The sequence below is a fragment of the Salvelinus fontinalis genome, chromosome 10 (genome assembly GCF_029448725.1).
Source record: "Salvelinus fontinalis isolate EN_2023a chromosome 10, ASM2944872v1, whole genome shotgun sequence".
Classification (NCBI taxonomy): domain Eukaryota; kingdom Metazoa; phylum Chordata; class Actinopteri; order Salmoniformes; family Salmonidae; genus Salvelinus; species Salvelinus fontinalis.
The window spans coordinates 21,861,662-21,922,609 of record NC_074674.1 but is presented as its reverse complement, the minus strand read 5'-3'; the positions used below and the strand labels follow the sequence as shown (position 1 = coordinate 21,922,609).

Genomic DNA, 60,948 nt, shown 5'->3' with positions numbered 1-60,948 from the left:
CTCCTGACCCCTCCTGTCTCAGCCTCCGGTATTTATGCTGCAGTAGTTTGTGTCGGGGGGCTAGGGTCAGTTTGTTATATCCGGTGTCCTGTGGGAATTTAAGTATGCTCTCTCTAATTCTCTCTCTCTCTCGGAGGACCTGAGCCCTAGGACCATGCCTCAGGACTACCTGGCATGATGACTCCTTCCTGTCCCCAGTCCACCTGGTCGTGCTGCTGCTCCAGTTTCAACTGTTCTGGCTGCGGCTATGGAACCCCTACCTGTCCCAGACCTGCTGTTTTCAACTCTATAGAGACCGCAGGAGCGGTAGAGATACTCTTAATGATCGGCTATAAAAAGCCAACTGACATTTACTCCTGAGGTGCTGACTTGCTGCACCCTCGACAACTACTGTGATTATTATTTGACCATGCTGGTCATTTGAACATCTTGGCCATGTTCTGTTATAATCTCCACCCGGCACAGCCAGGCATAGCCTGGTTCCTCTCTTGGTTTCTTCCTAGGTTTTGGCCTTTCTAGGGAGTTTTCCCTAGCCACCGTGCTTCTACACCTGCATTGCTTGCTGTTTTGGGTTTTAGGCTGGGTTTCTGTACAGCACTGAGATATCAGCTGATGTAAGAAGGGCTATATAAATACATTTGATTTGATCACATTCCAATGATAGAACTGGGAGGGACAAAAATGCAATTTCAGAATGTGGGAGGGGGGAGGACATGTCCCCAGTGAGTTGCCACCCTGGCGGTAAAACCGTGAGCTCACACACACACGTCACGTGACGTGTGTTTATCACCACCATTTATCTGCACCTAGTGGTCTGTAGTGTAATTGTCTGAATATTACCAGACTATAAGATACACCCAAATTGGCTCCAACAATAGACATTTACTTTATTGGAAAATGACAAGGTTTCATGTTTGCAATTTATTTTTTTACAAAGTAAAGTAGCTCGCTAGTGGCCTTCAATCGATTGTTGGGACGCTTGGTCTTATGGCTTGTGTTGGAATCCACGTCACTGTCAACTGGTCTTCTAATCAAATGTATTGTCACAAAAACAAACACTAATGCAATATGTTTCCAATCAAAACCTTGACTGATTGGCTTTCTGTATAATTAGTGAAATCCTGAGTTTTTAGAACCTGAGAGAAGAGGGGAAACAATGATTCAAAGCACACCAAACTGGAGAAATGTCAAACATTTCTTTCTAAACAGGACTAAATAAGTGCCACAATTTCACAGTAGTGAAGTCAATCCCAACATCTTTAGTGTGAACACTTTTATTTACACGATTTTCCAAACATTTTACATTCAGTGCAAATGTAACTTCATTCGTAGGAGGGAGACAACTTATTGGGACAGTTTGCGAGACCCACATTATGCTGATTCCAGGACTAAAGTGTATGTAGAACATGCTTTTAGTCCAGAAGTCAGCTCAATCTGAGTCTGGGAAACCAGCCTTAAAATGTATTTCTAACCAGGTATTTCTCCACGTGGCTTTATACATTAGTCTAGAAATAATTTATTGGACTTCTTCACAAAGGGGTGAACATAAAGGTAAAATCACTTGACCAAATCAAGGATCAGTTGGAATGAAAGCCAGCATACAGGCCACACCATCATCCTCTAAGGATTTGAACCAATCTCTCCATTGGACAGAAAAGTTGACTGGCATATAGCTCCTCCAATGACCTGGCCTTTCGGTGAACATCAGTTTCTGCTGATTGCAATATCACAATGTTTGAATTAAAAGGGGGCATGAAATGAATTATACATCATATTAACCCCTTAGTTTCATATAAATAGGTAGTCTATCTGAAATTAAAGACAAGTCTTCACTATGTGGAGACCATCATTGAAGTACCCAGCAGGCGACAAAGCTTCAGTCTGCTGTAAAATGTAGAAACGGTCTAAACAGAGGGCAGAGTGTCTGGGGGTTTTCGCTCCTCCCTTGATTCATTAAGGTCACTAATTAGTAAAGAACTCCTCACCTGGTCCTCTAGGTCTTATTTGAAAGGAAAAAACAAAAACCTGCAGACACTAGGGCCTCCATGGAATGAGTTTGCCACCCATGCCTTGCTTAAAAGGACCTCCTTACTTCCTCCCTTCCTACTAATAACTGCCCTGACATCATCCTGATTGGATAAGTAAGGGTCAAGTTTCAGGTTTCCACTCAGTCATATCAGGGATGGCAGGAGAGAAAGGGACGATAATCAGGTATTGGAACTAGGCCCTTGGCAAGTCTCTAGTGATTTCATATGGGTGTACTGTCTATCAGCACCCTCTCCCCTACCCAAAACGTATTGTATTATCTCCCCCAGTCTAAGGCATAGAGTCAATTCAGTCACAAAAAGCATTTGCAAACATTTTTACAGCTGGCTGTGAAGCAGAAATGGTTGTTGACACTATATACAGTTATAATCCAGATATCTAAAATCCCAAATCAAAATTGTGTTATAGTATAACATTGAAACACAAGTACAACCCCCAAAATAAAGAAATGTGAAGATTTAATACATTTTAAAATAAAATAACTTTTAGCCTCGTCCCTCCATCAGCACCAGCAAAGTAGTGTTTTCACCAGAGAGACAGAACAAAAAAAGTCTTATGTCATAGGGGTCATAGTTCAATGACAGCCCTCTGGAATTTTGTCGTTTTTTGTTTCTTACAAACAAGACGATCATTCTGGGAAAAAGGCGATCCGATTTTGTTGCACTAAGAAAATTAGCAGCGTGAGAATAATCTGTAACACCACTGATTATTATAAAAAGCTAAATCAACAGAACAAACTCCATCTCTTAAAAAAGGATTAAAAAAGCAGGACTAAAATAGAGTAATGTTTGGTCTTCCAGTCTTAAACTGCTTTCTTATAAATTTCTTATAACACATACGTACATTTATATATTATATTAATATATCTCTGCCAGAAAAGGGAACACAATTGACATTTTCTTTTAGGTCTTTCTGCATTAGCTAATGAAACTAGCATGGGAGCTAGCATAAGAACTAGCATGAGAATTAGCAAAGGACGTAGCATAAACCTGGCATAGGAAACTAGCATGAGCAGCGAGCTAGTATAAAGAACTAGCTTGAGGTATAGACTGGGAAACGAGCATTGAAGATAGCATGAGGCCTTATATTGAAGCTAGCTGAAGACCTAGCAAGAGAGCTCGCATGGAAGCTAGTCTGAAAAGGCCTAGCTGTACCCTAGCACTTAGCATGATGGCTAGCTAGAGTTGGGTTGAAATGGTACACAATGTTCGGAACAGTCTGTTGGGTGGACAGGGGTGCTGTGAGTCCTGTGGGACTCAGAAGAGGATAGGTTTCCCGGCTGTCTTCTCCTGGACATAGCCGGTGAAGCGTTTGAGGAACTTGGGGTACTCCCTCTTGGCCACAGCCCTCAGAACTGAGGCAGGAGCCCAGCCTCCCGGGTTCACTGTGACAGACAGGAAGAGGAAATGCACGTTACACAGGATATCACAGAGAACAGTTTAATTCACAACACCTTCACATTTAATTAGGGCTGTCAAACGATAAAGAATCGAGTTAATCACATGGTTTTCTGTGGTTAACTACTTGTCGCAGTACAAATATCTCCTGTAGTCACCCTTGGTGGAGTGGGTGCGTACACCGCTAGGTAACCCTTGCTGCTATATACTAGAGAGATAGCCTCCACAATCCAGTGGGAGAGACGCTGCTTAGGGAGCGCCGTGCTGCGAGTTGGATTAGTAAAACAGGTCACATAACCAGATATCCTGGGTCCGTTCAATCTACGTGCGTAAAGCTCACAACGGACACAGGCCATGTAACCTCTGTTGTTCTTGAGAAGCAAACGGTAGAGGTGAAAAAGTTATAGCTCAAAAGCTAAGGACCTGTAGGACATATCCATGACTTGCCAAACCTCCCCATTTGGACGCAACATCCCCTTAGTCGCCCCGGGCGAACTTGAGTACCTGACAATGCGGAGTTCTCCAAAACGTTTAGTCGAGGCCAAAGCCATGAGCAGAGAGGTTTTGCAGGAGAGGATCGTCAGATCCACCGACTCCAGAGGCTAAAAAGGGACCGCACACAGTGCCTCCAAAACCAGCGCCAAGTCCCATGTAGGTTTAGAGATCGGGTTGAGACGACGTACACCTTTCAGGAACCACACTACCAGGACTGAGATAGCAGCCATGTACACTTAACGTGGAGAATGCCCGTCCCTGCTCGAAAGGCTCCTGTAGGAACATAAGGATGAACCTCACAGAGCACTGAAATGGAAGTCCTTTATCTTGGAACCAGAGCTCAAAACGCTTGTACATATACAGCGTTTTCGTGGAGGCATATATACAGCCCTCTCGTGGAGGCCGCCCTTGCAGACTGAATGGTAGCAATAACATTCGGAGGTAAACCTCTAGCTATCAGATTGGAACTCAGGGGCCAGGCCCGTAGGAACCAAATCTCCGGCCTCGCTTGCCAAACCTGCTTTTGCTCCTGGCACAACGATCGTCACCTAAAAGGTGAATGATCTCAGCGAACCAAGGCTGCCTGGGTTACGGGGAGCCACAAGTGAGTCTAGCTCGAGACCCAGAAACAGGATGTGCTGAGATGGAGTCAGACAGCTCTTTTTCTGGTTTCTTATGAAGCCTAGAGACTGAATACAGATGCGTATAACACCGTATGCCCCCTCGACTCTGCCACCACCAACCAATCAGCTGTAATAGCCGGCGGCTCGTGAGCTTTCTGAGTTTGTAGACTGAGGTGCTTGCTGAGGGCAGGTAGGTCTAGAATGGGACGCAAAGTCCCTTCCCTTATCGGAACCAGGAAATACCGTCTGTACCAGCCGTCCTGGATCTTCGAGAAACCATTTGGTTTGCTTGCTTCTGGAGACGGGAGGACATTTCCTACCACAAAACGGGTGCCGAGGCCTCAGGAACAGCCGACGTGGTGATGCTGCAGAAGCGTGGGGGATCCACAACAAATTGTAGCCTGTACCCTGACGTCACTGTTCAGTGTCGCCCTGGATCATCTGCGCATGCGTGCCATTGGTCGGAGCAGACAGCGAGCCTCCCGTGAAGTGCCATCGGAAAGGGTGTGACACCACCTTGTGGACTAGGAGAGATTGCTTATTCTTCCATTTCCACCACTCTTGCGAAAAGTGTGTCTGAACATGGATAAGGAACACTTTATCAAACTCACATGCGAGAGAGAACACTTTTGTCACGTGACCGCTATGGAACTTGGGGTTGAAAATTAGTTTATGTACCAAAGTTTGCCTAAAGCTCGGCCCACTCTGAGTACAAGGGCTCCGGCGATCAGTGACGTACCCCGATTACCGCCTAAACTAGTAAGATGCGTTCCGGTAAAAATAAAAAAATAGACCCAGTGAAAAAAACAGAGGTTACCCTACTGACCAGTCATAGGTACTGGCGACCTAGCTTGGAATGGTAACATATAGGGGTGATTCATAATCAAACCTAATTCCCAGGAATGAAAAGCGCTAAACTGGAGAAAGACTGCTCATTTCAGGGTTCATATGAACCACCTAAACCGTGTGGGACAATAGCATCGTCGTGTCCAACCCTGCTCGTTCCCTCAACTCCGCTACCAACCACCAATTGCCTACAGGGCCCATAACCTGCATCCCCTGGACACCTCATACGGACTGGTGAGCTACAGGCAGGAATCCACAATAAATCCCAGTGATGAGCCACCCATGGAGTAGGATGCCTCCTTGTGGACACAGAGCAAATTGCCCAATTCATTACTTCCACGCTGGGGAGATTGATGAACCCTGTGAACACCATGGAATGCGGGGTGCCAGAGGGTAATTAAACATGGACAAACTTCCAAAACACGGTGTGCTTCCGTGAGACTGTGTAGCCTGCATGAAGCCCGGCTGACTCAGTGCCCCGTTTGCTGTAATAAAAAGTGTGTGTGTGTGTGTGTGTGTGTGTGGGGGGGGGGGGGGGGGGGGGGGCACTGTCCTCACAGCTATGTTTTTGTGTAGCGGTGCAGCTGCTCGGGGGGCTACGTGCAAAAGCCTGCTCTCTCTAATCCTCCCAACTCCAGGACCTTAAAATAGGAATGTGGTTGCCATAGCGCTGGGGGAACTAATAAGCTTCATTCACCGGAGGTTGTGCATGTTAGCGGACGTTAGCCAGGAGGCTCTTTGGTCTAAGCTGGCTAGCCTCTGACTGCAGCACGGCCCATTTAGAATAACCAAGAGACTTAATGCTACATATACTAAACAAGAGAGCTACCCCAAGCAACGCCACCACGGGGAGGCAGGAATAGCTAGTAGTAGCTAGCTTGCCTCGGCGCTTATTGGCTTGCCTAACATTCACTAACCCTATAACATTAACCCGGACCCTAACCTTAGTATTCCGAAAAGGAAGTCACTCAAATCCTAATTTAAGAATACATAGTTACTGGCAATGTACTACATGGCTATTGTAATACTGCTTATTTTGTCCATTCCAGCATGGCCATCTAGTGCCTATTTGAGCGGTTAAAGAGGTGAGCTCACCATTGGCGACGTAGGTGATTTTACAGGTAAGGTTGTCTCTGCTGATCTCTCTGTCGCCCTCTGGTGGGCTAACCAGGGTCTGGCATATCATGGCAATGTTGATTTTGGCACGAACACACCTGGTGGTGGGCTGCAGGGGCGACAATGACACGGAGGAAGATCAATTACAAGCATAGGAGATTCTTACCAAGTTGAATATTTTAATTAACCATCATTTTTTTCATCATTATTTGGGTTGTCTCATTGAGACAAAAATATTTATTGCCAGAGAGACCATTCCAAAGACAGACCTGAATAGGAGTTTAACTAATCAATACAACATCCAAAACTCTTTGAGCTCATAAGTGGTAGGATGGGTCAAATGACCTGGGCGTTGTCGTGGTCCACAGAGAAGTTACAGACCAGCCAGGTGTCTGGGTCGTTCTCGTTGTTAGCCAGGATCTTCCTCATAGCAGACAAGTACAGCACGTCTCTCTGGGATGCTGGCCACACCCTCTGCAATACAGTTCACATGTATGTTTTACATCACAAGTCTTCAGGTTTTGGCTTTGTCTCCTTCCTTTAAAAACCCAATCTTTTCTCAGAGCCCATAGATTGTGTGTGTTCTACATGTTCCCTCTTACCTTGTGTGTCTGATAGACGATTACAGCGTTGTCCGATAACATCTCCACAACATTGAAGTTCTCAATGGTGGCTGAATGAACGAGAGACGAACAGAGAAACAGATTAGAACATGTCCACTAAAAATAAGGAACATAGTAAGAAATAATAGAATTTAAAATACTGCTCCACTATATTACATTGTTCAGATAAGACTTACTCTCCCAGTCGTTGCGTACGTTCGTGTCCCAGAAGTAGTGACACAACTCATGTCCCGTGACTCCCTTCACAGAATGGGTGGCCTTCAGGGGGTCCAGGACAATACCATTCTCCTCTACCTCCCTCCTGTACACCTACACAAAACAGAGAGGGGTACCGTGGTCACTACTTTATTTCAACTATGGGATTGAAGACAGAATGGCTTAGTTGAAGTGCTGGCAACACAAAGGTTCTTTCTTTCACATAAGGCACATGCATAAATCAAAATCACTCCTCTCTCTCTCTTCTTTCCTCCCTCCCCCTACCTTCATCTCCCCCTCCTCCACCACCAGCTGCCAGTTGGCATCCCCGCCCATATCCTGCAGCGAGTAGGTCATGTGATTCTGCACCATCTCCTCCACCTATTAAAAACAACCAGGAAGAGGAACATGATGGACAGATGGGGTTAAATGTCAGATGGAAATAACAGCTCACCGACAAACACAAACGTGTTAAAGGAAAGACAAATCACCAATTGTACTGTGGTGAGGTAACAGCTATGACATGCAAACTGCAAAGGCCAGTCAATCTCTGTACGAGCAGACAAAGACAGAAGCATGCTAGCTAAATATAGTGTAGTGACTCAGGGTGGCAACCAATAATATAATGCAGGGGTGGGCAGTAAGTCAGCCAGTAGTGGAGGGGGCGCTATTGCTCCGCCACGAAGCGCAGTGGAGGGGGCAGTGACTATGGGGGCTACAGGGAGGATGAGAAGAGAGGGATGAGGAAGGAAAACAAGAGAACACAACCAAACAAAAAGAGAGCGAGGTAATGGGAAGAGTGAGATAAGGAAGGAGAAAAAGATGAGGGGGAAAGGAAGAGTGAGAGAGAGCATAGCGTGATGGTGACTGCTAAAGTGACGTGTTCATGGACTAAATGAGGCGAATTACCTTGTCAGCGAATCTGTGTGATCCTATGGTGGAGTAGACATCTCCCGGGGGAACTGGACTGGACCTTTGTATCCTCGACTTCTCGGTGTGAGACTAGAGACACACACGGCCAGGATGAAACACTCAATGTAATTGAAGATTGATCATCATCATCATCATCATAGAATTGGATTTCATCTCTATCAATAGAGGCGGAGGGGTTTTGCCCTGGCTCCTGTACCTGTTCCTCCATCTTGTCTTGTCTGTCAAGAGCTGCTTCAACGGCATCGAAAAACTCATCCTCATTGATCAGGCTGTTAGGCCCCTCCTGGAGGAAGAGGAGAGGGAGGAGGAAAAGAAGGATAAGAAAAGGGAAGAGCAACACGGCGCTCATTACCTACTGAGAACGGGAATGACAGGTGTCTTTTCCCCACCTGGCTCAAAACCATCATAGAACCGACCCAGTCGTCTCACCTCGTAATCAGGCCCTCCAAAGTGAGACTTCTTCTTGAGCTCAGAGAGGGCGGAATGGTAGCCCTCCTCTATCCTCCTCCTCTTCTCCGTCTCCTTGTCCAGTCTCTTCTGCCAGCTGTCCTCCCTCTTCACCATCAGGTCGATGCAGTGGGACAGGGTGGACAAAATCCCAGCTGTGGTGGCCTTGAACGTGATCGCCTCGCCCTTAAAGTCTATTCCATTGATGCCCTTAGGGCTCAGAGATCGGAACACTGGACAGAGAAGAATGTGCGTGTAAAAAGACTTGTTTTAACATAGCTAGGTGTTTTGAAACATTTCAGGACACTAATAGTTTTTCATGTTTACTACATACATGGACTACAAATAGTTTTTCATTTTCAACAATAGTTTTCAAAAGCACAAATAGGCTCAAAAAAGGTTGAACCTGCAAGCTATGTAACCTTTCTATAGAAGTGATTCTGCTGTACTCACGCTTCTCCTTGCTGCCGTTGTTGTTGTGGATGAACTCTCCGTCTGACCGAGTGTTGGGGAAATCATCCTCATCATCCTCAACAACTAGAGAGAAGGAGGGAGTGAGAAAAAGAGGGAACGGGAGCGGGAAAGATCAGCAATCGTCAAACAGTAGTACACCAGTCCCTGCAAAGAGTCATCAATAGAGCCAAGAGTCGCCTATGCAGCCACCCAGCAGGGCATGCTAACAGAACTCTACTGTCCTCAGAACAACAACAATGGCCTGGCCTCTTATTCAGGAGTAAGGGATGGACGGACTGAGGGAGGGGGCATGAGAGGAGGGAACGAGGAAGGGATTTGATGGGTAACAAAGGAACGGTTTGATTGTTCGTGGTCATCCAGAGCCGTCGTTCGGCACGGTGACAAAGCGCAAACTCCAACATGAGCAAATGTTCTGGCTGCAGACAGAGAGGGGGGGGAGAGGTTGAGAGAAGGGGAGAGAGAGAGGAGGAAGAGAATGAGAGGGAGGGTGAAATGACTGCATCTCAATGAGGGGGCTGACGGACACATTCCGTTGAAGATTCTGCAAATGTTTCCCCAAAGCGCTGAATATTTTCACGATCCACACACATGCTTAGCATTTCTGCTGGGAACACTAAATAATGTTTAGAGGCATTCTTGTGGCGCTTTGCATTGTTTTTTGAGGTAGCTGTTGCGGTGTTTTCTGTTCATTTGCAAGTTAAGCAATAAGTAGGAAGGAACGTATTGGTTTTTCTGTCACAGAGTGCATGTGGAAGTATCTTCCTCCACGGTTACACAAAGGATCGTAGACCTGTGGCTGTCCAGCACTTAAGAATTTGTCTGACATAAGCATCTGATTGACAGATTAATTCATCGTCTTACCTTTGTCTCTCTGCAGCTCGTCCTTGGAGACAGCGTCGGAGCATCCGTCAAAGTACTTCTGCAGCGTGTCCACCTGTCTGCACAGGATGTCTCTGAACGTCTCCATTTCCGCCAGCTTCTCTCTCAGGCTGTGACCCTTTCGGACCCAAACAGAGGAGCGGCACGGTCAGCAAACACTCTGTGTGTGTGTGTGTGTGTGTGTGTGTGTTAGGTCAAGTCTCACCTTGAAGGAGGATGTGGATGTGGCAGAGTAGCCGCTGGTAGCAGACGTGAGAGACAGCATGGAACCATGTCTCCTCAGACTGGGTTCTGACCCATACCCAGACTCTGCCTAGACACAGGGAGGGAAGAGAGTGACGTTAACAGATAAGTATATATCCACATCGTTATCAACTTAACACATTAGCCAAACATGAAGTGTCCTAAGCGTTTCGTCAGCAGCAGCAAGGGGAGGTGACATACAAATCAGCGTATCACGCCACTATATCTACCACCACATGTAACACATCTAAACTCACCGTCACACAGTCAGACAGACCCACGGTATATTCAGTCAAACACTCCCGACAGTAAACTTCCTGATCCCCAAGCACCTCCACTGCTACTTGTCACACCGGGACAGAGTATGAGGTGAACGTTAAACACTCTCCGTCCCCATTTCTTTTCTCCGTGTGTCCCATCCCTCCCTCTATCCTTCCCTCCCAATCACTACCTGTGTTTATGACAAGTCATGAATCAATCAAATGTAACTTCCTCTGTGATATGGTAGCAGACACATTTTCCCATGACTCTTTCCTCTGTGTACATGTTATTCACATGTCTTTTCATATGTACACGGTTCTACGGGTGTGGTAAACAAGGTTTAGCTAATACATCTTGTATGAGAGGATGTGTTATAACGTCGCTATATTTTACTGAAAAACAACGTCTTAAGTTAAATGAGAATCACATCCTCTCTCACCATTACACAACCACCTCTGTGTTTCAGGAGTGTGTGCAACAACATCACCCTAACAACACAGAGTTCTCTCTATGACCCTGACACAGCAACACAGTGGGACCGTGGCAACAGTGACCACGGCAACCATGGAACACTGTCACAGAATGGAGTATTGGGTGACATCCTCTAACAGAGGATAGAAGTTCTCTGGTCTCTGCAGCTCTGACTTCTTACCTAACCTCGATACTTAAAATAGAGAGAGCGAGCGAGGTGGGAAAAGAGGGAAGATCTGTCTGGAGAGGACATAGTGATTCACCCTGTGTGAATTAGCACTCAGAAAAGAGTACAGACACTGTGTGGGGCCCTAACACAGGGTTAAGGTTTCAAGTGGAACCGAGCGTGTAGCCTAGTTAAGTATTTCCAACGAAGATGAAGACGGCATGTGCTTCCATTCCTCACCACCAGGTGGCAGACTGTTCCCATGGCTACTGCCTGGCCCTGCATCACCCACCCAGAGCTTACTATCGGTCAATGACCAGGAGTAACCATTTTCCTGCCTCCACCAGGGCTTTCAATACTACTGTCGCCCTCTCAGCTGTACCCATTTCAACAATGACCGTTCAATACAGCTGCGATCTGCCAAATCAAAGAGCTGCTATTGAATATAATGCAGTTTCTTATCTGGTTGGTTGATAAAGACAATCGCCCACAGGATCAAAGAAGCGGTGTGTTTGTAATCAGTCTATACAAACACATTCAACAGAAATTGTATTTTCATTTTTTTTTTTTTTTAACTAGACAAGTCAGTTCTTATTTTACAATGACCGCCTACCCCGGCCAAACCCTCCCCTAACCCAGACGACGCTGGGCCAATTGTGCGCCGCCCTATGGGACTCCCGGTTGTGATACAGCCTGGGATCAAACCCGGGTCTATAGTGATGCCTCTAGACCGCTGCGCCACTCAAGAACCAAGAAAGATGGGGAAGGGAGAGACGGAGAGAGAGAGGGAGAAGAGGAGAGGGAGAAAGAGTAAATATGCAATACCCCGAGTCTGAATATAACTTACACACACATAGCTAAAGTACTTAAACATCTGTGTCGGTGTGTGTGTCGGTGTGTGTGTCGGTGTGTGTGTCGGTGTGTGTGTCGGTGTGAGAGCGAGAGAGCGAGAGTGCGAGAGTGCGAGAGAGAGTGAGTGAGAGAGAGTGAGAGTGTGTGTGAGAGAGAGATGTGGACTGATTATTTGAAACTAGCTGTCTAGGTGTACTAACTAACAGATAAGAATATTTTACAGGACAGACGTGGAACTTTCCATACAATCACACACAGACCATGTTTACTCATGTAGCAAAGAGCAATACATAATATTATTTACTATATCATTTATTTTATTTTTTTCACATTTTAGCCCTCACCAGATTATTTTTCTCTAGTGAGAGTTGACACTTTGCTGTGAGTCTGAAGAGTGATCAGAGGGAAACAGAGATTGCGAGAGAGGGGGACAGAAGGGCCTCCTCACAGGCCGAGAGTTTCTGACTGGTGACTCACTGTGGGGAGAAGGTGTAGTGTGTGTGTGTGTGTGTGTGTGTGTGTGTGTGTGTGTGTGTGTGTGTGTGTGTGTGTGTGTGTGTGTGTGTGTGTGTGTGACTCATTCCTTCCTGCTCTGGCTGAGTCAGAGGGTCACCCTGCGGCTAGGAGGAACAAGAGAAAGGGGGTGTGTGAGACACGGAGGGGTTTCCCAAAACCCACTGCCAGGAATGACTAACATGTGTCAGGAGGAAAGGAGAGCGCGAGGAAAGGAGGGAGGGAGATGAGAAAGCCTTCCGCATGCGTCGGTTCAGCTGGCGCCCATCCTAGGCGAACCCAACGAGTGTGCTCGCATACTCGCTTAAGACCTTGGCTTGAAAAACGAGAAAAAAAGCTACAAAAGTTTCATTTTTCCATCTTGAGATGTTGTAGCCAGTATACACTTCCTCAAAATAGTCTGAATTCATCTAAGATAACCCAAGAAATCTGTCATAAATCTTTGCGCAATTTTACATGAAGATGTTTGGTGTAGTATTTCTCAAGGGGAAAAAGGTGCATGAAAACATTCGTCTCTAATTGAATGACAAACACTTAATTGAAGAATCCCTACGGTTGACCAACCACCGACAAAGGGGCATAGACTTCGGCTACCGACTTCGGCATGCCTCAACACAAAATGTGTGCGAACAGCTGAAAAAAACCCTTGAAGACCAAAACGTCACAAAATGTCATAATATAGACGCAATCTGTTTCGGCTGGGAAGCATGGGGATGCCTTAAAGGGATAATTCGGGATTTTGAGAATGATGGCCTTTTTTCTTCTTCCCCAGAGTCAGACGAACTCGGCGGATACCATTTGTATGTCTTTGCGTGCAGCTGGAAGGAAGTCGCTAGCCAGCACTAGTGCAACTGCTAACTAGCGTTAGCGCGCTAGCAGATACCCATAGACTTCCAGTCATTGTGCGGGCTTTGGCTGGCAAAACTACCTCCAACTTCCTTTATACTGGACTCATTGTCAAAATCCTCAAGTATCCCTTTAAGGGTGGGGTGGCTACTCTGCCTTCAAAGACAAATTCAGCATTATGTTCTGAAGCGTTAGTGTCTGACACCACATTCAAACACAATGTTCACTATTTAAATATGTTCATTACATGCTCATAGGACAAGGTCTACTATTTGTTCTGCTGTGTTCTGGGCTCTCACAAACACCCTTTCCTTCACACTATCTGCAACCTCACAACTCGGCTTGGGCGGTATACCGTATATCGGGGTATTTAGAAAAAGCCACGGGATGGTTTTTCAAAACCATCCAAACTATTTGATGTTTTTCAATAAAATGTGAATATATGTAGCAATTTTTTAAAAGTTTACACCTGCAGTCAACTTGCGCAATACGTTAGGAGATAAAAACATATTGCTTTCTTCATTTCACTGGTCACATTATGAAAATTGCTGTAGATCCCCAGAACAGTCGAGCCAGTCACGTGTTTGTTTGTAAATATCACAACGGGAGACTGCGGGAGCTGGTGAGTTCGTAGTGTTCTATCTATCGGCGAGTCTCTGTTGAGCGGCGCACATGAGGTGATGAAGTTACGCTTGTATGCAAGTCACTAGTAAAACGTTTGCTATCAGATATCTTAGAATGGCTTTTTGCCAAAGAGCTCTGGATGAGTTGTCTGTAGAGTTGCCATTTTTCCCTGTGCTTCCTACTAGCGTTTTTTCCCTTCCTCCATTCTTCTCCCCTCTGCTTCATGCACACATGCTGCTCCTCCTTCAGAAAAGCATACATCACAACTTTGTTCACTTGCACAATTTCGCTCGTTCACTTCCGCTTGTAAATGTCCACACTTGCCAAAAATGACATTTGGTAGCTACTAGCTAAGCTTGTATAACTTTGAGCTGAATTTGCCTGTCTTTGGAATTAGTTTGTTTGATTTCACTTGTTAGCATTTAGCTAACAGTGGATGTGATTTCACTATTAGTTTGTGCTCATTTTGTTAGCATTCTGGTAATCGAGGCACAATGGGCTTTTATTGCATTTTTAGCGCCCCCTTGTGTGCTATGCCAGTAATACCGTAAATCCCACCAAAGCCTTCACAACCCATTACCATTGCGTAAGCAAATCCCTCCCTAGAAGATAGCCTCAGACTGTCAGAGTGAGGAATCCATTCTGTCTATTATTGTCCTCCCACTCGTACACTCTTCCTCCTCCACATCTTGCCTCTCTCCCCCACCCCTCCTCTCTATCCTACACGCTACGCTAATCCATCCACAACTCCCTCTTTCGCCCTCCCTCTCTTCCTCCTCCCCTCGCTCTCTCCCCCCTCCTCCTCCTCCCTGATGAGTAACAGGACCTAATTCCAGAAGGATCAGAGCGTCTGTGGAAACAATTATAAACTGGATCAGTGATGCAGCGCCCTGTACAACCTATTACTGCGTGTGTGTCAGTGAGAACCCCTCCCTGGGAACTTTATCCTTTAACACCGGAGTGTAAACAATAGGTGCCACTCATTATCTGACCTGCTTTCAACGGTGAGAACAGAAAATGACAAGTTTGGATAAAGCGCGCGCGCGCACACACACACACTAGATTAAGGGCACTGTGCTAAATGGTAGTAGAACACACAGTATCTGGTTTAGTATAGGTAGACTTGCCATTAAACACACTGCTGCTGGAGGGACTAGTGATGTCCTCTGGATGACTCCACTGTCTATCCTCCCCTCTCTTAGACTCTGATAGAAACACACACAGGTAAAACACACACACACAACTGTAACAGGGAGTGAGTGCTATCTTGATACGAAATGAATGAAACAACTAAACCATCTACACTGAACCGAAATATAAACGCAACATGTAAAAGTGTTGGTCTCATGTTTCATGAGCTGAAATAAAAAGTTCTCCATACGCACAAAACGCTTCTCATTGCTCTAAAATGTGCACAAATTGGTTTACATCCCTGTTAGTGAGAATTTCTACGTTGCCAAGATAATCCATCCACCTGACAGGTGTGGCATATCAAGGAGCAGATTAAATAGCATGATCATTACACAGGTGCACCTTGTGCTGGGGTCAATAAAAGGCCACAATTTTTTTTCCTGTTTTGCCACAAAACATTGCCAAATGTCTCATGTTTTGAAGGGGCATGCAAATGGCATGCTGAATGCAGGAATGTCCACCACAGCGGTTGCCAGATAATTGAATGTTAATTTCTCTACCATAAGCCGCCTCCAACGTCGTTTTAGAGAATTTGGCAGTACTTCCAACCGGCCTCACATCCGCAGAATACGTATATGGAGACGTGTGGGTGTGGGTGAGCGGTCTGCTAATGTCAACGTTGTGAACATAACCCCACTGCCACCATGGGCACTATGGTGTAGGCAGGCATAAGCTACAGACAACGAACACAATTGCATTTTATCGATGGCAATTTGAATGCACAGAAATACCGTGACGAGATCCTGAGGCCCGTTGTCGTGCCATTCATCTGCTGCCATCTCATGTTTTAGCACGATAATGCACAGCCCCAGACCTGCCAACCCTGTCCAACTTTTTAGAGTACCAGACGTGTGCGGCAAATTGGAGATTCATGTGCTTAGACAAACATTATGGATCACACGTGGTTCAGTTCAGTCCTCTGAAAAGGTATTTACAAAACAGAAATAAAAGATCCATACTGCTACGTACAGGACATATAAAAGAAATAAATGTTTTGTGGAATTAGCACAGATTGTATATTTATTCCATTACATGTACAGTGTAGAATGGAGATAATTATCTATAACGTTTTTCTTAGCACATGCCAAGTTTCGTCTCTATAGTAGAAGAATGCTTGTCACCTCTCAAACAGGGCCAGCTCACAAGTATTGGCTTTTTAGACACGGTTCCTAATCAACACTAAAAGCAAATAATTTTAAAAACATACAAACAAATGATCGCGTCGACACAGACCGCAAACTGGCTACTGCAAAGGGAATCTGAACGCTGCTCGCTAGAAGAGTCCGCTGTTTCAGCCGATGTAAAAAGGTACCTATTGGATATCTTTGCAGCGCAAACAAATTCAGATTTTCGAAATTGGAAAAATCTCTCAAATCTGGTGCAAAGGCATTTTAGAAGCATTGCCTCAATAGCTAATACAGGACACTCATTCACTCTTCATCGCGCAGTCTTCTAAACTCCAGACTCCATTTAATGCCAAGATGTTTAGATTATACTGTAACGACCCTGGGTTTATAAGCGCGGATATCGACTCTGCCGCACGAGCATGCTTTTGCATGGGCTAGAAACCCAATTGGGGCTAGAAGGTCGAGGGTTCGAGACCTGCTCCCTGCCTGTTTCATTATAATACTTTTATAATGCTTTTTTGTGACGTGGATCATAATTAGTCTATCAGGTTGGGTGATCTTCGTAATGTTACGTGGAAAATACAACTAATGGGATGCAGAATTAAATGCATCACACTCGCACAGATGCGAACAGTTCATTTTCCTATTTGCATTTCATTTCTTTCACTAGCAAATGTGAGTGAACTGCTGGCACTTGAGCCCACCGAATGGCCATCTTATGTTCGCTAACGTTAGCTTGAAACAATTAGTGTATACCTTACCACAACACACGGAGTGGAAAAGGGATTTGTCCATGTGTTTAGGTACAGCTGACAGTCGGCAAACTCAGCAACACAACAAACAGGAGGAAGGGCAGACACGGGGTAGCTACGTTGAATAATTATGTACTAATCTCCATGTCGATTGGCACAAACTCCGTAAATCTGCGTGTTGCAGCTCGAGAATCGGATGTCAGATTTACTCAGTGGATTTATTTTTTACAAAAAAATGTAAAAAAAATAATCAGGCCTTATTCATTTCTGTGTACTTTTAACTCGGATCTCATACCTGCGTATATGTACAGAGAATTGCGTGGTTGGTACGCAAAATGTGTGCATGTTGGCAGGTCTGCAGGCTCATGACACAAGGATCTGTACACAATTCCTGGAAGCTGAAAATCTCCCAGTTCTTCCATAGCCTGCATACTCACCACCAGACATGTCACCCATTAATAATGTTTGGGATGCTCTGGATTGACGTGTACGACAGCGTGTTCCAGTTTCCGCAAATATCCAGCTACTTCGCACAGCCATTGAAGAGGAGTGGGACAACATTCCACAGGCCACAATCAACAGCCTGATCAACTCTATGTGAAGGTGTGTCGCGCTGCATGAGGTAAATGGTGGTCACACCAGATACTGACCACCCCCCCCTACTTTAGCAAAATGTATTTCTAAGGTTTCTGTGACCAACAGATGCATATCTGTATTCCCAGTCATGTGAAATCCATAGATTAGGGCCTAATGAATTTATTTCAATTGACACATTTCCTCATATGAACTGTAACTCAGTAAAATCTTTGAAATATTGTTGCAGTTATATTTTTGTTCAGTATATGTACCACATCCCTGATCGGACTGTGTGCAACCATGACCTACATGATATCTTATTACCTGGCACTGACGATAAGAAACATGCAGCCAAGTTAAAACAAAGACACATTGAACACTCCAGTGTGTGTGTATTATTATAAGTCTTACCCTGTGTAGTTCGATGGAGTTGATCCATTGGTGTCTGTGTTCTGGGTCTGTGGCCCTCAGGTACCACACGCTGTCGTTAACACTGACGTCCAGCCTGCACTCGTCAAACTCATGGGGCTGAGGGAGTGAGAGAGATACGAAGGGAGAAAAAAAAAAACTGTCAAATGTACAGCAACAAAACACTTAAATTGCACAGGCCATAGTACTGGGAATAACACAAGACAGCAAGAATACTTCTTTGCGATTCACACGGGACAGTGAAGCTGTATGGGTTTGTAGCTTATATAACAGGCCATTGAAAGAAAGAGGAAAAAGGCAGAGAGAGAAATCAGAGTTCAAAATCAGAACATCCTCCATTTTATGAGGCAGGTTAGAGACAAATGGGCTTTTGAAGTAGCCGATCAGCAGAAGTGAACAGACCCCTAATGTCTCTCCAGTGGCCTTCCTCTCCCTATTGCTCAAATCTGAGAAACTGATGTGCTGGCACTGCCTCTCTCTCTCTCTCTCTGGCGTTTATGAGCCGTTTCAGGCCCTCTGAAGGACGCATCTGCAGTGAGAGTCTAGGAGCCAAACGCTAAATCACAAACCAGGGCTAATCACAGCCAGAGGACTGGGTGTGTGTGTGTGTGGGGGTGGGGTTTGGTCAAGGGCAGTTTAGGACAGCGAGCGATAGAGTGTAAGGTAAATGTCCACATCCCCAAGCTACAACATAAGATGGCTCCTTCATTTACCCCTAAAACCTGTCTAAATTCTGAACGTCAGACATTAGGCTAATTAAAAGTGGTTTTATAATCGTGTTCTGTAATTATTTCATTAGTAGAAATCTGCATGCCTCAATCCCACATAAATTGTAAAGACTGACAGTAGGCTCAGACATTCTTGGAGAGCTATGGCAAAAAACATTTATTTGGGGGTGAACTAATGTTAAGCCCCTCCAGACTAGTACCTCGTAAGATGGTCAATTTATTTTACAACACCCCACCTCACACTGGCAGATATAATGGAATGAGAGAGTGTGTGCATCACAGCAGAACGGGACTATTTTAGTAAGTTGGCAGAGTCATTCTAGCCTAGCCAGCCAGCATCAGCTCTATAGAATGGGGGCTCAGTGGAAGAGTCTAATTTAGCTGAAACCTGGACGGGAGAGGGGACAGGACCAGATGCTCAGTTTGGGTGAGAAATAACGTAATAGTAAATGGCATACAAAACACACGTTCAATGTTGCTGTCCATTACTGAAGTTAACTTCTGCAGAACGTCAATCTCCAGTCTTCGTGTTGCTCAGTAGCCTCAGCCCCACGTCACACACCAACTGACACTCAGTGACTGATTGACTATTAGCCAAACCTCGTCTGTGAACAATTTATCTTGACTTTCAGCATGCTTATAGAGAAGGGCACTCAACGTGTACTGCACTGACACAAATGACTGATGATTGTCTGAAAAAAATGGATCAGATTGTGTGAGCTGTAATGTTAGCCGTTGATATTATTGACCATAGTCTTATTGGAAAAACTTAAGTGTTATGGCCTTACATCCTCTATCATATCATGGGTTGAGAGCCATCTATCCAATAGAACACAGAGGGTCTTCTTTAATGGAAGCTTCTCTAATGTAAAACATGTAAAGTGTGGTATTCTGCAAGGCAGCAGTCTTGGTCCTTTATTGTTCTCTATTTTTACTAATAATCTACCACTAGCCTGTGTGTTTGAGGAGAGAGGAGAAGGGGTCTCTAGGCTAGGGTGGTATCCAGATTTTCATACCGTCTTGCTCTCATCCTGGGATTTATGGTATTACCGGTTTAGCACACATGGGGCCTCAAGACACAAAAAAGCCCATTGGCCATCTATTACCAGAATGTTAACAAAATTGGCACAAGTAATAATGAATTTCCATGGAGGCTGCTAGCTAAATATGCTAACGAGCGCAAATGAAAATAAACAAATTGCAAAGACAGGCAATCCAGCTCATAAAGTTATACATCAAATCAAAGTGTATTTGTCACGTGCGCCGAATACAACAGACCTTACAGTGAAATTCTTACTTACAGGCTCTAACCAATAGCGTAAAAAAGGTATTAGGTGAACAAGAGGTAAGTAAAGAAATAAAACAGTAAAAAGACAGGCTATATACAGTAGCGAGGCTGTAAAAGTAGCGAGGCTACATACAGACACCGGTTAGTCAGTACATACTACCTCAATCAGCCTGACTAACCGGTGTCTGTATGTAGCCTCGCTACTTTTATAGCCAGATCTAAAATGCTTCTGGTAATTTCTGCTCGGCATCGGACTGATTCTGTGCCTCAGTTGCACTTCTCCACTCGGATGAGAATTCACGAACGGGCATATCAGCAGACAGCGCTCTGACTTAAGCAAGATTAACTTTAAGCAAAACATTAGGAAATGTATATTGGTCTACATTATTTCTTTAAAAACATTAGAAATATGATGGCCATGCATCGTTTTTGAGAAAGAAAAAAAAAAAGACCCCACTTTTTCAATTGTAAGCTCATTTACTTGTGTGGCTGCCAGCCAAATGTGTTGCACTAATGTATTTTCTGTGAAGGAAAACTATAGTTGTACTTCCCTGATCACTGTATTGGGGAAAAAAAATAAAAAACACTTTACTTTCAATATAAAACGCGACCCCTGTCAATACACAGATGGACTCGTCTGCTCCTGCTTCTTCCCGTTGTGCTATTTACAAACAAACACGTGACTGGCTCAACTGTTCTGGGGAACTACGGTAAGCTTCATAATGTAAACTAATGTGACAGGTGAAATGAAGAACGCAATCTCCGAACGTATTGCACAAGTTGACTGCAAGTATTTACTTAAAATGTAGCTACAAACATGAAAATGTACTGAAAAACATCAAAATAGTTTCAACGGTATTAAAAAAAAACATCCCGTGGCTATTTTAAAATATCCCGGAAGACGAAATTCCACCAAAGCCTACTCTAGGGTGCTAGGAATGGGAGAGGATGGTGATAGGGGTCCTTGGAATGGTCTGCCGGGGGTGGGTAAACTGGGAGGCTATACTGGGAAGCAGGGTTAAAAGAAACACCAATTCCTCTGGAGAGGCAAAGAGTGGATCTCTTTGGACAAACACACGCGAGTGAATACTTAGTTACACTCTCCTCCAATGTTCTCTTTAAAGTTCTGTCTAAAGCATGTAGGGAGGAGCTTAGAAACTTCTAAAGGACAGGTTTTAGGCTGAGGCCTCTTTCACGCCTCTCTTTCCCAAGACAAACTCCCCATTGTGCTTTTGAAGCGGCCGGCCCAACCTGTTTTTAACATGCGATTGCATTTAGAATTGCTGCACAATGACTGGGCTTCGAATAAGAACACTTTTCACTCCAGCAGCATCCAGCTATTTGAGAGCTGCACTGTCCGACAGGTGATCTTATTCAGCTCACGGACTACTAGGTTCTGTAACATATGCTGTGCGCGTGATAAAGAATTTACATGATAAACTAACAAAACGCATCAATTCCACTCAATTATGCAAATGATCCTATAGACCAATAAGCAATGTATTTTTGGCGTCTAACCGATTAATAGTAAACCGTTAACATCCCTAAGAGAAACCAATCTAAACAATTGTAGCCCACCACATATCTACATATATAAACAAGACTTCCAGCATTTCACAGACAGTATTACCGCGGCGTATACAACAACACTGAGCATAAATCTGTGTTCTGGTACAAAAACTCTAATCCTAAAAGGGTAGATGGTTGGGTTCACTGGGGAAAGGAGACTATAATGGAAGAGACTGATCTAGTTGAATGAGAGAGAGCAGGACAGGGCGGGACGGGAGAGAGCAGGACAGGGCGGGACGGGAGAGAGCAGGACAGGGCGGGACGGGAGAGAGCAGGACGGGAGAGAGCAGGACGGGAGAGAGCAGGACGGGAGAGAGCAGGACGGGAGAGAGCAGGACGGGAGAGAGCAGGACGGGAGAGAGCAGGACAGAGCGGGACGGGAGAGAGCAGGACAGGGCGGGACGGGAGAGAGCGGGACGGGAGAGGGCGGGACGGGAGAGGGCGGGACGGGAGAGGGCGGGACGGGAGAGGGCGGGACGGGAGAGGGCGGGACGGGAGAGAGCAGGACGGGAGAGAGCGGGACGGGAGAGAGCGGGACGGGAGAGAGCGGGACGGGAGAGAGCGGGACGGGAGAGAGCAGGACAGAGCAGGACGGGAGAGAGCAGGACAGAGCAGGACGGGAGAGAGCAGGACAGAGCGGGAGAGAGCAGGACAGAGCAGGAGAGAGCAGGACGGGAGAGAGCAGGACGGGAGAGAGCAGGACGGGGCGGGACGGGAGAGAGCAGGACGGGGCGGGACGGGAGAGAGCAGGACGGGGCGGGACGGGAGAGAGCAGGACGGGGCGGGACGGGAGAGAGCAGGACGGGGCGGGACGGGAGAGAGCAGGACGGGGCGGGACGGGAGAGAGCAGGACGGGGCGGGACGGGAGAGAGCAGGACGGGGCGGGACGGGAGAGAGCAGGACGGGGCGGGACGGGAGAGAGCAGGACAGGGCGGGACGGGAGAGAGCAGGACAGGGCGGGACGGGAGAGAGCAGGATAGGGCGGGACGGGAGAGAGCAGGATAGGGCGGGACGGGAGAGAGCAGGATAGGGCGGGACGGGAGAGAGCAGGATAGGGCGGGACGGGAGAGAGCAGGATAGGGCGGGACGGGAGAGAGCAGGAGAGAGCGGGACGGGAGAGAGCAGGAGAGAGCGGGACGGGAGAGAGCAGGACAGGGCGGGACGGGAGAGAGCAGGAGAGAGCGGGACGGGAGAGAGCAGGGCGGGACGGGAGAGAGCAGGGCGGGACGGGAGAGAGCAGGGCGGGACGGGAGAGAGCAGGGCGGGACGGGAGAGAGCAGGGCGGGACGGGAGAGAGCAGGGCGGGACGGGAGAGAGCAGGGCGGGACGGGAGAGAGCAGGGCGGGACGGGAGAGAGCAGGGCGGGACGGGAGAGAGCAGGGCGGGACGGGAGAGAGCAGGGCGGGACGGGAGAGAGCAGGGCGGGACGGGAGAGAGCAGGGCGGGACGGGAGAGAGCAGGGCGGGACGGGAGAGAGCAGGACAGGGCGGGACGGGAGAGAGCAGGAGAGAGCGGGACGGGAGAGAGCAGGACGGGAGAGAGCAGGAGAGAGCGGGACGGGAGAGAGCAGGACAGGGCGGGACGGGAGAGAGCAGGACAGGGCGGGACGGGAGAGAGCAGGACAGGGCGGGACGGGAGAGAGCAGGACAGGGCGGGACGGGAGAGAGCAGGACAGGGCGGGACGGGAGAGAGCAGGACAGGGCGGGACGGGAGAGAGCAGGACAGGGCGGGACGGGAGAGAGCAGGACAGGGCGGGACGGGAGAGAGCAGGACAGGGCGGGACGGGAGAGAGCGGGACAGGGCGGGACGGGAGAGAGCGGGACAGGGCGGGACGGGAGAGAGCGGGAGAGGGCGGGACGGGAGAGAGCGGGAGAGGGCGGGACGGGAGAGAGCGGGAGAGAGCGGGACGGGAGAGAGCGGGACGGGAGAGAGCAGGATAGGGCGGGACGGGAGAGAGCAGGATAGGGCGGGACGGGAGAGAGCAGGAGAGAGCGGGACGGGAGAGAGCAGGACAGGGCGGGACGGGAGAGAGCAGGACAGGACGGGAGAGAGCAGGGCGGGACGGGAGAGAGCAGGGCGGGACGGGAGAGAGCAGGGCGGGACGGGAGAGAGCAGGGCGGGACGGGAGAGAGCAGGGCGGGACGGGAGAGAGCAGGGCGGGACGGGAGAGAGCAGGGCGGGACGGGAGAGAGCAGGGCGGGACGGGAGAGAGCAGGGCGGGACGGGAGAGAGCAGGGCGGGACGGGACGGGAGAGAGCAGGACAGGGCGGGACGGGAGAGAGCAGGACAGGGCGGGACGGGAGAGAGCAGGACAGGGCGGGACGGGAGAGAGCAGGACAGGGCGGGACGGGAGAGAGCAGGACAGGGCGGGACGGGAGAGAGCAGGACAGGGCGGGACGGGAGAGAGCAGGAAGGGAGAGAGCAGGAAAGAGCGGGACGGGAGAGAGCAGGAGAGAGCGGGACGGGAGAGAGCAGGAGAGAGCGGGACGGGAGAGAGCAGGACAGGGCGGGACGGGAGAGAGCAGGACAGGGCGGGACGGGAGAGAGCAGGACAGGGCGGGACGGGAGAGAGCAGGAAGGGAGAGAGCAGGAAGGGAGAGAGCAGGAAAGAGCAGGACGGGAGAGAGCAGGAGAGAGCAGGACGGGAGAGAGCAGGAGAGAGCAGGACGGGAGAGAGCAGGAGAGAGCAGGACGGGAGAGAGCAGGAGAGAGCAGGACGGGAGAGAGCAGGACGGGAGAGAGCAGGACGGGAGAGAGCAGGACGGGAGAGAGCAGGACGGGAGAGAGCAGGACGGGAGAGAGCAGGACGGGAGAGAGCAGGACGGGAGAGAGCAGGACGGGAGAGAGCAGGACGGGAGAGAGCAGGACGGGAGAGAGCAGGATAGGGCAGGACGGGAGAGAGCAGGATAGGGCACGACAGGGCGGGACGGGAGAGAGCAGGAAGGGAGAGAGCAGGAAAGAGCAGGACGGGAGAGAGCAGGAGAGAGCGGGACGGGAGAGAGCAGGAGAGAGCGGGACGGGAGAGAGCAGGACAGGGCGGGACGGGAGAGAGCAGGACAGGGCGGGACGGGAGAGAGCAGGACAGGGCGGGACGGGAGAGAGCAGGAAGGGAGAGAGCAGGAAAGAGCAGGACGGGAGAGAGCAGGAGAGAGCAGGACGGGAGAGAGCAGGAGAGAGCAGGACGGGAGAGAGCAGGAGAGAGCAGGACGGGAGAGAGCAGGAGAGAGCAGGACGGGAGAGAGCAGGACGGGAGAGAGCAGGATGGGAGAGAGCAGGACGGGAGAGAGCAGGACGGGAGAGAGCAGGACGGGAGAGAGCAGGACGGGAGAGAGCAGGGCAGGATAGGGCACGACGGGAGAGAGCAGGATAGGGCACGACGGGAGAGAGCAGGATAGGGCACGACGGGAGAGAGCAGGATAGGGCACGACGGGAGAGAGCAGGATAGGGCACGACGGGAGAGAGCAGGATAGGGCACGACGGGAGAGAGCAGGATAGGGCACGACGGGAGAGAGCAGGATAGGGCACGACGGGAGAGAGCAGGATAGGGCACGACGGGAGAGAGCAGGATAGGGCACGACGGGAGAGAGCAGGATAGGGCACGACGGGAGAGAGCAGGATAGGGCACGACGGGAGAGAGCAGGATAGGGCACGACGGGAGAGAGCAGGATAGGGCACGACGGGAGAGAGCAGGATAGGGCACGACGGGAGAGAGCAGGATAGGGCACGACGGGAGAGAGCAGGATAGGGCACGACGGGAGAGAGCAGGATAGGGCACGACGGGAGAGAGCAGGATAGGGCACGACGGGAGAGAGCAGGATAGGGCACGACGGGAGAGAGCAGGATAGGGCACGACGGGAGAGAGCAGGATAGGGCACGACGGGAGAGAGCAGGATAGGGCACGACGGGAGAGAGCAGGATAGGGCACGACGGGAGAGAGCAGGATAGGGCACGACGGGAGAGAGCAGGATAGGGCACGACGGGAGAGAGCAGGATAGGGCACGACGGGAGAGAGCAGGATAGGGCACGACGGGAGAGAGCAGGATAGGGCACGACGGGAGAGAGCAGGGCAGGACGGGAGAGAGCAGGGCAGGACGGGAGAGAGCAGGGCAGGACGGGAGAGAGCAGGGCAGGGCAGGACGGGAGAGAGCAGGACGGGAGAGAGCAGGACAGGGCAGGACGGGAGAGAGCAGGACAGGGCAGGACGGGAGAGAGCAGGGCAGGACGGGAGAGAGCAGGACAGGGCAGGACGGGAGAGCGCAGGGCAGGACGGGAGAGAGCAGGATAGGACAGCGGGCCAGAGACGACGACTCGTCTCCTGTGATATCAGGCAACAGGATGTCATGCGAACTAGACCAGAGGAAGAGACCAATTTCCTGTTTCAACTAACACTTTCTAACACTTTCAACACCTCCCCCTATAGCCTGTCTTTTGTTCCGGCTCTGTCTCGCACTCTTTTCTTCCATTTTACCCTCCAATCTCTCTTAGTAAACCCTTGAAAATCAACACTGATTTCCCCTGTCCCTTCTATTCCTCCCCATCACCCCATCTCCCTCAAACTACAATATCACTGAATAAACCACAGATTCAGCCATTCATTGGACAGATTAAACCCATCAAAGAGCTTCCTTCTGCAATAGCAACATAAATAGGCTGAAGGGTTTGAGGTGGGCAGAGAGATGACTTCTGAATTTGCACACATTGACATTTCTCAATTCTCTTGACCTCTGCTTTGCCATCCTTCCTCAGAGTATCACTGCCAATGGCCTTGGTTTGATCAAATATGCAGAGAGTCAGAAGGGGGAGATGGATGTATAGAGAGAGAGGGGGAAGGGAAAAAAAGGTTGAGTGCGAAGCAGAACAAGAGAGAAAGAAAAAGAAAGAACATGAGAGATGAGAGAACGAGAAAAAAGAACGAGAAAGAGGATGTGGAGAGAGGTAGAACGAGAGAAAGGAAAGAAAGTACATGATAGAAAAATTGTCAGAAAAATAATGAAAGAAAGAGAAGGAAAGAACATGAGCACGATAGAAAGAACGAGAAGATAGCGAAAGAGGGAGAGAAGGAAAGAAAGAATGTGAGAGGAAGAGAATGTAAGAGAGAGAAAGAACGAGAGAGACGGAGAACGAACTAGGGAACGAGAGAGAGATTGAACCAATCAGACCCTCCCCGTTGTGTGGTCTGTCTCCAAGCCCCTGAGGGGAGCAGAGAGGAGAGCTGAAGCTACATCTGGAGCTAATAATGGATGCTAGTGGCTTTCTGAGTGGCGAGGCTAAAGGCCAGGTCTACTACTTTAGGGCTCTAGGCTACTCTCCAGCCTTTTGAACTGAGGAATTGATCCTTAAAGGGAAAGGGGGATACCTAGTCAGTTGGATAAGTGAATTCCTTCAACTGAAATGTGTCTTCCGCATTTAACCCAACCCCTCTGAATCAGAGGTGCGGGGGGCTGCCTTTAAAAATCGACAACCTTGTCTTCGGCGCCCGGGGAACAGTGGGTTAACTGCCTCGCTCAGGGGCAGAATTACATTTTTACCTTGTCAGCTCGGGGATTCGATCCAGCAACCTTTCGGTTACTGGCCCAACGCTCCTTCAAGCAAGGCTACCTAAAGTGTCCTTTTGTTGTTATCTTAAGCAGGGTAAACTAACTCCTAAAACAAACAAATTGTATTCCCCATTGTCCTGAGAAAAAACAAATGGACCCTATTAATTCCTGGACCACTCAAATGAAAAATAAAATAGGCCAAAGTCGCAGAACATCCGGCCAGTAGCTGCATATTAGTGTATTATTATGGAATGTTAGTTGAGTATCTGTAATATTTACATGGCTACTATTTTCACGTTTGCTTTTCTAGTAAGGCTATGAAAAGCGAGAGTGACAATAGAAAAGATGCTTTCCTTCAAATTCGTCCTCAATGTCGAACGGACGGAATGTGTGTGTGTGCGCCAAGACAGCAGGCTAAAGTGGGCTTGAGCAACTCCGGTTTCAGTTCTAACAGAAACTGGTTGACCAACACAAACACTGGCTCTGTTCAGTCATTTGTCTGGCTAAAGGAGTCAGCATGCTTCAGTTCGGCTATGCAAGCAAGTGTGCTCGCATACTCCCTTAAAAGACATTCGCTTCAAAAACTTGAAAAAAAAAAAGAGGCAATAGTACGTTTTGTCCATTGTGAGACGCCGTAGCTAGTACAAACTTCCTCAAAATAGTCAATGACAAATTTCAGATTTCTTGAGTTTTGACGTTGTAAAATTGTCCAACTAAGATCTCGGCAAAACAAGACGTTTGGTGTAGTATTTCTAAATGGAAAAGAAATGTGCACGAAAATGAACGACAAAGACTTTACTGAAGAATTCTTACTGTTGACCAATCACAGACGAATGGGCAGAGAGTTTGGCTACCGACTTCAGCTTGCCTCAAGAAGAAATATCATGATACATGCAGACACCTTAAGCAGTGGCCTGACAATGAGCAGTCACGTTTTAATAGCATTCAACTGAACGTCTAAATCCCCACAGACAGACAGAGAGAGAGACAGACAGACACAGAGACACAGACAGACACAGAGACAGAGACACAGACACAGACAGAGACACAGACAGAGACAGAGACAGAGACAGAGACAGAGACAGAGACAGAGACAGAGAGAAGAGAGAGAATGGGAGTGAAAAGAAAGAGAAAAAAATGATGAGCGAAAATTAGACAACTGCCCATGCTGCAGATCCACAAGGATCTGTGCTGCTTGACCACTCAACCGATATACTGGCTCAAATCTCTGATTTACCACACACACACACACCGGAGAGAGGGGATAAAAAAGCTAGGCTTACACGGCTCATTGAATCGGTGCAGAGCAGCAGCGGAGAAAGCAGACAGACCCATTGTCAGCCCCCTCTATGATTTTCTCCCTCTTTCCCTGGGTCGTTTCTTCTTTGTTTTCTCTGCTTCCCTCAGGGAACGGACACACACTGCACGATGCGATGGCATCTGAAGCGGAACCCTGTGACCTCTCTCTCTCTCACACACACACATCTACCTCAGTGTCTTTCTGTGACATAACACGTCTATTAACACTGACAGGGAAGTAAAGCCACATTTCTGCATGTCCTAACCTGACTGGTGACAATCACTGAGCACTGGAGAATGACAATCTGTGTGTGTGTTTATATATATATTTTGCCTGCCGAACCAGCAGACATCTTCCATTTCAGTGAGCGTGAAAGAGACACAGACACACTGTGTAACAGGGGAGTGTGGACCTTCTTTGGGAGTCACTCAGTGATTTCAAGGCAAGGGGAGTACGCCAGAGCCACATGCAGAGTAGCAAGGGCTGATATTATATACACATAAAGGAGAGACGTATATAGAAAGGGACATGCATACAGGGAGGCCCGAGCAAGAAAAACCCGGTGTATTCCAGACTAAATGGAATCAGTTCAATTGAATAGAGCTGAGAGCAGTAGATCGTATTCGATGCAGGTCACAATAACTGGGAACCCAATTGTCCTGACTGCCAATCGTCCTCCACTGCCTAGCTGGCGAGTAGGGCTGAGCCCATTTAGTCGACTCGTTAAAATCGTTATGGTCGACCGAGATTGCTTTAGTCGAGCAGTCGCAATTATTATTATTATTTTTTCCCCCATGGTGCACATTTTTTTTTTTTTCATTGCACCCACAATGCTCGCGAGCATCCGCGTAGCCGGGCGCTAAAATAGAACTTGGTTCTATTTGTGACGCTCGAGGCTCTGCAAATCCCGCTTCTCCCATAGGTTTTTAGGAGCATACACCCACGTGGGTGATTGAAAGATGAACTGAGGTCCACACTCCAGTCCAGTTGGTGGTGGTAATGCATCTTAAAGTTGGTTGCCAACCCCCATATAAGGTCCAAAAAAGAAGAAGCCTGGAGGAAAGATTACTAGAAAACAAACTTGGTTTACCGTTTTATCTGTGGATTAATTGTCAGAGAAGAGGACCTTTAATATCCCAGGACAAATTAGCTAGCAACAGCAAGCTAGTTAGATAAATTACCATAAATGTTTAATGCTTTTTAATCTGTCCCCAAATTAATATAGTTGGTTTGGAGTTTGTTTTGATATTTCAACCTGCATGTCCTGATCACGTCTGGTGTGGGTGGACAAAATCCACATGCTCGCGATGACACACACGAGCGAGTGGTCTGGTCAGCATGTAAGATGTGACACTGAAATGATCTAATATCATTTTATAACTAAATTGATTTCTCCTGCGTTTAATTTTTATTTATTTAACAAGGCAAGTCAGTTATGAACAAATTTTTATTTACAATGACGGCCTACACCGGTCAAACCCAGACGACGCTGGGCTAATTGTGCGCCGCCCTATGGGACTCCCAATCACGGCCAGTTGTGATACAGCCTGGATTCGAACCAAGGTGTCTGTAGTGACGCCTCTAGCACTGAGATGCAGTGCACCTTAGACTGCTGCGTCCATGTGTTAACTATACTGGAATGCTTAAAAGGCTGCAAAACATTTTTTTACCGTTTCTTTTTGTCAAGGAAAATATCGGATATCGGCCAAAAATGTCATATCGGTGCATTAGTCTGAATACTTATGTAAATGTGATATTTCAGTATTACATAAAGAAAAATTGTTTTAATCTAACAGCACCTGTTTGTCACATAATATGCACACAGCTCTCGCTCCTATACCCTCCTTTTTCTGGATCCCCTTATTGCTATTATTACAATTATTATAATGATATTCATTATAATCATCAGTGATGTCGTTATCATTAGTAGGCTTGGTATAGTATCCTTGTATAACCACCATCGAGCTGTAGGCCTGTTTAGTCTTAATACCGTAGCTTACTTAGGCCTATATTTCAAGATATAGGCTACTGTATCAATCAATCATTCGTTCATGCCGTCACACAGCATACAAGACCTTCATGCTTCGAAATGCAATCAAGCATTTTAGTTTTAAAATTAAATAACAAAGAGAGCTTTGAAAATTAGCCTAAACAATTAATAAACAGAAATTCATGAATGCAATGCAACCGTTTTTAGTCTGCTGTAATAAAGGCGTTATCATTTTTTGTTTCGTTAGAACAGACTCTCTCCTACACTTATTTATTTAGTGCAGTTTACACTGTTACAAATGGTCAGAATTAAAAAAAAATATTGTAATCTAACAGCAATTGTTTGGCACACAATACTCACGCAACGCTTGCTCCTATACCCTCCTTTTTCTTGATCCCCAGTAGTTTCCACAACTAAGTAAAATGTCTCACACATCTGACGTCCCCTTTCCCTCCTGAGCAACCAGTAAACATTCGCCCGCTTTGAGTTTCTTTCACGTCTTCTACATGCATTTTGCTGTCACTTGTTACTGAGTTCGGAGTTTGGGTATAACCAATTTATTGATGTGATTATGATAGGCTATAGGTCAAGGCCCTATTGGTCACATGCATGCGATGCATACATATCACGTGAAGAGAGCAAGGGTTGAGGGAATAGTTTTCCTAAACAAATTATGGATTTTGGTAACATAACCTTTCAGTCAGAAACTAAATGAGTGAAATGTTGAGCTCCAGCACAAACACTTGCTGTGGTGCTTTTTTGATGCAGTAAAGAGGAGAGCGAGACAACGTGCGCCAACCACACAGGCCCTCGCTGTCCTTTTCTTTTTAACACTGACTATCGGGCTCTTTCTTGAGTCATTTGTGCATCTTAGTTATTGAATATCTCAGTATGCTTAAAGCATCAGACAAGCTCAGTGCATACATATGTAGTTGATTTTATTCTATATGGGAAAAATAAGGTTAAACATTTTTTTGTCGAGGACAGCCCTACTGGCGAGTGTCTCTCACACACACAAACATTTTACATTCTATTCATATTGTGTCTGAGCCAGGGGGCATATTTTGTTTTGTTTGTTTCCATTGTTGATTTCTTATGATCAAATGGAAGCTTCCGTTATGGAAAGTTTGCTCCCCAGGTCTGGAACATAGACTAAATTACACACACAGTGGAAGTTAATATTTACAGTGGTAGAAAATGGATGAAGCTGAATAAATACTGACTGAATGGATTGACCACTCTGACCAGCCCGGGAACAGTCACTCATTCATCCTGCTGTGTGTGTGTGTGTGTGTGTGTGTGTACACACGGTGGTGGGATATGATAATGTGCTTGGCAAACCACTGAGCTGCCAGTTACAGGACAGTGACGGTTCACAGGGTTCAAAGCCCTGAGGAATCAGTCTTCAACGTTCATCAGTTACCATGACAACCTGACCTTTGAACCCATCCTCTTTTCTCATTCGTGTCATCATCCTGCTATGGTCAGTGGATGACATGACCGGATTGGTAAAAGCTATGATAGCTTTCCCCCTTGCCTTGATCAAATAGTGTTAGATCTACGCTAGATGACACCCGCAGAGTGGTTGTTTTGCCGGTGTCGGAGGTGGAACTGCGTTAGAACTGTCAAATCCACAAGTGGCTCCCGGTGTTATACCTAGTGGACATTGCCATTGGCTGCACAGGGTTGCATTAAGAGAAATCCCATTTCCCCTCGTTTACAAGTCCGAACACTGGAATGTGAGATGTAATCTACACCTCAATTTCTATAGGCCTATAGTTGTCACTTTCTCGTTCTTAACTTCTGAGGCAAGTGGGACGGGTGTAGCTTCGTGACAATCACAAGAGCAGCTGCTCATCAATTTGACAGCTCCAACGCAGTTAAACCTCCGACACTACCAAAACATCAGCTATGCTCGTGTCGGCTATATGTCCGGTTAACGCTCGATCTGATTGAATCTAGGCCTTAGATCAGTGATTACTTCAAGGAAGGGAGGAAGGAAGGATGCATTGTGAAAGGATCTGAGTAGGGCTTAAGTTTATCCCAGCTCAGAGTGTTGTGTTGAAACCAGCAGTCACCTGACAAGCTACTTACCCTCCAGCACTAAGTCGCAATCAGGAGTTTTGTGTTGTTTTTGTTTTTAAATGAAAACAGTTTCTTCTGCTCAGTCATACACTCAGCTATAGCTCTGGGCCCGGTTCCCCAAGGGCATCTTAAGTTGAAGTTAATCTTTAGAACCATATGATTCTAACAATGAACTTGAGCCATAAGATGCTTTTGGTAGCTAGTTTCTCTCAGTTGATTAGGAGGGCACATTTTGGATTCCAGGCACATTTTAGATTCCATGTCAAATGTATGCCGTTGTCCATAGCTGATCCCTCATTAGCTTGTTACACTGTCCATAAAATACCACTTCCAGATCATTCACATACCCACTAATTCAACTGGAGTCAGAAATCAACAAGAGCTCAGAAGTATGTGCTGAATTGTGATCTTGGCACAGCGCCAGACATGTCAGGTCATTCTCTGACCCAAACACACTTCCACACGCCGCACTGTGCCCTGCTGTGTGTGTGTTGACTTGGCAGGCAGCTTGAGTCAGGAGATACCACTGTGCCCCTAATCTTTGCTCGGCTTGCTCCATCCCTACACCTTGGAACATTGGCATTTTGTCCTAGCCAGGTCCAGATCCGTTGGCCAATGACCCAAAGCCAGACCATTCCTCAGAATGTTGTTATGCCATAAAACGACAGAATTTGTCTTGTAGGTCTGAGCTCGGACATCTACTCACAAGGAAGACAGCCTTGCTGACATACAGGGACCCTCTACAGCTGTTCCCTATTGCTCTCTTCGTAACAGTGTATATCAGAAACCATGAATAGTAACGTGGTACAGTATTACCTATTATATGTACTCAGGGACAAAAGCCTTGTTGAGGCAGAGGGAACCTCTACAGTCAAACTGTCAACGGACAGTTTTTTTAAAAGGTCAGCGTAGAACCCTGCTAGGGGGCCCGCCGCAGTTTGGGAATCACTGGTCTATAGAACAGGGTAGCATACTCACAGTGATTACAGCCTTGCTGAGACACAGGGACCCTCTGCAGCCGAACTCTCTCTCGTCCTGAGACTTGTAGTAGCTCAGAGTGTTGTTCTTCAGGACCACCCAGCGATCCTGCCAGCCATGGATGTAGTTAGTCCACTGAAGGGAGAGGAGAACGTAACATTAAAAAAAAAAAAAGTTACCTCACTATGAGGGAGGAATTTACCTCACTATGAGGGAGGGATTTACAAAGTGATAATGAGGATGCGCACGATAGTCTGGGACACATTAGTTGGCTACAACAGTAACACTGACAATTCAAGCAATCTGAAAAAAACAAACACTAAATGAGACATTTGAATTGGATGAAAACAACCCTTTCAAGTCACACAACGGGTAGGTGATGAAACACTAGGACGGGAGAGTCGTGATTAGGATAGCCAGTGGGACACACAACGGGTAGGTGATGAAACACTAGGACGGGAGAGTCGTGATTAGGATAGCCAGTGGGACACACAACGGGTAGGTGATGAAACACTAGGACGGGAGAGTCGTGATTAGGATAGCCAGTGGGACACACAACGGGTAGGTGATGAAACACTAGGACGGGAGAGTCGTGATTAGGATAGCCAGTGGGACACACAACGGGTAGGTGATGAAACACTAGGACGGGAGAGTCGTGATTAGGATAGCCAGTGGGACACACAACGGGTAGGTGATGAAACACTAGGACGGGAGAGTCGTGATTAGGATAGCCAGTGGGACACACAACGGGTAGGTGATGAAACACTAGGACGGGAGAGTCGTGATTAGGATAGCCAGTGGGACACACAACGGGTAGGTGATGAAACACTAGGACGGGAGAGTCGTGATTAGGATAGCCAGTGGGACACACAAACCGTAAACTTACTGTGCTTTGAGCTCACTGGCTAAGTCTATAACATCCACATTCATATCCAATTCTTGACTAAATGTTTCGATGCAATCTTCTACTGTGGCAACAATCTGAGGTAACAATCTGTGGCAAGCACTCACGCACAATCTCTTTCTCTCACACACACGGCTGTATAAAAACAAGAGAATATAAGGAATGTAATGTTCATCCATCTAAAACTCATGTATCATGTGTAAGGGGCTCACTATGACGGCGCAGGTGAGTTTAGCATGATGACGTGCAATAATCTCCCAAGCCATAGAAATAGAGTGAATAGAAAGGGCATCCCCATTCAAGTCAATGATGGCATAATGGGAAGACTGACAGCCATTGTTATGTGCACCGATACTAGGCTAGGTCTAAAATATACAGGTTAAGACAACGTAATAATTCCATGCAGCAGCGTTAGAAAATGAATACATTTATTGGACCTTTATTGATAACTACTAGCAACGTTGCTAACTAGCAACGCTGGTACCAGTTTTGCAGAGTTATGGTATATTAGAATCCCATTGTCATCTTTCAACTAGCCCATAGGAGCAAAGCAGGAAGTAAAAGCAGAAAGTGCACCCATCATTCTGAGCTGTAATTTGTTGAAGCAACTCAAACTACATAAAATGCACTATACAAAAATATAAAAATACAATTTCAAAGATTTTACAGTTCATAAGGAAATCAGTCAATTGAAATAAATTCATTATGCCCTAATCTATGGATTTCAGACGACTGGGAATACAGATATGCATCTGTTGGTCATATATACACCTTTAAAAAAAGTTAGGGGTGTCGATCAGAAAACCAGTCAGTATCTAGTGTGACCACCACTTGCCTCATGCTGCAGGACACATCTCCATCGCATAGAGTTGATCAGACTGTTGATTGTGGCCTGTGGAATGTTGTCCCTCTCCTCTTCAATGGATACTGGATATTAGCGGGAACTGGAACACGCTGTCGTACATGTCAATCCAGAGCATCCCAAACATGCTCCATGGGTGACACGTCTGGTGAGTATGCAGGCCATGGAAGAACCGTGGCAATTTTCAGCTTCCAGGAATTGTGTACAGATCCTTGCGACATGGGCCGTGCATTATCACGCTGAAACATGAGGTGATGGCAGCGGATTAATGGCACAACAATGGGCCTCAGATATCTCGTCACAGTATCTCTGTGCATTCAAATTGCCATCGATAAAATGCAATTGTTTTCCTTGTCCGTAGCTTATGCCTGCCCATACCATAACCCCAACATGGGGCACTCTGTTCACAATTTTGACATCAGCAAACCGCTCGCCCACACGATGCCATACACGCTGTCTGCCATCTGCCCGGTACAGTTGAAACTGGGATTCATTGGTGAAGAGCACACTTCTCCAGTGGCCAACGAAGGTGAGCATTTACCCTCTGAAGTTGGTTACGACGCCGAACTGCAGTCAGGTCAAGACCCTGGTGAGGACGACGAGAACCAGATGAACTTCCCTGAGACTGTGTCTGACAGTTTGTGCAGTAATTCTTTGTTTGTGCAAACCCACAGTTATATTAGCTGTCTGGGTGGCTGGTCTCAGACCATCCCGCAGGTGAAGAAGCCAGATGTGGAGGTCTTGGGCTGGCGTCGTTATCCATGGTCCGTGGTTGTGAGGCCGGTTGGACGTACTGCCAAATTCTCTAAAATGACGTTGGAGGCAGCTTATGGTTGAGAAATTAACATTAAATTCTCTGGCAACAGATCTGGTGGACATTCCTGCAGTCAGCATACCAATTGTACACTCCCTGAAAACATGAGACATCTTGTGACATTGTGTTGTGTGACAAAACTGTACATTTTTAGAGTGGCCTTTTATTGTCCACCAGCACAAGGTGCACCTGTGTATTGATCATGCCATTAAATCAGCTTATTGCCATACCACACCTGTCAGGTGAATGGATTATCTTGGCAAATGAGAAATGCTCACTAACAGGGATATAAACAAATTTGTGCAAAACATTTAATTGAAATAAGCTTTTGTGCGTATGGAACATTTCTGCGATCTTTTATTTCAACTCATGAAACATGGGACCAACACTTTACATGCCGCGTTTATATTTTGGTTCAGTATACAATCCATTGCATGAGCCACATTAGTTAGCATAATTTGAATGAACATTCTACATTACCATGGAAATGCCAGGCAGCCATTGCAAGTGTACCCATAAGTTTATCAGTCAAATTGTCAGGATTCGAGATTCATAACGCGTTTTATTAATTACATTTTTATGCTCTCAACATGCTTGGGTTAGTAGGTCAGGCATACAATCCCTTTAGAATGACAACCCCACACAGCTTTCAATTAGATCAATCAGGCAATAACTGATTCTATAAAGCTTAGTTAGCTATTGAAAACCTTTCATGTAACGCCTTTCAGCGGTTACATTCGTCCACAGTTGGCTCTGAGCTGCGGGGGAAACCAACACTGCTTCGTTGAACTAGCCCACATCCGTACTGGCGAAGAACCCTCAAATTATCAACCTGTTTAATTTTTGTATCTTATGAAGAGGGGGAGTGAGCCTAAAACCAGTTTAGACGTTAAAGTTACCTTGCTGATGATTCCACCAAGCTCGGCGATACCAACAACTGGCTGCCCGACTCCCGATTCCGACGTCTCCACATCTTCATCGGAACCCGAAGAATTCCAGCTCTGGTTATCCGACATTGTTGTTTAACTAGCTATCTTGCTAACAAGCTAACGTTATCTGACAGTCAATAGAATAAATACAGATATAAAAAAAAAATGAAAGTCAAATAATGACAGCGCAATATCATCCGCGTGACACCTCGGTGTTAGGAAAGACACATATAACTATAAAAATGGCCTAAATAATTATTTCACCGCTAGTGTTCGTCAAAATGTGCTCTTCACCTGGCAGGCTCAGTGACAGTATTTCTCACCAGACTGTAACGTCAGATTAGCTGAGGTGTTGCACAGGACTGGAGCTCGCAATGAAATCGCACCCGCCCCTTTATGTTACTTCTTCTAGCGGCAAACGGTCCAGTTTTAAATATTCAAAACACGAGTAGCTCGTTTAAATAAAGAATGTCGATCTTCTAACTGATTTGGTAATGTAATCCCTACTTTACTACGACAAAAAAACGCTCTATACCAGTAGATATGTATTTATATTGCGGCTGACAGCTCTACCAGGCACCATGTACACGCCTGTAGAATTCGAGTGGAGGAGCGTGTTAGGGCTTGGGTGGAAGGGGCGCTGGCTGCTGGGGTGACGTCACTTAAACTATTCCCGAAAAATAAAGCAAGCCCCTCCTTCGTGTACAACATATAGTTATTATTATTATTTGTTTTTTCTCACATTTATTTAACCAGGTAGGCCAGTTGAGAATAAATTCTCATTTAAAACTGCGACTTGGCCAAGATGTAGCAAAGCAGTGCGACAAAAAACAACAACACAGAGTTACACATGGGCTCAACAAAAGTACAGTCAATTACACTATAGATAAATCTATATAAAGTGTGTGCAAATGGAGTAAGGAGGTAAGGCAATAAATAGGCCATAGTAGCGAAGTAATTACAATTTAGCAAATTAACACTGGAGTGATAGATGTGCAGATGATGATGTGCAAGTAGACATACTGGTGTGCAAAAGAGCAACAAAGTAAATAAAAACAATATGGGGATGAGGTAGGTAGTTGGAAGGGCTATTTACAAATCAAATCAAATGTTATTTGTCACATACACATGGTTAGCAGATGTTATTGCGAGTGTAGCGAAATGCTTGTGCTTCTAGTTCCGACAATGCAGTAATATCTAACAAGTAATCTAACCTAACAATTTCACAACAACTACCTTATACACACAAGTGTAAAGGAATGAATAAGAATATGTACATAAAAATATATGATGAGTGATGGCCGAACGGCATAGGCAAGATGCAGTAGATGGTATAGAGTACAGTATATACATATGAGATGAGTAATGTAGGGTATGTAAACATTATATAAAGTGGCATTGTTTAAAGTGGCTAGTGAAACATTTATTACATCAATTTTTCCATTATTAAAGTGGCTAGAGTTGAGTCATTGTGTTGGCAGCAGACACTCAATGGGCTATGTACAGCTGCAGTGATCAATAGATATGGCCTAAATAGCATGGCATATCATGTCATTGACTATATATGCATTATTTCTCATTCACATGCCATGCTCCTTTGATCTTATGTGTCTATTATAGGACAGACTAACAAACATATCTGCCAAGAGGTCTGGATTTTCATGGCACAGGTGGGAATGACTATCCCAGAGGGTCCCCTGATCAAGGGTCAAGCCCTAGTTAGCTATTTGCTATCATCTCAATGAACAAACAGGTTTTGTAAATTAAAATGTCACTTGAGATCAGTATGTCCTGGTGTGAATGGAACAGTACACCACTATTTGTTGATGACAGTAGATTAGTGTGTATGTGTTTCAGAAACAACCCATTAGAACAGACCCACAGACCCACCTACCTGTATAATATCTGTGTTGTCATATAAGTGGGAAAATAGTGATTTATGTGGCCTAGTAATCAATCAACCAGTCACATTTATTTATAAAGCTTTTTTTTACATCAGCAGATGTCACAAAGTGCTTATACAGAAACCCAGCCTAAAACCCCAAACAGCAAGCAATGCAGATGTAGAAGCACACACACACACACACACACACACACACACACACACACACACACACACACACACACACACACACACACACAAATAGCCTACCCACCGACAACATCCCTTACTCAATTCTTAAAGCCCTCCCTCTAACCGTCAATGACATCCCCAAAGCCCCAACTTCATTCATCTTCTTGTCGCACCCCCTCCCTCTCTGTCCCTCCCTCACTCCACCAGTCATATTAGTAAGAACACATGAGCTGACTCAAAGGAGAGTTTTAAGTATAAGTCACAGTCATGTGACAATCCATGCTCGCTTGGCTGGGCTGCTCTCCCTGTCACACACACACACACACGCCTGAGTGATATACCTGTCCTTATTCTCTCCTCCAGTCTGAGATGAGATGGCCTATGCTATGCTATGATTTCCAGAATGGCTCAGCTAGATGTGTCCCTCTGATTCTATTCTACTTATAACCATATGTATATCACAGTGGTATATCACAGTGGTATGCAGCCAAGTGTGTGTACATGTTTGTGTTTAAATTAGCCATAAACACTGATCTTGGGTCAGTTTTGTGGATTTAAAATGGGCATTTAGAGAGGGTGAACTGATCCTAGTTCTGAGCCTGAGTGCATTCTCCACTATTAGCAGGTCACCATGTAACTGTGTCATGGGTTCCATGGCTCTGACTTGGAGCTCAGTGCGATCATGAGACCCGTGAGAGGAAACCACAAGACCTCCCTTTGCTGAACACACACACACACACACACACACACACACACACACACACACACACACACACACACACACACACACACACACACACACACACACACACACACACACACACACACACACACACACACACCTCTGTTAACCAAACAACAATACCATCCCTCTTCACAGGAAGCAGCAGATTACCTCCAGCTCTGTGGATTCCAGGCAAAGCTCAGCATAAATTAGCAACGTTAGTGTTATTATACTTATGTGGATAACTCACGTCAGAGAGTTTGATAAAATGCAAGCATAATCCCAGTGGTAGTAATAGTACCCAATTGTCATACTTGAGTAAAAGTAAAGATATGTTACAGTTTATTTCAATTTCTAAGATGCATTGTTCAAAACTGAAGTCACATTGTCAAAACTCTTCACACAGTCAGCAAAACAGAAGTGTATGTGGACCAAACTGTGAATCATTTTTCATTGCTTTCACACAAAATGCATTCAATGACCACATTCTCTGAAATCCATGAACTCCTTTCTCATTCATACTCCACCACCTGCAAAACTATATATTTGCAGCACATGTTTTCAAACGCTAACACACTGTTTCCAAAACTGTTAAAGACACATTCAAAACAGAATGATGGAAAATGTCGTGCATTTCTGCAGTAACCAGATTGAAACATATAGAAATTCATTCCGAACGCAGCTGATTGCAGTTTCAGCTGAAAGCCTTACCTGTCCTGTTTAAGTCTCGTTACCAAACAGACAAAAGAGGACGGCTTCGGAATGATTTAGTTTTTCAAACATGGATCAAGGAAGACAGGTTGGTGGGGGGAGAAGAGTGGCAGGGAGAGGGAGAATGTGTGGAGGACAAAGGAGAGGAAGACCAAGAGTGGTGGTCACTGATGAGATAAGGGCCACAATTATTGACCATGTTGTAAACCATGGTCTCTCTTTGAGAGAGGCCGGTTTAAGGGTGCAACCAAATCTGCAGCGTTCAACAGTTGCATCAATAGTACGAATTTTCCAGCAAAACAACAGGTGAGATGTGCATCCTTCAATGATAATTGAACTACATATTACAGTACAATACACTATGTTCACATTTTTACATGTACTGACATTTTGAAATATATTGATTGTTTTGTGTTTTTCAGTAGGATCCAAAGGTTGCCTCCCACAGGAGGGAGAGGCAGAATATTATCAGATGTGCAGGAAATTGCCATTGTTGACATGGTAATTGGCAACAATAAAATAAAACTGTGGGAAATTCAGGACAGAGTGCTGGCAGGCAGTATCACTTTTGGGAATGTGAATACGGTCAGCACAACGATAATTGCCAGAGTCCCAGAGAAACATAAAATAAGGATTAAGCAGCTGTACACTGTACCCTTTGAGAGAAACGGTGAACGTGTGAAAGAAATCCGGTATCAATATGTCCAGGTAAGATGTCTGTTCAATAACCAAACAGGGTACATACACAGCTATGCATAATGTAAGGTATGAATGTATTTTGGAGAGTAATGGAGATGACTGTATGTGCAGTTTGCCGTTTGCCATCTTTGTGGATGAATGGGGATTCAACCTGGCAAAAACGCCGCAGGTTAAGAAATGTGATTGGACAGAGAGCAACCGTGGATGTCCCAGGCCAGAGAGGCACTAACATCACCATGTGTGCAGCACTGTCCAATGACCGTTTGCTGTTACACAAACAAACCACTCATTGGCCCCTACAATTCAGAGAGGCTCATTTCTTTTCTGGATGACCTGCATAATCAACTTGTGCCAGCTGAGGAGAGAGGGGCAAGAAACTCCCCTACCTTCATTGTGGTGTGGGATAATGTGGCATTCCACCACTCTGCTGCAGTCAGACTGGCTTGCTGCACATCCCAGGATGTCAGTTCTATTCCTACCTCCATTCTCCCCCTTCCTAAACCCCATAGAGGAGTTTTTCTCTGCATGGAGGTGGAAGGTTTATGACCACCATCCACATGACCAGATGTCCTCACTGGACATGAATGCGGGGTGTGAAGACATTTCTCCTGAAGACTGCCAGGGTTGGATTAGACATTCAAGAAAATACTTTCCAAGATGCATCGCCAGAGAAGACATAAGATGTGATGTTGATGAGAACTTGTGGCCAAATGCAGGAGAGAGAGAGAGAGAACTAGAACCCTCACAATACTGTACAGTATGAGTGATTATACTATACATGTTGATGAGAACTAGAACCCTCACAGTACTGTACAGTATGAGTGATCATACTATACATGTTGATGAGAACTAGAACCCTCACAGTACTGTACAGTATGAGTGATTATACTATACATGTTGATGAGAACTAGAACCCTCACAGTACTGTACAGTATGAGTGATTATACTATACATCTTGATGAGAACTAGAACCCTCACAGTACTGTACAGTATGAGTGATTATACTCTACATGTTGATGAGAACTAGAACCCTCACAGTACTGTACAGTATGAGTGATTATACTATACATGTCGATGAGAACTAGAACCCTCACAGTACTGTACAGTATGAGTGATTATACTATACATGTTCATGAGAACTAGAACCCTCACAGTACTGTACAGTATGAGTGTTATACTATACATGTTGATGAGAACTAGAACCCTCACAGTACTGTACAGTATGAGTGATTATACTATACATGTTGATGAGAACAAGAACCCTCACAGTACTGTACAGTATGAGTGATTATACTATACATGTTGATGAGGACTAGAACCCTCACAGTACTGTACAGTATGAGTGTTATACTATACATGTTGATGAGAACTAGAACCCTCACAGTACTGTACAGTATGAGTGATTATACTATACATGTTGATGAGAACTAGAACCCTCACAGTACTGTGCAGTATGAGTGTTATACTATACATGTTGATGAGAACTAGAACCCTCACAGTACTGTACGGTATGAGTGATTATACTATACATGTTGATGAGAACTAGAACCCTCACAGTACTGTACAGTATGAGTGTTATACTCTACATGTTGATGAGAACTAGAACCCTCACAGTACTGTACAGTATTAGTGATTATACTCTACATGTTGATGAGAACTAGAACCCTCACAGTACTGTACAGTATTAGTGATTATACTATACATGTTGATGAGAACTAGAACCCTCACAGTACTGTACAATATTAGTGATTATACTATACATGTTGATGAGAACTAGAACACTCACAGTACTGTACAGTATGAGTGATTATACTATACATGTTGATGAGAACTAGAACCCTCACAGTACTGTACAGTATGAGTGATTATACTATACATGTTGATGAGAACTAGAACCCTCACAGTACTGTACAGTATTAGTGATTATACTCTACATGTTGATGAGAACTAGAACCCTCACAGTACTGTACAGTATTAGTGATTATACTATACATGTTGATGAGAACTAGAACCCTCACAGTACTGTACAATATTAGTGATTATACTATACATGTTGATGAGAACTAGAACACTCACAGTACTGTACAGTATGAGTGATTATACTATACATGTTGATGAGAACTAGAACCCTCACAGTACTGTACAGTATGAGTGATTATACTATACATGTTGATGAGAACTAGAACCCTCACAATACTGTACAGTATGAGTGATTATACTCTACAGGTTGATGAGAACTAGAACCCTCACAATACTGTACAGTATGAGTGATTATACTATACATGTTGATGAGAACTAGAACCCTCACAGTACTGTACAGTATGAGTGATTATACTATACATGTTGATGAGAACTAGAACCCTCACAGTACTGTACAGTATTAGTGATTATACTATACATGTTGATGAGAACTAGAACCCTCACAGTACTGTACAGTATGAGTGATTATACTATACATGTTGATGAGAACTAGAACACTCACAGTACTGTACAGTATGAGTGACTATACTATACATGTTGATGAGAACTAGAACCCTCACAGTACTGTACAATATTAGTGATTATACTATACATGTTGATGAGAACTAGAACACTCACAGTACTGTACAGTATGAGTGATTATACTATACATGTTGATGAGAACTAGAACCCTCACAGTACTGTACAGTATGAGTGATTATACTATACATGTTGATGAGAACTAGAACCCTCACAATACTGTACAGTATGAGTGATTATACTCTACAGGTTGATGAGAACTAGAACCCTCACAATACTGTACAGTATGAGTGATTATACTATACATGTTGATGAGAACTAGAACCCTCACAGTACTGTACAGTATGAGTGATTATACTATACATGTTGATGAGAACTAGAACCCTCACAGTACTGTACAGTATTAGTGATTATACTATACATGTTGATGAGAACTAGAACCCTCACAGTACTGTACAGTATGAGTGTTATACTATACATGTTGATGAGAACTAGAACCCTCACAGTACTGTACAGTATGAGTGTTATACTATACATGTTGATGAGAACTAGAACCCTCACAGTACTGTACAGTATGAGTGATTATACTATACATGTTGATGAGAACTAGAACCCTCACAGTACTGTACAGTATGAGTGATTATACTATACATGTTGATGAGAACTAGAACCCTCACAGTACTATACAGTATTAGTGATTATACTATACATGTTGATGAGAACTAGAACCCTCACAGTACTGGACGGTATGAGTGATTATACTATACATGTTGATGAGAACTAGAACCCTCACAGTACTGTACGGTATGAGTGTTATACTATACATGTTGATGAGAACTAGAACCCTCACAGTACTGTACAGTATGAGTGATTATACTATACATGTTGATGAGAACTAGAACCCTCACAGTATTGTACAGTATGAGTGATTATACTATACATGTTGATGAGAACTAGAACCCTCACAGTACTGTACAGTATGAGTGATTATACTATACATGTTGATGAGAACTAGAACACTCACAGTACTGTACAGTATGAGTGATTATACTATACATGTTGATGAGAACTAGAACCCTCACAGTACTGTACAGTATGAGTGATTATACTATACATGTTGATGAGAACTAGAACCCTCACAGTACTGTACAGTATGAGTGATTATACTATACATGTTGATGAGAACTAGAACCCTCACAGTACTGTACAGTATGAGTGATTATACTATACATGTTGATGAGAACTAGAACCCTCACAGTACTGTACAGTATGAGTGATTATACTATACATGTTGATGAGAACTAGAACCCTCACAGTACTGTACGGTATGAGTGATTATACTATACATGTTGATGAGAACTAGAACACTCACAGTACTGTACGGTATGAGTGATTATACTATACATGTTGATGAGAACTAGAACCCTCACAGTACTGTACGGTATGAGTGAATATACTATACATGTTGATGAGAACTAGAACCCTCACAGTACTGTACAGTATGAGTGATTATACTATACATGTTGATGAGAACTAGAACCCTCACAGTACTGTACAGTATGAGTGATTATACTATACATGTTGATGAGAACTAGAACCCTCACAGTACTGTACAGTATGAGTGATTATACTATACATGTTGATGAGAACTAGAACCCTCACAGTACTGTACAGTATGAGTGATTATACTATACATGTTGATGAGAACTAGAACCCTCACAGTACTGTACAGTATGAGTGATTATACTATACATGTTGATGAGAACTAGAACCCTCACAGTACTGTACAGTATGAGTGATTATACTATACATGTTGATGAGAACTAGAACCCCCACAGTACTGTACAGTATGAGTGATTATACTATACATGTTGATGAGAACTAGAACCCTCACAGTACTGTACAGTATGAGTGATTATACTATACATGTTGATGAGAACTAGAACCCCCACAGTACTGTACAGTATGAGTGATTATACTATACATGTTGATGAGAACTAGAACCCTCACAGTACTGTACAGTATGAGTGATTATACTATACATGTTGATGAGAACTAGAACCCTCACAGTACTGTACAGTATGAGTGATTATACTATACATGTTGATGAGAACTAGAACCCTTACAGTACTGTACAGTATGAGTGATTATACTATACATGTTGATGAGAACTAGAACCCTCACAGTACTGTACAGTATGAGTGCTATACTATACATGTTGATGAGAACTAGAACCCCCATAGTACTGTACAGTATGCGTGATTATACTATACATGTTGATGAGAACTAGAACCCTTACAGTACTGTACAGTATGAGTGATTATACTATACATGTTGATGAGAACTAGAACCCTCACAGTACTGTACGGTATGAGTGATTATACTATACATGTTGATGAGAACTAGAACACTCACAGTACTGTACGGTATGAGTGATTATACTATACATGTTGATGAGAACTAGAACCCTCACAGTACTGTACAGTATGAGTGATTATACTATACATCTTGATGAGAACTAGAACCCTCACAGTACTGTACAGTATGAGTGATTATACTATACATGTTGATGAGAACTAGAACCCTCACAGTACTGTACAGTATGAGTGTTATACTATACATGTTGATGAGAACTAGAACCCTCACAGTACTGTACAGTATGAGTGATTATACTATACATGTTGATGTTTTTTTTGTAATTATTGCAGCCCTGGAATTTCAGGATTTTTTATTTTTTACCTTTTTTTTTCACAAGTAAATTACTATTTGCGATGATATAGAACAAATAAAGGCTATTGAAACAAATTGCTGCAATTCTGATTAATTCTTGTTACATATACTTTACTACAGTCAATAAAGTTATAAGGTGATATTTTTATTCTATAATGAAATACTGATTTATGTGAAAAATCATTCAAACTTCCAAGAGAAGTTCATTTATGTAATGCTATGAGAAGTTCATTTATGTACTGTGTTTTAGGTCAGTGTGATATGAGTGATGCATGTTTTCTGAGTGAGAATTGTTGTCAGCGTTATGTTCGAACAAGCTTATTTTGAGACTTGTATGAAGAGTTTGGTGGTTTGAGTGAATTTTTAGATGTGAGATTAACTTATGGCTAGCCAGGGGCACACCAACACTCAGACATAATTTACAAACAAAGCATTTGTGCAGTGAGTCTGCCAGATGAGGCAGTAGGGCTGATCAGGGATGTTCTCTTTCTAAGTGCTTGAATTGGACCATTTTCCTGTCCTGCTAAGCATTCAAAATGTAACGAGTACTTTTTGGGGTCAGGAAAAATGTATGGAGTAAAAAAAACATTATTTTCTTTAGGAATGTATTAAAGTAAAAGTTGTAAAAAGTAAAAATAGTAAAGTGCAGATACCAAACAAAATGACTTAAGTAGTACTTGAAAGTATTTTTACTTAAGTACTTTACACCACTGCATAATCCTTTACTCAGGTATTACATGTTACAGGTCACGACATCCTAATCAAACACTCATAATGCACCTGTTTATATATCTTAGATAGGTGCCCCACTAGCGCCATCTCTGGGTTGGCATAATGCCCCTTTATCTTAACATTTTCCTTTTCATGTATAATTAGCTCGAGCACTTCATTCCATTTTAATACCACATTGAAAATACCTATTTCCCTTATCAACACTTAATTAAAACCAAAACCTAAGAAAAAAAATGTTAATCTCTTAAGGGACATAGTCCCCGTACCGCAGGGGCGGTCTTATGTTTGCCCTTGTCCTAGTGTGTCGCACTAGTAGCATATTGTGCACCTCTGGGAGCCTTAGGGCCTCTCCTTCCTCTTCCACATTCTCCTGAAATTGTGGAGGCACGGTCGGCAGAGAACTGCCCTGGTGGGGTCTTCCCCGTCTCCTCATTATGTGTCCTGCCCACACCGGAGCACTCTGACCGCTTGGCCTTGTTTTATTACAGGCAGATGTTTTGCATGCTGGCCACAGAAATGTTTTGACTTGTCCTGACGTGCACGTTTGTGGGCCTGAACATCCCTAATGACCTTTGGTGTGAGGAGCTTGGGAGTTGTTGGTGACAGAGAGCGAGTGCATCTAGACATTAAGCGCTGTACTGGACTGCTGCTGAAGCCCTCTGTGGGAGTATTTCTCTACGCCAAAATGGCTTACCACACATCTGTGCCTTTGTGATGAGTCTTTGCTATTTTCACTGCTGACCTCCGCCTCACCATTACTCTGACTGTGGTATGGTGAAGAGGGCACATGATGGAACTCCCAGGCTTTTGCAAACAAAGAAAAGTCTTGACTCGTGAACTGGGGCCCATTATCCGTCACTATACCACTGTCAGGTATGCCATATCTACTGCTAAACTGCTGCTTATAACAGTCAATGATGCAAGCGGCTGTTGTGTCAATCACTTTCTCCACCTCCCAAAAATCTGAATAGTAGTCCACTATAATCAGAAAAGGAACGTTCTTTACTGTGAACAGATCTATTCCCTCTTTCGACCAATGACATGCTGGTACTGTACGTCATGTGGGTGCAGCGTTTCCTTTTGCTGCTTTGGTAGATTAGCATTACATATGCTGCACACTGCCACAAAATGTTTAATTTCTTGGGTCATGTTGGGCCAGAATACTGAGTCTCTGGCTTTCCTGAGACTGGCTTCGACCCCTGAGTATGGATACGAGACAGAATCATTGGGCGTAGAGTTTCTGGCACTACCACCCTGTCGCCTTTGTAGACGACCTTTTCCTGCATTGTGAGTTCGTCTTAGTCCCTCACCAGGATGGGCGTACTCTTTCTTGTGTCCGGCCAGCCTCTTAGGATAAAAGACTGATGCATTCGAGAAGACTTTATCCTCTGCTGAATGGGCTTTGATAGCATCCCGTGTCTGCGGGGAGATGTTTTGATCTGTAGCATGGTTCACATCTTCAAACTCAGCTTGTACAGCATATACCGTCTAATTTGTCCGATATTGAGGGTGACCTTTTGGTAGTGCTGCTCTAGACAAGAAATCTGCAATGTGAAACTCTATTCCTTTCTTGCATACTACCTGTACTCAATAATGCTGAAGCTTTAGCATCATCCTTTGATGTCACTTCGGGGCAGACAGAAGAGGTTTTTTGAAGATAACCTCAAGTGGCTTGTGATCAGTGTGCAACGTGATAAAGTCCCTACCATGAAGGTATTGATCAAAACGGTCACAGGTTAACACTATGACTAGGCACTCCTTTTCAATTTGTGCATATCCTTCCTCCGTGGGTGTCAATGTCCTTGAAGCAAATGCAACGGGCTGCCCCTTTTGCAGGAACGCTGCACCTAGGCCTTTGTCACTTGCATCACATTTGAGGGTCACTTCCTCAGAGGTCATAGTGCCTCAGTATTGGTCGGTTGCTCACCAATTTCCTGATTTGCTCCAATGCAGCATCATGTTGAGGAAGCCATGCCCACAGCACATCTTTATTGGTCAGCCGACGCAATGGCTCACATACATCAGACAGATGAGGTAAGAATTTCGCTAAGTCATTTACAAAACCAAGCAGTCGCTGCACTGCTTTTGCGTCTGTAGGTGGCCGCATTTTCTGTACTGCCTCCACATTCTTGGGGTCTGTCAAAAGATGTCCCATGTATGTAATACTTGTGAGCCTGATGGTAACTTTGTCTTTATTCAAATCAAATCACATTTTATTGGTCACATACACATGGTTAGCAGATGTTATTGCGAGTGTAGCGGAATGCTTATGCTTCTAGATCTGACAGTGCAGCAGTATCTAACAGGTAATATCTAACAATTCCACAACAAAACCTAATATCTAACACATTCCACAACACAACCTAATACACACAATCTAGTAAAGGAATGGGATAAGAATATATACTGTAAATATAAAATATACGGATGAGCAATGACAGAGTGGCTAAGATGCAATAGGTAGTGTAGGATACAGTATATACATGAGATAAGTAATGTGAGATATGTAAATATTATTAAAGTGGCATTATTAAAGTGACTAGTGTTCCACTTATTAAAGTGGCCAATGATATCAAGTCTGTAGGTAGGCAGCCGCCTCTGTGCTAGTGATGGCTGTTTAATAATCTGATGGCCTTGAGATGGAAGCTGTTTTTCAATGTCTTTGTCCCAGCTTTGATGCACCTGTACTGATCTCGCCTTCTGGATGGAAGCGTGGTGAACAGGCAGCTTGGGTGGTTATTGTCCTTGATGATCTTTTTTGCCTTCCTGTGACATCAGGTGTTGTAGATGTCCCGGAGGGGAGGTAGTTTGCCCTCAGTGATGCGTTGTGCAGACTGCAACACCCTCTGGAGAGCCCTACGGTTGTGGGCGGTGCAGTTGCCATACCAGGTGGTGATACAGCCCGACAGGATGCTCTTGATTGGGCACCTGTAAAAGTTAGTGAGGGTTTTCGGTGACAAGCCACATTTTTTCAGCCCCACTGTCTGTGTGCGTGGACCGTTTCAGTGTGTCGGTGATATGTACACAGAGGAACTTTCCACCTTTTCCACTGCTGTCCCGTCAATGTGGATAGGGGGGTGCTCCCTTTGCTGTTTCCTGAAGTCCACGATCATCTCTTTTGTTTTGCTGACACTGAGTGAGAGGTTGTTTTCCTGACACCACACACCGAGGGCCCTCACCTCACCGTCTCGTTGTTGTTGGTAATCAAGCCTACCACTGTTGTAGATTCATTTCCCTTTCTCTTTGTAAGACCTGAGTCAGGTTGTGGTCATGGTCCTGCACTGCTTCTTCCATTGTAGCACCACAGCCGTACACCAGGATGTCATCAGCTTTGACGCTTAAGTGCATCATGTTGCCTTCGCTGATATTCCTCTGCAGCTGGTTTCACTCCAAAAGGTAACCTCGTCTACTGGTATCTACCATTGGGGATCCAAAATGTGGTGAAGTAACTACTCTCTTCATCTAAACGTACCTGCCAGTACCCATTTTTTGCATCTATAAGCGAAAAGTATTTTGCTTTTGCCATGCTTGGTAGGCATTTGGTAATGTGCCCTACATAAGGCTTTGTTCAGGGCACTTGGATCAAGGCAGACACTTATTTTGCCAGGCTTTTCCACCACAACTATGTAGCTTATCCACTTAGTAGGTTTGGTGACCTTCATAATGACACCCTGTTCCTCCATTGAATCAACAGCCTTTAGTATCTTTTCCTTAAGTGGAACGGGGATTCAGCGGAGAAGCTGTTGAACTGGTCTAACAGACTCATCCACCACCAGGTGGAGCTCACCTGGCGCTAGGCATGTCCATGGCTCTAGGCACCGGAATTTGACTGAGACATTGCAGGCTCTTCGTCCTCGCTCATTTGTTCCACTTGTTTGCGTTCATCTGACAGCGACTACATTATCCACATCAATCAATCAAATTTATTTATAAAGCCCTTCTTACATCAGCTGATGTCACAAAGTGCTGTACAGAAACCCAGCCTAAAACGCCAAACAGCAAGCAATGCAGGTGTAGAAGCACAGTGGCAAGGAAAAATGCCCTAGAAAGGCCAGAACCTAGGAAGAAACCTAGAGAGGAACCAGGCTTTGAGGGGTGGCCAGTCCTCTTCTTGCTGTGCCGGGTGGAGATTATAACAGAACATGGCCAAGATGTTCAAATGTTCATAGATGACCAGCAGGGTCAAATAATAATAATCACAGTGGTTGTCGAGGGTGCAGCAAGTCAGCACCTCAGGAGTAAATGTCAGTTGGCTTTTCATAGCCGATCGTTAAGAGTATCTCTACCGCTCCTGCGGTCTCTAGAGAGTTGAAAACAACAGGTCTGGGACAGGTAGGACGTCCGGTGAACAGGTCAGGGTTCCATAGCCGCAGGCAGAACAGTTGAAACTGGAGCAGCAGCACGATCAGGTGGACTGGGGACAGCAAGGAGTCATCTGGCCAGGTAGTCCTGAGGCATGGTCCTAGGACTCAGGACCTCTGAGAGAGAGGAAGAAAGAAAGAAAGAGAGAAAAAGAGGGAGAGAATTTTTAGAATCACTAGAGGGATATCTCCAACCACCAACTTACCATCCTGAGACAAGGCCGAGTATAGCCCACGAAGATCTCCCCCACGGCACAACCCAAGCATTCCGTAACGCTTGGCTTTGGGTTCATTTCTGACACCATGTTATTATGCGTGTTTGAATAAGGGCCATTGGGTGAGACAGGAATGCAGCTTGAGCCCCACCTTCAACATACAGCACATTTGGAAAATATTCAGACCCCTTTCCTTTTGCCACATTTTGTTACGTTGCAGCCTTATTCTAAAATTGATCAAAATAAATGTTTTCCTCAACAATCTACACACAATACCCCATAATTATCACGACTCAGGGTGAGACCCAGATGCCTACATTTTGAATAACATACGTTTATTTATAAAACAGGGGGCAGGCAAATGACAGGTCAAGGGCAGACAAAGGTCAGTAGTCCAGGGCAGAGTCCGTAAGGTACAGAGTGGCAGGCAGGCACAGGATCAGGGCAGGCAGAGGTCAGTAATCCAGGGAAGTGTCAAAAGGTACAGAACGGCAGGCAGGCTCAGGGTCAGGGCAGGCAGAATGATAAAAACTGGGATAACTAGAAAATAGGGGCTCAAGAAAACAGGAGTACAAAAAACACACTGGTATGCTTGACAAGACAAGACGAACTGGCAAGAGACAAACAGAGAACACAGGTATAAATGCACAGGGGATAATGGGAAAGATGGGCAACACCTGGAGGGGGGTGGAGACAAGCACAAAGACAGGTGAAACAGATCAGGGTGTGACAGTACCCCCCTCCTCAAGGGAAGCCATCTGGTGTCCTACCTGGGTGCATACCTGGTTGACTGTAGTGCCGGCGGTGGAACTCAGCGATGAGGGCTGGGTCCAGGTGGTGGGGTTGGTGGAGATAACGCAACAAAGAGTCTCCAGGTCCTGATTGGCTCACTCCGACTTTACATTAGACTGGCGGTGGAACCCGGAGGAGAGGCTGGCCGACGACCCAATGAGCTTTCAGAACGCCTTCCAGAACCGTGACGAGAACTGAGGACCCCGGTTGGAGACCATGTCCACTGGAAGTCCATGGATCCGGAAGACATGCTGCACCATGAGCTGCGCCGTCTCCTTGGCTGAGGGTAGCTTGAGGAGAGGAATGAAATGGGCGGCTTTGGAAAACCTGTCCACCACTGTAAGGATAACGGTGTTGCCATCAGACGGGGGGAGACCAGTGACAAAGTCCACGGATATATGTGACCAGGGACCGTGAGGGACAGGAAGTGGTTGAAGGAGGCCAGCCGGAGTTTGCCGGGGAGTCTTATTCTGTGCACAGATAGTGCAGGCGGCGACGAACGCGGCGACGTCAGGGACCACCAAGACTCTTCCTAGATTTGGCCGCCCGGCCAAACTGAGCAATCAGGAAAAGGCAAATGACAACCCGCTTGGAGTTTACCAAAAGGCACCTAAAGGACTCTCAGACCATGAGAAACAAGATTGTCTCGTCTGATGAAACCAAGATTGAATCTCAGGCCTGAATGCCAAGCGTCATGTCTGGAGGAAACCTGGCATCATCCCTACGGTGAAGCATGGTGGTGGCAGCATTAGGCTGTGGGGATGTTTTTCAGCGGTAGGGACTGGGAGACTAGTCAGGATCGAGGGAAAGATGAACAGAGAAAAGTACAGAGAGATCCTTGATGAAAACCTGTTCCTGAGCAATCAGGACCCCAGACTGGGGAAAAGGTTCACCTTCGAACCGGACAACGCCCCTAAGCACACAGCCAAGACAATACAGGAGTGGCTTCGGGACAAGTCTCTGAATGTCCTTGAGTGGCCCAGCCAGAGCCGATCGAACATTGAACCCGATCGAACACAACCCGATCGAACATCTCTGGAGAGATCTGAAAATAGCCATGCAGCGATGCTCCCCATCCAACCTGATAGAGCTTGAGGGGATCTGCAGAGAATGGGAGAAACTCCCAAATACAGATATGCCAAGCTTGTCGCGTCATACGCAAGAACTCTCGAGGTTGTAATCGCTGCCAAAAGTGGTCAAATGAAGCAGATGCTAAGCTACAGGACTGGTTTGCTAGCACAGACTAGAATATGTTCCGGGATTCCTCCGATTGCATTGATGAGTACACCACATCAGTCATTGGCTTCATCAATAAGTGCATCGATGACGTCGTACCCACAGTGACCGTACGTACATACCCCAATCAGAAGCCATGGATCACAGGCAAGATCCACACTGAGCTAAATGCTAGAGCTGCCGCTTTCAAGGAGCGGGACTCTAACCCAGAAGCTCATAAGAAATCCAGCTATGCCCTCCGACAAACCATCAAACAGGCAAAGCGTCAATGCAGGACTAAGATCGAATCGTACTACACCGGCTCTGACTCTCGTCGGATGTGTCAGGGCTTGCAAACCATTACAGACTACAAAGGGAAGCCCAGCCGAGAGCTGCCCAGTGACACAAGCCTACCAGACGAGCTAAACTACTTCTATGCTCGCGTCGAGGCAAATAACACTGGAACATGCATGAGAGCATCAGCTGTTCCAGAAGACTGTGTGATCATGCTCTCCGCAGCCGATGTGAATAAGGCTGCGGAGAGCGCCTCTTGGCGCACGGATCCCTTTAGCGGGATCATTTTCATCAACTACCGCTGAACTGCAGAGCGCCAAATTCAAAAAAAATATTTAATTTCATGAAATCACAAGTGCAATATAGCAAAACACAGCTTAGCTTGTTGTTAATCCACCTGTCGTGTCAGATTTTTAAAATATGCTTTACAGCGAAAGCAATCCAAGCGTTTGTGTGAGTTTATCGATCACTAGACAAAACATTACAAACACCTAGCAGCAATGTAGATTGGTCACGAAAGTCAGAAAAGCAATAAAATGAATCGCTTACCTTTGATGATCTTCGGATTTTTGCACTCACGAGACTCGAAGTTACACAGTAAATGTTCCTTTTGTTCAATAAAGATTATTTTAATATCAAAAAACCTCCATTTGTTTTTGCGCGTTATGTTCAGAAATCCACAGGCTCAGGCAGGTCATGAAGGGCAGACGAAAATTCCAAATAGTATCTGTAAAGTTCATAGAAACATGTCAAACGTTTTAATAATCAATCTTCAGGTTATTTTTAACATTAATAATCGATAATATTTCAACCGGACGGTAAACTATTCAATACAAGAGAGAAAGAAAATATTGAGCTACCACTTTTGCGCTCAAGAACTAATCAAAGGACATCTGGCTATCCACTGACGCGATTTGATAAATCTCGCTCATTTTTCAGAATAAAAGCTTGAAACTATGTCTAAAGCCTGTTCACAACCCGTGGAAGCCATTGGAAAAGGAATCTAGTTGATATCCCTTTAAATGGAGGATAGGCAGGCAATGGAACAGGGATTTTTCAAAATAAGAGGCACTTCCGGCTTGGATTTCCTCAGGTTTTCGCCTGCAAAATCAGTTCTGTTATACTCACAGACAATATTTTGATAGTTTTGGAAACTTTAGAGTGTTTTCTATCCTAATCTGTCAATTATATGCACATTCTAGCATCTGGGCCTGGGAAACAGGCCGTTTACATTGGGAACTGTCTTTTTCCAAACATAAAAATTCTGCTTCCTAGCGTCAAGAAGTTAAACATGTCAACATTCAAAAGGGCGCAGGGCCAGACGGATAACCAGGACGTGTACTCTGAGCATGCGCTGACCAGCTGGCAAGTGTCTTCACTGACATTTTCAACCTGTCCCTATCCGATTCTGTAATACCAACATGTTTCAAGCAGACCACCATAGTCCCTGTGCACAAAAACACTAAGGTAACCTGCCTAAATGACTACCGACCCGTAGCACTCACGTCTGTAGGCATGACGTGCTTTAAAAGGCTGGTCGTGGCTCACATCAACACCATTACCCCAGAAAACCTAGACCCACTCCAATTTGAATACCGCCCCAACAGATCCACAATCTCTATTCCACACTGCCCTTTCCCACCTAGACAAAAGGAACACCTATGTGAGAATGCTATTCATTGACTACAGCTCAGCGTTCAACCCCGTAGTGCCCACGAAGCTCATCAATAAGCTAAGGACCCTGGGACTAAACACCTCCCTCTGTAACTGTATCCTGGACTTCCCGACGGGCCGCCCCCAGGTGGTAAGGGTAGGTAACAACACATCCGCCACGCTGATCCTCAACACAGGGGCTCAGTCCCCTCCTGTACTCCCTGTTCACTCATGACTGCACGGCTAGGCACGACTCCAACACCATCATTAAGTTTGCCGATGACACAGCAGTGGTAGGCCTGATCAGCGACAATGATGAGACAGCCTATAGGGAGGAGGTGGCCATGTGGTGCCAGGACAACAACCTGTCCCACAATGTGATCAAGACAAAGGAGATGATTGTGGACTACAGGAAAAAGAGGACCGAGTACTCCCCCATTCTCATCAACGGGGCTGTAGTGGAGCAGGTTGAGAGCTTCAAGTTTCTTGGTGTCCACATCACCAACAAACTAACATGGTCCAAGCACACCAAGACCGTCGTGAAGAGGGCACGACAAAACCTATTCCCCCTCAGGAGATTTGGCATGGGTCCTCAGATCCTTAAAAGGTTTTACAGCTGCACCATCGAGAGCATCCTGCCTGGTTGCATCACTGTCTGGTTTGGCAACTGCTCGGCCTCTGTCCGCAAGGTACTACAGAGGGTAGTGCTTACGGCCCAGTACATCACAGGGGCAAAGCTTCCTGCCATCCAGGACCTCTATACCAGGCGGTGTCAGAGGAAGGCCCTAAAAACTGTCAAAGACTCCAGCCACCCTAGTCATAGACTGTTCTCTCTGCTACCGCATGGCAAGCGGTACCGGAGCGCCAAGAGGCTTCTAGGTCCAAGAGGCTTCTAAACAGCTTCTACCCACAAGCCGTAAGACTCCTGAACATCTAATCAAATGGCTACCCAGACTATTTGCAGTGTCCCCCCCCCCCTCCTTTTACACCGCTGCTATTCTCTGTTGTTGTCATCTATGCATAGTCAGTTTAATAACTCTACCCACATGTACATATTCCCTCAACTTACTGGTTCCCCCTGCACATTGACTCTGTACTGGTACCCTCCTGTATATAGTTCTGCTATTGTTATTTTAATACTTCTCTTTAATTACTTGTTACTTTTATATCTCATTCTTATATGCATTTTTTATTTTATTATAATACATTTTTCTTTGAAACTCAGGGGCTTGTAAGTAAGCATTTCTCTGTAAGTTATATACCGGTTGTATACATTCCATTTCTGAATACATTCCGAATGCACTGCATACATCAACAAATTGGCGAGGGCCCTATAACAGTCTGCAGCACCCGGCCTGATCCTACTAGAATCTGAAGTCAAATGTCTACTCTTTTCTGATGATCTGGTGCTTACGTCCCGAACCAAGGAGGGCCTACAGCAGCACCGAGATCTTCTGCACAGATTCTTTCAGACCTGGGCCATGATAGTAAATCTCAGTAAGACAAAGCTAATGCTGTTCCAAAAAAGGTCCAGTTGCCAGGACAACAAATACAAATTCCATCTAGACACTGTTGCCCTAGAGCATACAAAAAAAACAATACATACCTCAGCCTAAACATCAGTGCCACAGGTAACTTCCACAAAGCTGTAAACGATCTGAGAGACAAGGCAAGAAGGGCCTTCTAAGCCATCAAAAGGAACATAAAATTCAACCTGCCCATTAGGATCTGGCTAAAAATGCTTGAATCAGTTATAGAACCCATTGCCCTTCATGGTTGTGAGGTCTGAGATCCAAATTGAGACTCTGCATGCAGAATTTTGCAAAAATATAATCTGTGTACAACGTAAAAAAACAATTAATGCATCCAGAGCAAAATTAGGACGATACCTGCTTATGATCAAAATCCAGAAAAGAGACGTTAAATTCTACAACCACCTAAAAGGAAGTGATCCCCAAACCTTCCATAACAAAGCCATCACCTACAGAGAGATGAACCTGGAGAAGAGTCCCCTAAGCAAGCTGGTCCTGGGGCTCAGTTCACAAACACAAACAGACCCCACTGAGCCCCAGGACAAAAACACAATTAGACCCAACCAAATAATGTGAAAACTACAATATAATTATTTGACACATTGGAAAGAATGAACAAAAACTAGAATGCTATTTGGCCTAAACAGAGAGTACACAGTGGCAGAATACCTGACCACTGTGAGTGACCCAAAATTAAGGAAAGCTTTGACTAGGTACAGACTCAGTGAGCATAGCCTTGCTATTGAGAGAGGCCACCGTGGGCAGACTTGGCTCTCAAGAGAAGACAGGCTATGCCTACAAAATTAGGTGGAAACTGAGCTGCACTTCCTAACCTCCTGCCACTGTATAACCATATTAGAGACAGATATTTCCCTCAGATTACACAGTCCCACAAAGAATTTGAAAACAAATCAAATGTTGGAAAAATGTTATCTATTGGGTGAAATACCAGTGTGCCATCACAGCAGCAACATTTGTGACCCGTTGCCACAAGAAAAAAGCAAACAGTGAAGAACAAACACCTTTTTAAATACATTCAATATTTATGCTTATTTATTTTTGTCACGTTCCTGACCTATTTCTGTTTGTTGTATGTGTTAGTTGGTCAGGACGTGAGTTTGGGTGGGCATTCTATGTTTTCTGTTTCTATGTTGGTTTAGGGTTGCCTGGTTTGGCTCTCAATTAGAAGCAGGTGTTTGGCGTTTCCTCTAATTGAGAGTCATATTTAGGTAGGTTGTTTCACAGTGTTCGTTGTGGGTGGTTGTCTCCTGTGTTAGTGTTTGTTGCAGCATACGGGACTGTTTCGTGTGTTCTTCGTTTTCATTTTTCCTGTTGTGTGTTCTTCGTGTTTTATGGAAGTTCGTATGTTCAGGTTTGTCTACATTCGTTTTGTTATTTTGTTAATTATTTCAAGTGGTTTCGTTTCGTGTTTTTCCCGTCTTGTTTAATTAAAATTATGTCATTTCAAAACGCTGCGCCTTGGTTCAATCCATGCTCCTCCTCTTCGGATGAAGAGGAGGAACACCGTTACAATTTTACTTTTTGCACTTCAAATCAAATTTAAATCAAAACTATTGGCACATCATTACAACACTGTATGTATATAGGCATAATATGACATTTGCAATGTCTCTATTCCTTTGGAAATTTTGTGAGTATTATGTTTACTGTGCATTTTTTAAATAGTTTATTTCACTTTTGTTTATGTATTTCACTTGCTTCGGCAATGTAAACATAATGTATGTTTCCCATGCCAATAAAGCCATTTGAATTGAATTGAGAAGGGGGAAGACACAGAGACAGAGACAGAGACAGAGAGAGAGAGAGGAGCAGTGCAAGCCAGAGTGAATGTTTGCAATCCAAAAACTATTTTCAGGCCAGAGTTCATGGTAGAGAGCGAGACACATCACCTCTCCAAATTCTGAGGTCAGCTCTAGTTTTTGTGCCACTAAAAAACCTCCCAAAATCGAATAATACTGATAGTACTGATACTGATAGTATAGCCAATGGGAGCGCTCGTAAATTACCTGCTGAGTAGTAGTAGAGTGGATGAGAGTAAGAATCTGAATCAATCACCATGAGTTGCAAATCACCCTGGACTCCCTGGCATTGTTATTCAGTTATGGGCTGTGAGTCAAGAGCTGGGAGCCAAAAGGCAGCAGGTTGATTCAATCACACCCCCACTCTTATTGCATATTCCTCATTTGCTGGCTGTTGGGCCCAGTGTGTATGTGTGTGTGTGTGTTCACACACTCCTCCTGCTCAATGACTCACACCCAGCGAGTGTTTAGGGTTCTTTAACACTGCCTAAACAATCACAGCATGGAGGAGAACCTCACACCAACCCTCCTCAGACACTTCTTATGCCCCTTACTCCTAAGAGATATTATTTAGTTCTCACACTGCTGGGATGGTGCTGTTTTGTTGTTGATGTAATCATTGATGGTGAGTGAGTCCACATCCTTGAGCCGGAAACCTTGAGCGTTACTGTCCATCTTCTCCGTCCGTGTGAGATGTTCTCATTCGGTTATCAGCGCTTTGTTTTTACTGTAGTTGAAAGCGTGTGTGTTTGTTTGTGTGTGTATTTTTGGATCTCAGTTAGGTAGAACAGCTGTGGCAGTAATCCTGCATAGGCACACTGACACGATGACATCACTGAGCTGACTGACTTGGCAAGACAGAGGGATGAAATAAAACCTTGTTGCACTGTGTGTGTGTGTGTGTGTGTGTGTGTGTGTGTGTGTGTGTGTGTGTGTGTGTGTGTGTGTGTGTGTGTGTGTGTGTGTGTGTGTGTGCGTTGCGTGCATGTGGCCTCATTGCCCAATATGAAGACACCAAATGTTACCCAGTCAGAATCACAGGTAAACAGTTGGGATAATCTATGTCTGCATAGCACACCACAGTGAATAAGAGCACTTCAAACTTTCTTCTCATTGTAATTTACAGCCAGCCATCCTCATCATTATGTGATAATGCAACTGGATTACATAATCTATTTGGGAGCAGCTGGGTTAGATTTCTATAGCCATAGCATCTGCCTAATTTCTAGAAAAATATAGTGGAATCTCCCTTTCCGTTGTACCTCAATGTATTATGTGTATTGTATACGACACAGCAGTAGAGACAGGAAATACAGCCATTTCTAATATCCTCATCTTCAGCAACATACCCCCCCCCCTTCTCTGTCTTGCTCCTGCACTTTTCAGCCCTGTGTTTATCGCTCTCTCCCTCTCTCTCTCCCTCTCTGTTTACTGACGATGGCAAGGCTGTTTGTCGGCCTCATTCATCCTCATCCCACACACACACTTTATTTATCCTCTGCTGCCGTTGGCAACGGGCAGGCCGTTGCTAGTGCGACAAGCCAAACGGAGCGGCCGGTCGGTCAGACAGGGACAAGTATAGCATTTCCCTTGGGGAGGGAGGTGAGCATGTAGGGACAGGTGTGTGTTTGTGTATGTCCGTGTGGGGGGGAGTGGCAGAGGCTGGGGATGGCTGCTATGGTGGCATGGGAAAGCCAGGCTGGAAATATTGCCCCCAATTCTGAACAAACCATAATTTGCCTTCTGTCCACTCAGACTAGCCAATCAGATCCATTTCTGTGGAGTCAT

The 60,948-nt window shown here is 45.3% G+C and overlaps 1 protein-coding gene across 2 annotated transcripts; it reads right to left on the bottom strand.

Moving 5' to 3' along the window:
• Positions 1-1,258: 1,258 nt before the first annotated feature.
• LOC129863820 (ceramide transfer protein-like) lies at positions 1,259-37,730 on the bottom strand. 2 transcript variants are annotated; one of them, XM_055936101.1, is made up of 16 exons: positions 37,080-37,730; positions 33,601-33,735; positions 18,108-18,224; positions 15,174-15,255; positions 10,280-10,383; positions 10,057-10,192; positions 9,175-9,258; positions 8,704-8,954; positions 8,471-8,557; positions 8,251-8,343; positions 7,627-7,722; positions 7,323-7,455; positions 7,126-7,196; positions 6,869-6,997; positions 6,503-6,632; positions 1,259-3,430 (listed from the first exon to the last, which is right to left on the bottom strand). In XM_055936101.1, the coding sequence occupies exons 1-16, from the start codon at positions 37,194-37,196 to the stop codon at positions 3,303-3,305; spliced, it is 1,893 nt and encodes a 630-aa protein (XP_055792076.1). In that variant the 5' UTR covers positions 37,197-37,730; the 3' UTR covers positions 1,259-3,302. The 2 variants fall into 2 exon arrangements, with proteins under 2 accessions (XP_055792076.1, XP_055792077.1); XM_055936102.1 differs by lacking the exon at positions 15,174-15,255 and having other exon boundaries at positions 10,280-10,387; positions 37,080-37,729.
• Positions 37,731-60,948: the final 23,218 nt, after the last annotated feature.

What these genes read in the sequence shown, in the direction of transcription:
- LOC129863820 (XM_055936101.1), bottom strand. Translation starts at nt 37,196, where the DNA reads ATGTCGGATAACCAGAGCTGGAATTCTTCGGGTTCCGATGAAGATGTG. An exon ending in TTGGAGGGCCTGATTACGAG is followed by an intron (nt 8,558 to 8,703) that starts GTGAGACGACTG and finishes CTCTTCCTCCAG; the next exon opens with GAGGGGCCTAACAGCCTGAT. An exon ending in TCGTCTATCAGACACACAAG is followed by an intron (nt 6,998 to 7,125) that starts GTAAGAGGGAAC and finishes ACTGTATTGCAG; the next exon opens with AGGGTGTGGCCAGCATCCCA.